Source organism: Ahaetulla prasina, chromosome 2 (assembly GCF_028640845.1).
Source record: "Ahaetulla prasina isolate Xishuangbanna chromosome 2, ASM2864084v1, whole genome shotgun sequence".
Taxonomy (NCBI): domain Eukaryota; kingdom Metazoa; phylum Chordata; class Lepidosauria; order Squamata; family Colubridae; genus Ahaetulla; species Ahaetulla prasina.
In genome coordinates, this window is record NC_080540.1 from 141,999,355 (window position 1) to 142,071,443 (window position 72,089).

General features: G+C 41.5%; 1 protein-coding gene across 1 annotated transcript; it reads left to right on the forward strand.

The window, feature by feature from the left end:
• Positions 1 to 21,442: 21,442 nt before the first annotated feature.
• On the forward strand, positions 21,443 to 40,685 carry LOC131191322 (uncharacterized). Its single transcript, XM_058169353.1, has 4 exons — positions 21,443 to 21,751; positions 33,061 to 33,112; positions 36,097 to 36,306; positions 38,953 to 40,685. Exons 1-4 carry the CDS (start codon positions 21,695 to 21,697, stop codon positions 39,312 to 39,314), a joined length of 681 nt encoding a protein of 226 aa, XP_058025336.1. The 5' UTR covers positions 21,443 to 21,694; the 3' UTR covers positions 39,315 to 40,685.
• Positions 40,686 to 72,089: the final 31,404 nt, after the last annotated feature.

Consider the following 72,089-nt stretch of genomic DNA (forward strand, 5'->3'; position numbering starts at 1 on the left):
GTCAAACACAACAATATATATAAGTATAAGCATGAAATAACCATACAAATTGAATACAACCAAAGGGAACATTAGGACAGGAATGGTAGGCATGCTGGTGCTCTAGTCCACATCAATCGTGGTCTAGGATAGATATGGTATGGATGATGACAGAACTTAGAAAGGAAGTAAAGGAAGTGGAAATAATGACAAACACATGGGCGGATCATAATCCATTAAAAGTAATATGGAAAGGCCAGAGGAAAAGAAAAAGGTGGATGCTGAATAAAGAAATATTAAAAGATAAAGAATGTATCCAAATGATTGAAAAAGAAATGAATATATTTTTTAGGATAAACACAAAAGAAGAAACATCCCTCTAAAATCTATGGGACACCGCAAAAGCATATATAAGAGGTCTAACAATTGCTTACACAGTGAAGAAAAACAAAAATAAAAAGCAAGAACAAGATAATTTGTTAAAAGAACTTTAAAAATGGGAGTTAGATTAACAGAAGGAACCTAAAAACAAAAAGATTAAAGAAAAAATAGATTTGATAAAACACAAGATTAATCTGGCCACACAAACAGAGATGGCAAGGAAAATTAAATTAGCAAACCCGTTTTGTTTGAACATGCAAACAAAACGGGATGATGGCTGGCATACAAATTGAAAAAAGAAAAAGAAAAAAATGATATACCAGTGACAGGATGAGAAAGGAGAGATACACTACAGAAAAGAAGAAAAAAGCCTAACTGATAGGCTCAGGATTAATTTAGCCTTCCATCCTTCTTGGGTTGGTAACATAAGGAGCCAGCTAGTTGGGGTCATGGCCCCTTTGGAGCCCGGTCCGAAGAGGAGGAGGAGATGGAGCCAGGGCTGACAGAGTGGGTGGGCAGAGCCCCTATGGCCCATGAGGAACAAACTGGGGATGAGGACAGGTAGCCCTCAGACTCCCTCAGACCTCAGAAGAGTAGGCAGGGAAGAAGAGAGGGTGCAGATGGACTAAGGAAGGAGGGAGGAGATGGAAAGGGCAGGCAGCAGAGCAGAGGAGCAGCAAAGCTCCAGAGATGAGCAAATGCTTCCCCTGCCTGAATCCTGAGTGCAGAGAATGGAGAGAAGGTAGAGTCAGTGCCCATTTGGGAAGAGGGTGCCCCACCCCTCCTCATAAGGATCACCTGGAAAGTAAGGAGATGCCATGGGTGAGGGGCTTTTGTCAGGAACAATGTTGTATCTTGCGATAACACTCACCACGGTTCTGAGAAGAACTTTGCTCCAGAGTCTTTGCTGTTGATGATAGTTGTTTGATTCTTTGCCTTGATGTTGGCGACGTGACTCTGTTCTGGGTTTTGCTGCATTCCCGGTGGACTTTCTGTGCTGCAAAGTATCAAGGCATTCATCGTGAACTTTGCTGAGTTTGAGATCCTGTCTTGCTCCCAGAGCAGTGCAGCTTCCTTGGACTTCCATTGCCAGGAGGTTGCAATAAGTGGGTGCAGGCACGTGCGTTCAAGCCTTGCTCTTGGACTTTAAGTATAAACTGTGTACGGAGACTTTGGGAATGGACCAGGAATTGCTGGATTGTGGGGATTTTGGGGGCTAGTGGTTGAATAAAGGCTGACAAGTCTTCACCTAGCACGTGTTGCTTGCACACCAACCCTGGGTCACAACAATTGGGGCAATATGCTGATGTTGTAAACCACCCAGAGAGTGCTGTAAAGCGCTATGGAGCAATATACAAGTCTAAATGCTATTGCTATAATGTTGAAGCATCATCCATAAATCTTACTCTGAGTTCTTTAGCTAAAACATAGGAATCAGATATAATAAAATAATAAGTATCAAAGACCATGAGGAGAAAGTGGAAACCAGCCATTCCAATTGACTTTTCAGACAAAGGGGCTTTTAAAAATGATATAAGTAACTACTAACACTGGTTCACTATCCACCTTTGCAGGCCAAAATTTCCCTCCGCTAGCTGTCATTAGGACAATGTCATACTATAAGAAAATCTAATGATGGGCATGATGTGCTATCTTCTCCAAATCTGCCAAGGATTTTAGCCTCTCTTTCATCCCTGCTGCCAGGGAAGTTAGTGTTTCAAAACTTTTGACTGAATACTAATGGACAAAACTGGAAGATATCCAGATGGAGATAAATAAAAACTGGCCCGAAGCCCCGTTCCCAGTTTCATGGAATCATGAATTCTTTCCAAAGAAATAAATATTAAGAACCTTATTTGAGTTGAGTAGTAATCTGATATGAATAATGTAGGAGAAAGAAGTATTTTATCACTGAAGCAGACTCTAGTCTGCCTGTGGACCCCTGACAATATTTCTTCCCTTTACCCTGTCCATGTAACAATATTTGGGCTGAATATTTAAGCCTAATATTTACTCAAACACTAACCTCCAATTAGATATCTTCCAGACTGGGTGTTGACCACAACCCCCAGAATATCTGTAATATATACAGAGGATAATGGGTTGGTAAAAGCTGAATGTAGGCAGGAACAGAGTACAAATCATAGCATGAAAAGTCACAAGTACTTTACATGTTTCCACGTTGAAATTCTAGATTCAGAACCTGACCCTGATCATCTTACAGGGAACTCTGGAGAAAAAAAATGTCCAAAAGCCCAAAGAACCACTGAAAGACTACTAAGCTAATTGTGTAAATCAACAGAAGGCAGCTTTGTCTACAAGGTAGGATTAGTTTGAGTTTCATACTAGTAAAACTGCCTTTCAATAATGAGGAATAGGAAAATATCTTTGGATTTGGCCTAGCATACCTTGGTTGCTTATTTAAAACCCTTCGGTATGAATTGGCTTAGAATCAGCTGCAATATGGATGGATTCTTGGAAAGCATCCAGTTTAATGTGCCTGTAATATCTATATGAAAGTAAACTCAGAGGTCCTTTAAAATTACGTTTAGTCAACTGAAGACTGCAAAGCCCATTGCAATAAAATTTCTAACAGTCTATTCTTATAGTCACCAGAGTTCTCATTTGTTATAAAAATAAAGGACATGTGGATATTTCAATCACACTGATTAACAACCATCTTGTCTTTATTGGGTTGCGGTCAAACATTCAATTACCAAGAATCATAAGTTTTGAATCTTGACACTTCCTTTTTGAAGTATCAGGGGGAAAAGTGAAACCCGAATTATATAAAATCTCTCAATGTTCTGTTTCCATTAATATATTCAGCCTGGAAATAGAGTGTCAGATGTTTGGGATTATCATTTGTCTTTTGACAGGGCATTTTCCCCTAACAGGCTAGTTTCACTAGTGGTATAACAGCTGTGATAAATTATATTTAACCCAACTTCAGGTATTAGATTTTATACAACCTTGCAAACTGAAATTTGTGGTTAGTATTAAACATGGAGAAGAACAAAGAGTGGCATAATCTGGAAGGCATAAAACCTTTGGTTCACACCAAAGTCATGAATGCTATGCATGTTAACACACAAAGTCTACATATTCATATAGATCATATTTCATCAACTTGGTGCCCTCCAGATGTGTGGCAATAAATTTTGATATCACCATGGTGAGATATAACACCACATGCCTAATAGTAACAAAGATCTTTGGTTTGACTGAGATTACCATGGCTCTGATTTCAAATATAATAAGCCATACTTTGGAATATAAGTCTAACTTATGGTTCTTTTTCTCAGTAGTGCTCATCTGCAAATAAGTAGTCTAACTGCTGTGTCCAGGCTACATTCCGGTCCGCAAAAGCCGCTGAGCCCTGATTGGCTGGAATGAATTAGGCACAAATATATAAGGAGCTGTCAAACGTGCTGACAGCCGCTGCTCTTGTTACCCAAGCAGCCTCGCTAGCTGCGAAACTAGCGAACCTGTTAACACATTAATGTTAACTGGTTGGGTTCTGCAACCTAACAAGAAAGACACAGACTTCAGAGGATAATTAGAACTGCAGAAAAAATAATTGCTACCAACCTGCCTTCCATTGAGGACCTGTATACTGCACGAATCAAGAAGAGGGCCGTGAAAATGTTTACAGATCCCTCGCATCCTGGACATAAACTGTTTCAACTCCTACCCTCAAAATGACGCTATAGAGCACTGCACACCAGAACAACTAGACACAAGAACAGTTTTTTCCCGAAGGCCATCACTCTGCTAAACAAATAATTCCCTCAACACTGTCAAAATATTTACTAAATCTGCACTACTATTAATCTTCTCATCGTTCCCATCACCAATCTCTTTCCACTTATGACTGTATGACTATAACTTGTTGCTGGCAATCCTTATGATTTATATTGATATATTGACCATCATTTGTGTTGTAAATGTTGTACCTTGATGAACGTATCTTTTCTTTTATGTACACTGAGAGCATATGCACCAAGACAAATTCCTTGTGTGTCCAATCACACTTGGCCAATAAAAAATTCTATTCTATTCTATTCTATTCTATTCTATTCTATTCTATTCTATTCTATTCTATTCTATTCTATTCTATTCTAAATTGTCTTGCCTCAAGTCTGTTCGTCCCTATCAGGGATATAACTCTAACATGCCATGATTGGACTTCTCAAAAATCTCTTAGTATGGTTATTATTGTTATGGGTTATTATCTACTTATTTAAAGTTCTCTCTAGTCATCCCTTCTCTCAGGAGTAAGCTCCTGGGGGTTTGACAGGGTTCGGATGATCATCTAGCCAAGGATCGCCAGGGTTCGGTGAACCCCCAAATGCCACCCTTGACTGGCCACACCCACCCTGCCACTCCCCTCCTAGGAATGTCCACATGGCCTGTGGATCATTCCAGGTAAGTGCAGGGCTCACACAGAGGGTCTGGGAAGGTGAAAAACGGGCCTCCAGAAGTTCTAGAAGCCTGGAAACAGGCTTGTTTCTGTCCTCTGGAAGGCCTTCAGATCCCGTGGGAAGCAGTTTTCGCCCTCCCGGAGGCTTGAGGAAAGCCTCAGGAGCCTGAAGAGGGTGAAAAATGTCCCCCCCCACAAGGTGCAGGTGGCCGACCAGGCAAAAAATGGTAGAAAATCGGATGTGCCTAATCCATTAAAGCCCAGGTTTAATACTGTGATTTTACAAGAACCATCTACTAGTATCTTATTGAACAGTGGTCTTTGACTGTTACACAGGGTCAGAGCATTTTCATCTCGATAGACAGAATAAAAAAAACTAAGAAAGCTGCTTAGAAAAGTACATTGGGAAAATCCTTTGCTTGGAAGTAAAGTCTAGTTGTAAATTCCAAATAGCCCCAGAATTCCTGTAGATTCATTTAGATGAGGCCGGGAGTTTCTAAGGTTTAGGCCTATGCCTGAAAGAACTCAATTCCTGAAGAACATTCTTTTACTTTATTCTTATGCAGTTTTTCAGGAAAGCTTCATCTTTGAGTGGACTATCAATTCCTTGCTATTGATACTGGATCTTATTTACCTGAATCATGGACTAAACCTTGAATATGCTATTGTCAGTTTTTAAAGTATTTTTTGCTGGTTTTTAGATCCTGCGCTGCACCTCTTTCCCTTTAATATGCATCCTGGGACACAGATTGGGAGCAGTGGTAGGATTCAATTTTTTTCACTACCGGTTCTGTGGGCATGGCTTGGGTGGCGTGGCATGGCATGGCTTGGTGAGCATGGTGGAGGATACTGTAAAATTTCCATTCCCTCTCCACTCCAGGGGAGGGATACTGCAAAATCCACATTTCCTCCTGATCAGCTGGGACTCGGGAGGCTGAGAATAGATGGGGGCAGGGCCAGTCAGAGGTGGTATTTACCAGTTCTCTGAACTACTCAAAATTTCCACTATCAGTTCTCCAGAACTGGTCAGAACCTGCTGAATACCACCTCTGATTGGGAACCTTTTTCAATCTGTCACAGGTTTATCACTAATTGACTGACAACTATCAGATATTAGATATCAGTAATGTTCAAGCTTATCTTGAGAACTGTATATAAAGCCCAGCAATCTCCCTTTTTTTTTTTTGAGGGATGGGGGAGGGGGGGAAATGGATGTATTAACTAACATCATGTTCTAGGCAGAATAATCTCTCATTTATGGCATAAAACTCAGGATGCACAAATCAGGGGAAACACATGATCTTGAACAGCTCAGACAAAGATTTGAATCCAAGTTACAGCTGACTGGAATCTTGAGGTCTAGCTGGCATCAATCCAGTTCAAAAACAGTTCCAGCCATTCTATATTTTATAACATTGTAAAGCCCATATTGTTTGAAACATGTCATAGTACCTTTTTTTAAAAAAAAACACAAAAGCTGGCATGTTCCCAAAACTATCTCAAATGGTCCAAAACTATCAGCAGCCACCCACCTTCCTGTCCATTACCATCTGATTAATGACATTCCACCATCGGGGTCCATCATTAAGAATATCCATGCTGTGGAGTTCCTACCTAAGTAAGAATATTGAGAGCTGTAAATTGTCTATATGGTTTGCAGCTGTTATTTTATAGAGAAGTGTCTTTTTTAAGCTGCAGAGATTCAAGGAAAAAAACAGTATGGTGTTAATGTGTCCTTTGCTCCCCACATGTCCTTTACTACAATTTCTCATTCAATAGATCAGGGCTAAGAAGTAAAAGAAGTAAATGGTAGCTAAGACTCCTTAATATGCTAATAAATTTTGTGTAAGATGGCTAAACCATCTGTAGACATACAGTACGTATACAGCAAGATATAGGTTTCACCACACTGCTAGTTCTGAAATCACCAAATTTATATACTGCTTTTCCTTCCCTTGAAATCATGTTCCTGTGGTTGGTTGGGCATGAGAGGAATGTTTCTGCTTCCCTGAAACTTGAAATACACTGAGAAAGAGAAAAAACTAAATTTTCACAGCTTATTCATGACTGACAGTTTTTATAGCAGTTGTCAAAGGAACAGGTAGAATCAGGGCCATCCAGATGAACCCCGAAGTGGCCTTTAGGCAACTAGTCATTTTTTTCCTAACGAACCCATCTCATAAAAAATCTTTTGACTTTTGTGGGATGTTACAGAGAAAGTTTTATATAGTAGTGACTCAATTTTTTTGGTAGATGTTTAGTTTTTTGTTTTCTTTAAAGTGCACAATCCAAGAAAGTCTGACTAACTCTGACTTGCCACGTACCATGGGTGGCAGGGATGCTCCCTCAGAAACTGCTAATTCACCTCAGAAACAGCCAAAAAAAGAAAACAACAACAACAACATGTGGGTCAATACTGTGTGCAATGGTGACTTTGGCTGAGGCTAACTAAACAAAATGGCCCCCCAGCTCTTGGAGTTGATTGTGGTAAACAAATTGTGGGCCAACAGAGCAAAGTTCCAGGATGTCCTGGCACAAATAAATGAGCTAGGCCTGGCAACTTGAGACAACTTTTGGTATGACAACCAATTCCATATGTCAGCTTGATTTTCTACCAATGCTATTTGTTTCCCCTTTGTGGCACACATAGTCTTTTAAAAGTGACATACAGCCAATTACAGCATAATTGATAACAGGGTTTGTTTGTTAGACATTTGTACATAGATCATTATAATCAGGCTGTCGGCTGCCTGATTATCCTGATCTGAAATGCTGGTGAATGCTATATCAGTCACCATTTTAATAAAGCCACCTTAATCCCTGACTTAATTATCAAGGAAAAGGCTGAACTAGCATGAGATTTGGCTGGACAAGAAGGCAGGGTCTCACTCACTGAGATTTGCCCTGCTAGTTTCTGGGTTTGGCCCCAGCCAAAACTCTAGAGTAGGGGAAGTGGGTGACTGAGATATTCGAGAGGGATCCAGGGACCTTGCCTGTCAGATTACTAAATGTGAGACACTGTTTCTTCAGCTGGGCACCAGCAAAGATTGGTTAGAGCTGTTGCAATTGTACCAGCCTTCCTGCTACGTAGCAACAGTGGTGAAATCCTCCGCAGTTGGCCACTGGTTTGCTGCCTGTGCATACACGGTGCACGCCAAATGTGCACTGTGTCCATGCATGCATGGTGCGTGCAAAACACATGCTGTGTGTGTGCACATGCACAGTGCATGCCAATTGCACGCTGCATGCACATGCACAGTGTGCACCAAATGCACATTGCACATGCACGCATGTGTAATGGGTGCCAAACACACTTTTTGCACTGAAAAAGGATACTTAACAAGGTAAGTAGAGCAGCGAGGGAGGGAACAGCTGTGCCACACAATTTAGATTTTCTAGAAAGCAGCATTTTCTGCTTTCTAGCGAATATAAATTGTGCGGCACAGCTGATCTTCAGAAATACCAGTTCAGACCAAACGATAGGTTTTTTTTTACTACCAATTTGCCGAACCAGTAGCTTTTATCACTATGGTTTGCACAAACTGGTGCGAACCAGTTGGATTTCACCACTGCATAGCAACCTCCCTGACTGAGCTCCTTGATTCCAAGGCTTGGCTGGCAGTAGAATTCCCTGGATTTATGATGCTGGGGGGATTTCAACCTTTTCATCCCAAGGTGCAGGGTCAGATGTAGCTTGGGAGTTTATGGCATCCATGGGCCGGGCCCAAATTATCCAACTCACAGCAGTGGTAATACATCTGATCTGGGTTTTTTTGGCAGAGCAGTGTCAGAATGTTCTGGATTTGGGGTAATTTTGATTTCTCCCCTGCCATGAACTGATCACTCACTGGTGAGCCTCAAATTATTAAGTGGCATTTCTCTCTGCAGGGTGGCCAGGCCTATGGGATTGGCCCATCCCAGGTGACTAATAAACTAATGGTTGCAGAGGGAGTCTTGGGTTACTCTGGAAAACCTGTACTTGGTCCAATTGAAGACTTGGTGGCTGTGTAGAATAGCAAAGTGGCAGCAGTTTTACATCAAACCATGGCTGAGTGGACTTTCCATGCTCAAGGTTCCCAATGCTCCCTGTGGTATACATGGAATTAAGGGAATTTAAGAGGGCTAAGAGACATCTAAAATGTCCCTGGAAAAAACAAGGAACAAAGAGGACCAGATATGAGCTAGAGCCACTATTAAGGCTTACCTCATGGCAATAAGAGCAGCTTAATGTAATTACTTCTCCACCTGTATTGCACCTACCGATAGTCACCTAGAGGTCCTCTTTTGAGTGACTCAGTCCCTCCTTGGCTGGAGCAGTGCTGAAATTCACCTAAATGCTCACTGTGAAAATACGTTATACATCTGTCAGACAAAATTAGTCACATTCACTCTATGTTCCCTTATAGCAGAGTCAATGGAGGTGGTGGGGTTTACATTTTACAAGGTGATCTTGGAAGAGTTCGAGCCTGTGGAACCTGAGGGCTCTCTCAGCTACTTGTTTGACCACTTATATGTTAGATCCATGCCCTTTGTGATGATTGAGGTCTTGTAGGAGGGGATACATCAATGGGTCTGAGCAATAGTTAATTCATCCATGAGCGAGGGAGTTAACATAACATAACATAACAACAGAGTTGGAAGGGACCTTGGAGGCCTTCTAGTCCAACCCCCTGCCCAGGCAGGAAACCCTACACCATCTCAGTCAGATAGTTATCCAACATTTTCTTAAAAATTTCCAGTGTTGGAGCATTCACAACTTCTGAAGGCAAGTCGTTCCACTTATTAATTATTCTAACTGTCAGGAAATTTCTCCTTAGTTCTAAGTTGCTTCTTTCTTTGATCAGTTTCCACCCATTGCTTCTTGTTCTATCCTCAGGTGCTTTGGAGAACAGCCCGACTCCCTCTTCTTTGTGGCAACCCCTGAGATATTGGCACACAGCTATCATGTCTCCCCTAGTCCTTCTTTTTATTAAACTAGACATACCCAGTTCCTGCAACTGTTCTTCATATGTTTTAGCCTCCAGTCCCCTAATCATCTTTGTTGCTCTTCTCTGCACTCTTTCTAGAGTCTCAACATCTTTTTTTACATCGTGGCGACCAAAACTGGATGCAATATTCCAAGTGTGGCCTTACCAAGGCATTATAAAGTGGTACTAACACTTCACGTGATCTTGATTCTATCCCTCTGTTTATGCAGCCCAGAACAGTGTTGGCTTTTTTAGCAGCTGCTGCACACTGCTGGCTCATATCTAAATGGTTATCCACTAGGACTCCAAGATCCCTCTCACAGGTACTACTATTGAGCAAGGTACCACACATACGGTACTGGTGCATTTTGTTTTTTTGTCCTGTCAACTCTTAAAGAGGCAGTGGTGTTCCCCTTCCTCAGAGGACCATTGTTTAACCAAGGCAGTCTGGACCAGGGGTCTCCAACCTTGGTCCCTTTAAGACTTGTGGACTTCAACTCCCAGAGTCCCTAAGTCAGCAAAGTTGAAGTCCACAAGTCTTAAAGGGACCAAAGTTGGAGACCCCTGGTCTGGACAGCTTTTGTCCAGTCCCCGGTCATCCCATTCCAGTAAAGGTGTGTCATGGCCTTCTCAGAGCATGGTTTGGAGGAGGAGGAGGAGGAGTTGGACCTGGGATCATCCAACAAGGAAGGCACACCAGGGGCTGAGGATGATGCTGTCCCAGGCCTCTCAGGTGGTCAATCAGATGGACAGACACAGGGAGGATTGGCTGCTAATTGGCAGCGGTGCTGATAGGCAGTGTGATGAGGAACAGTTATCTACTCCGTTTGATCCAAGGGAAAGGAGAGTGTAGGGCAGCGGTTCTCAACCTGTGGGTCGCAACCTCGTTGGGGGTCGAATGATGATTTGCCAGGGGTCGCCTAAGACCATCGGAAATATGGGAAGTATACTTGTGAGTCGAAGAATCGCGCTCCAATGGTTGACTCCACAAGCCAGCTGCAGGCTCTTCAAATCGCTAGCCGAATTCGGCTTCAGGCGCGATGAATTAAAAAATTTGCTCTGATGTCTCCCTCTCAAGCCAGCTGCAGTCACTCCCAATCGCTAGCCTAATCTGGCTTCAGGCGCCATAAACTTAATAGGGGAGGAGTCTCTGCTTTAATGCCTCCGTCCTCAAGGCAATCGCAAGCAGTTCACATCATTAGCCAATACGGCTTCAGATGCGATAAATTCAAAACGAAAATAATTTTACGGTTGGGGTCGCCACATCGTGGGGAATTGTATTAAAGGGGTCGCAGCACTATAAAGGTTGAGAACCACTGGTGTAGGGCAAGCCCAGAGAAGGGCTGCAAGACTACTCAGGAAGAGGTCACCCTACCCCTCCTTACAAGGAACACCTGGAGGGGAGTAACTTAAGGAGAAGCTGTGGGGAGTTAGTCTTTGCCAGAAACAATTATTTGATTTGCCTTACACTCTCCTGGCTTTGATTCGTGCCTATTGCTGTTTGCCCTGCCTTGCTTGGAAGATTGCTCTCCCCCTTTTGTTTGGACCTAGCCCTTCTCTTGTGGACTGCAATTAGCCTTTTCTTCACTGTGCCTTTGGAACTGTTTCTTGCCTGGGATCCATATTCATATCTACAATCAATCCATTTATAATTAAACTTTGGATGCTGGTGCCATTATCTCCAGTTAAGGATTGTTACAAAGAAGGTAGTATTGGTGCAGTGGTGGGTTCTCGAGAACCGGTAGTAAAAATCTGCTGGCGTTTGGAGAACCGATATTAACGGCTGGCTGGCCACGCCCCCAAACCGGTTCCCCGATCATCAGAGGTTTTGTTTTTTTTTACTTTTTACTTTTTTACTTTTTCTTCAGCCAAAAAAAGGCTTTTAAAAGTAAAAAAAAACCCTCTGATGATCGCGCAGCTGAGCAGGGATCATCAGAACCCTTTAAAAGTTTTTATTTTTTATTTTTAACAACCTCTTCAGCCAAAGAAGTTGTTAAAACAAAAAGTTTTAAAAGGCTCCTCTGACGATCCCAGCTGAGTTAAGAGCTTCTGAGCAGCTATTAGGCAACTTCAGCTGGGATCGTCAGAGGAGCCTTTTAAAATCTTTTTTTCCCCTGGCCCACCCAATCCCCCCTCCTCACTTACATAAATACAGCTTCTTTCGGGCTGGCAACACCACGCTTTACATCAGTTGCATCAGCTAGCAACTGAATCTACCTGCCTGGAATCCATCTGCTCAGTCAGCAACTGCTTTGCTGGCTGAGGAACTCTGGGAATTGAAGTCCACAACCTGAAAGTTACTAAGGTTGGAGACCCCTGATCTAAAAAATATAAATAAGATAAAATAATAAAATAAAATATTTGTGCAGCTTTCTGAGATTTGGTGTGTTTCTATCATGTTTCATTCTAACGACACAAACACACAGAATCTCACAAAGCTGTATGTGGCATTTTGTGTGTGTATGAGAGTCAGTTGTGTTGTGTTGTGTGTGTGTAAAGTGTGAAAGTTGGTTTTTGAGGTTTTTGTGGCTGTGTGAGGTTCCTGCTTGTTGCAGGGGCCATTTTGGGTGAAGTGCAGCTGGTTTTACATTGTGTGTGAGTCTGTTGGGTTGTGTTGTGTTGTGTTGTGTTGTGTGTCCCTTCACAAGGACTTGGAGGCAGCTCCTCTAAGGAAAAGAGGAGGCGGCAAAGCTCTGGCTGTTCCCCGGGAGAAATCGCCCTGTCTCTGCAGCATTGGTCATGTGACTGAGTGGGCGTGGCCAACTTGATATCACTCACAGCAAGGTGCTGCCCCACCTTGCCCTGAGTGACTTCAAGTTGGCCACGCCCACCAAGTCACATAACCACCGAGCCGTGCCCACCAAATAAGCCACACTCACAGAACCGGTAGTAAAAAAATTTGGAACCCACCTCTGTATTGGTAGCTGCAATTGTCTCATGAGAACCTGCTATTTTGGTGCAAAGCCTAGCTGTGTCAGATGTGCCTCACAGTGGAAAACCTGCTGAGCTCTTAGATCTCTTTGGGATCAGTGCAAAATGTGAAACAGCTGTGAAGAACACAATTGCCAGATGATTTGACAGGAACGAAGGAAAGAAGGGTTATGAAATTATGAAAATGGATTCTGAAAACCAAGGTGACAACTGATTGGTTCTCTAGACAGTCAACCCAAAGTATACATTTATAAATTCAAAACATGCATTGTCTATTTTATTTTAAAATGACAATTGCACTTAGTTGTATGGATTTGGACATGATTCTGAGTGCAAATAAGCTTAAAACTGTGTAATAACACAATTCCTATACCCATCAGTAAGTCATTCCTTCTAATTTTTAATTGTAATTGCACATTAATTGGGTCTGATTCCACATGAATCAAATAATGCTCATTTTACCAGAATTTGTGGCTACCTTTTCTTGTGCTCGATTCCTATTCTACTTGACTTTAGCCTGATATTTCAAAATTGAGTTAGGTAGACTTTCCATGGGCTGTTTCTTGCTTGAAGGAGTTAGTGCATAATTAGTTTTTATTTAGCAAAAATGAAAGTAATTCTCATGGGAACATGATCATCTATAAAACTTTATTAGATATCTTGTTCTGTTGTCCTGATTATTGTTCTGTTGTCCTGATTATTAGATATCTTGTTCTGTTGTCCTGATTTGTGATCTTATTCAGGGGGAGTCCGCGGACCTTATGGGCATTACGGAGACCTGGTTGGGTCCGGAGGGGGGGGTTCCCCTCGTTGAGCTGTGCCCTCCAGGTTTTCAAGCATTTCATCAGCCGAGGGCCCAAGGTAGGGGTGGGGGAGTGGCGGTTGTCATTAAGGAAGATCTAGAGCCGAGGGAGGCCACTGTTCCTCAGATTGCCGGTTGTGAATCCCTCTATGTGAGGTGGGGCTATAGGAATCAGTTGGGCTTGTTGATTGCGTACCTGGCTCCTTGCTGCGTGACCACAGCCCTGCCCGAGCTGTTGGAGGTGCTTGCCTCCGTGGCGGTTGAGACCCCCAGACTTATAGTCATGGGGGATTTCAACTTGCCATCGGCTGGCTTGCTATCGACTGCAGCTCGGGAGTTCCAGGCTTCCATGACGGCCTTGGACCTGATTCGGGTAAATGATGGCCCCAAGCACATGGGGGGAGGCACACTGGACCTGATTTATATCTCTGGACAGTGGTTAAATGATTTGGAATTGGATGATTTAGTAACCGAACCGATGTCATGGTCCGATCATTTCCTCCTTCGACTAGACTTCCGAACCGCCATCCACCATCGCAGGGAGACGGAACCTATACAGTGGTTCCGTCCCAGGCGCCTGATGGACCCTGAGAGGTTCCTGACGGAGCTTGGGCCATTCCCTGAGGATCTGGCCCACAGCACGACTGAGGAACTAGTTGCGGCCTGGGAGCGGGCCGCGGCTGGGGCCTTGGACCGTGTCGTGCCTTTGCGACCTCTGACCCGGCGCAGATCTCGTTTGGCCCCTTGGTTCTCCGAGGGGCTGAGGAGATGAAACGCCGGAGAAGGCGTCTAGAAAGCACCTGGAGGTCCAGCCGTTCGAAGCTGATCGGACACTAGTTAGGTCCTATTCTAGGACCTACCTGGTAACAATGAGGAGGCGAGGCGCTCATATGCCTCCACCCTCATTGCGTCAGCAGATAACCGCCCGGCCGCCCTGTTTCGGGTGACCCACTCCCTCCTTCATCAGGAGGTGCGGGATGACCCGTTGCAGGGACGTGCTGAGGAGTTTAGTGGTTATCTATACGATAAAATCGCTCAGCTCTGGGATGGTCTGGACCGAAATTGGGATGATCCAAGCAAGGGAGAGGAGACACGTCTTGTTGAGTCCATTTGGGATGAGTTTGACCCTGTGGCTCCCGAGGACGTGGACAGGTTGTTGGGGAGGCTTCACGCCACGACATGTTTACTGGACCGTGTCCTTCCTGGCTGGTACTGGCCACTCAGGAGGTGACACGAGGCTGGCTCAGGAGATTATCAACGCTTCTTTGTTGGAAGGGTTTTCCTGCCGCGTTGAAAGAGGCGGTGGTGAGACCCCTCCTCAAGAAGCCCTCCCTGGACCCAGCTATTTTGGGAAATTATCGTCCAGTCTCCAACCTTCGCTTTGTTGCGAAGGTTGTAGAGAGTGCTGTGGCGCGACAGCTACCCCAATACCTGGATGAAGCCGTCTATCTAGACCCGTTCCAGTCCGGCTTCTGACCCGGGTACAGCACGGAGACAGCTTTGGTCGCATTGGTGGATGATCTCTGGAGGGCCAGGGACAGGGGTTATTCCTCTGCCCTGGTCCTATTAGACCTCTCAGCGGCTTTTGATACCATCGACCATGGTATCCTGCTGCACCGGTTGGGGGGATTGGGAGTGGGAGGCACCGTATATCGGTGGTTCTCCTCCTATCTCTCTGACCGGTCGCAGACGGTGTTGACAGGGGGGCAGAGGTCGACGCGAGGACCTCACTTGTGGGGTGCCGCGGGGTCGATTCTCTCGCCCCTTCTGTTCAACATCTATATGAAGCCGTTGGGTGAGATCATCAGTGGCTTTGGGGTGAGATACCAGCTGTACGCTGATGACACCCAGCTGTACTTCTCCACCCCAGGCCACCCCAATGAAGCTGTTGAAGTGCTGTCCCGGTGCGTGGAAGCCGTACGGGTCTGGATGGGGAGAAACAGGCTCAAGCTTAATCCCTCCAAGACGGAGTGGCTGTGGATGCCGGCACCCTGATTCAGTCAGCTGCAGGTGAGTTATTGGCCCCAAAGGATAGGGTGCGCAACTTAGGTGTCCTCCTGGATGAACGGCTGTCGTTTGAAGATCATTTGACGGCCGTCTCCAGGGGGGCCTTCCACCAGGTTCGCCTGGTTCGGCAGTTGCGCCCCTTCCTTGATCGGGATGCCTTGTGCACGGTCACTCATGCGCTCGTTACCTCTCGCCTGGATTATTGTAATGCTCTCTACATGGGGCTCCCCTTGAAGTGCACTCGGAGGCTTCAGTTAGTCCAGAATGCAGCTGCGCGGGTGATAGAGGGAGCTCCGCGTAGCTCCCATATAACACCGCTCCTGCGCAGACTGCACTGGCTGCCTGTGGCCTTTCGAGTGCGCTTTAAGGTGCTGGTTACGACCTTTAAAGCGCTCCATGGCTTAGGGCCTGGGTACTTACGGGACCGCCTGCTGTTACCACATGCCTCCCACCGACCCGTACGCTCTCACAGAGAGGGACTTCTCAGGGTGCCGTCCGCCAAGCAATGTCGGCTGGCGGCCCCCAGGGGAAGGTCCTTCTCTGTGGGGGCTCCCACACTCTGGAACGAACTTCCCCCGGGTTTACGCCAAATACCTGACCTTCGGACATTCCGTCGCGAACTGAAGATGCATCTTTTTATTTGCGCGGGGCTGTCTTAAATTGAATTTTATCTTTTATCAATTTTTAAATGGGGTTTTTAGTATGGAAATTTTTTAATTTTAGGCTAATTTAAATAAGTTTTTTAAATGGTATTTTAATCTGTATATTGTATTGTTTTATCTTGCCTGTACACCGCCCTGAGTCCTTCGGGAGAAGGGCGGTATAAAAATCAAATAAATAAATAAATAAATAAATAAATATTTTTTCTATCTTTCCCAATAACAAATTGTTGCATCAAACTATTTCTCTTTTCTATAGTTAAATTTGGCCAAAGACTGTAATAAAGATATTGTCAAACCCCAGTTTCCCCCCTCAGGGTTTGCCTTACTGGGGGAGGAAAACTCCTAGTGTTTGGGTGGGAGGGTGGAGCCAGAGGCTGCAGCGGCATGATGGAGACCCACCGTCAGAGCCACAAGTCAACTGTGCAGTTGGGAGGCAGTGCAGCTTCCTAGCTTGAAGGTTCATTCACCCTGCTTGCTCGAGGATTGTGGCCCCCGTCCTGTTTAAAGAGAAGGACAGTGCACTTATGTATGGACTTCAGGGGCGTCAATGGGGTGTGTGTAGAGAACATGTACCCTCTGCCCCTTATGAAAGATATGTTGGCCCTCTTGGCCAAGGGGAAGATCTTCACTAAATTGGACCGGATGGAGTCATACTACAGGGAAAGGATCAATGAGGGGGACAAATGGAAGACTGCCTTCAAATGCCCCTTGGGAAGTTATCAATTCTGGGTGATGCCTTTCAGCCTGCAGGGGGGTCCTGCAGTATTCATGCAGTTGATAAATGAGGTGTTACATGAGCATCTATATCAAGGAGTGCTATATACCTCGACAATATCCTCATCTAAACCAAAACCATGGCTGAGCACACCCAGCTGGTCCAGCATATCTTGAAAAAACTACTGGCCGCCAACCTCTATGTGAAATTATCAAAGTGTGAGTTCCACCAAACCCAAACTGGATTATTTGGGATATCACATTTCCAGCACCGGAGTGGAAATGGATTCAGCCAAGGTCCAGGCCATCCTGATGTAGCAAGTGCTGAAAACATGCAGGCAGCTGCAGAGTTTCCTGGGCTTTGGAAATTTATATCGGACTTTCATCCCCTTGCTTCCAAGGTGGCCTTGCCATTAACAGACATCCTGAGGACAAAGCACACGACATTGAAGCCCCAACCGGGCCTGCATTGGTCCCTCCTGCATGTAGTTACCCCGTCTGAAGTCACTCCAGCTTTGAAGAGTATGACGGCTAGTACTCCGGGCCTAGACCACATCCCTGCAGCTGATCTCCTGATCTGGCACCAACCATCACTAGCAGCCTATTTCAACCTGCTGCTAGCCACCAGGTGGTCACCAGAACAACTTGCCTGCTCAAGGGTGGTCTTTCTACCAAAGACGGATCTCCATCAACTCCAGGAGACTACCACCCTATTTTGATTGCCTCCGTGCCTTTCACAAGATCCTGGCATGGCGTCTCCACGATACGCTTTAGCTTTCACCCTTCCGGCATGGGTTTCTTCAGCCTAGAAGTGATGACCCTTCTGCATTCCATTCTTCAAAGGGTCAATAGAAGTGTGAACCTTGTGCAATGCTATTCCTGGACATTGCCAAGGCTTTTGACACTGTTTTGCACAACATGCCTTTTTGTGTCGCCATTGCTGCGGGTCTACCACCTTCCCTGGTGTCGTATCTTTGCATCCTCTATGAGCGGTCCATGGTGCAACTTGCAGAAACTACCACCACATGTAGTTGGGGAGTCCAGCAGGGTGACCCTCTTCCTCTGCTACTCTTCATCATAGTCTTCAACGACATCGTTACAGCATCTCTACCCAGCAGTGGGTATGACTTCGACGGCCATTGGATCAACAATATTGCTTATGCGGATGACCTAGTTTTACTTGCAGAAATCCCTCAGCTCCAGGAAATAATACACCTCCTGTCTGAAGCCCTTTCCAGAGCTGGCATGATGCTTAATGCCAGGAAATCCATTGACCTCACCATCACCAAGGACAGAAAGCGGAAGTGCATGGCCCTTCTATCAACTGCCTATGAGTGCAAGGGAGGAAACATCAATCCTCTTGGGTCAGGGGATTCAGTCTGCTATCTCGGCCTCCAGTTCAACTGGAAAGGCCACATCATCCCCAAGCACACTGGCAAGTTAGGCTCTCTCTTCAGGAGCTCTTGCAGGCACCACTAAAGCTGCAATAGCAGATGCAGTTGCTGAAAACATTCCTGGTGCCCAAATTCACACATGAGCTTGTCCTAGGTCACGTACACAGAAACACACTCCGCAAGCTAGACTGCTTGATCCGCGCGGTGGTGAGACGCTGGCTGCAGCTGCCTAAAGACTGTGGGCTACTTCCATGCTAGCATCAAGGATGGAGGCCTGGGAGTGCCCTGTTTTTCCACATCTATCCCGTTGCTCCAGGAATCCTGACTTGAGAAGATTGCATCCCACCCCACCACGCTGTTCCAGATGGTGCAGTGACAAGATGCCTTTGATCTTCTGCAGTGCCAGATGAACCAGCTGTGCAAAGTCAACACTGCAGTAGTGACAGTGAAGGCTGAGATGCGGGAGGAGTGGAAGAATGTGCTCTTGACCTCGATTGATGGTCGAGAGCTGGGTGTCCCTAAGATTGATGCAGCCAGCCACAATTGGCTATTGCGCTCCTCCTGAGTGCACGAGGTGCCAATCGCCAGATCACCAACAAGACCTGCAGAGGAGCCTTCCGGGCCCCAGAGACAATCAACCACATCCTGCAAGTGTGTGAGGTGACGCATGACGCATGATGTGCCTGACACAATCGTGTTGTTCAGCGCTTGGATCAACTCCTGCACCAACAAGGCGTCCGCCCGAGTGTCGAGCCCATCATACCATCCAACACTTCATTCATCAAACTGGACTTAACTGTGGAGGCACTAAACCAACTCTAGGTCATGGATGTCTCTGTGGTTGCCGGTTATCGAATGCAGGAGACCTGGGACATCAAGGTCTCCAAATACAGATTGCATCACCAACATCCAATGTTGGACCGCTGTTTCCCTGTCCGTTTTGGTGTACCACCTCCCCATTGTCATCTCAAACTGGGGTCTGTTTTTTGAACCATCAGGTGCTTTGGGCTTGAGCCAAAGGGGCATTATGGACTTATTCCATCCTTACCATTACCAGCTCATTCAAAGGCAGTGGTGGGATTCAGCCAGTTTGCACCACTTCGGGAGAACCGGTTGTTAATTTTCTGAGCAGTTTGGCAAACTGGTTGTTGGAAGAAATCATTAGGGCAGAGAACCGGTTGTTAAATTACTTGAATCCCACCACTGCTCAAAGGGTATGACATTTACATGCATGGAACATGCATGGAAATGTTGATACTGGACCTTGGTGGACATGTAATTATTGACTGACCACTCAGTGGCAACTCCACTAGTGTGGCCATCTATTAGTGATTTATCGCTTTTGGGCGGCTCGCCTTTCTAATAATTCAGTTTAGAGCTTTAGTTGGCAGGAATCATCAAGCAAACCCTTTCTGCCAGGGTACTCTGCCTTGGAATATCATTCTCCCCAAGATGAGGTCGGCTGTGACATGATTCTTTTAGCAGGCTTGGATTTCCCAGGGAAATGGGGAGCCCCTGAGATGGTTATGCTGTGTGTCAAATGTTGGTGCATTTTCCTGGTGTTTTATATAAATTTGGGTTAATTGTATCTAAATGTTTTTATTTTGTTTTGATTTTAACTGGCTCCTTTATTGTACTCTGCCCAGAGTCATGTTTTTGAGATGCATGGTTATATACCTGCTAAATAAATAAACCTCTCCACCACTCCCTGCTGAAGGCAATAAAGCCCCATCTTTATTGCATTGCAGTTTTTCCGCTGACTGACCTTCTTTGTTGAATCAATGGACAATTAGAGGGGGGGAACCTGATATTTATTTATTAAACAGATTGCTATACTACTGGAATCAAAATTAACTCTCAGTAACTCATAGTATAAAGCATATCCAATATGCAAACATAGCACTACAACAAAGAGAATTTCAAGAGCTTTCAAAAGTCCAAAAACTCCTCCAGAGTTAGGAATGATGAGAATAAATCTACAAGGAAAAATATACGTTTATATATATTTCTTTTAATATTCATATTTTATATTTTCCCTGTTATGTACAACTCTGCAAAGAATGGTCCTTATTTATTTTACATTATTTGGTATCCCAATTAGTGCAGGGTGTGTGTGTGTGTATTTATATGTTATTTATGTCATCTCATGAACAGCATTGCCTCTATCAAGCTAGGGACAAAGCAAAAAAGAAAGAAAGATATTTTATATAAATGAAAGCTGTTGATTTTTAAATCAAAATTAACTGCCTTAATTGATTTAAGTATTTGAGCCAGGCACCCTACAAGTCTGATAAATTCAGCCAACATGTTGGATTCTGGAAGATATTTATGACACATGTATGCATACGTATGGCATGCATGTTCTGCACATTTATGGAGAAGAGCAAACTTTTGTAGGGTGTGCATTCACTTTATTACAAAAATCTCAGTCCTGACCCATTTTGGCAAACACTCGCTATTATAGGGAACAGTTTACAGGTTTCTTCTCCCTCAAGATACAGTTGCAACTATTCTCCTAAGCAATTTCCCCCCTTAAAATGTGTCCAGATTGATTTTCTGCAATACACTATGTATCTATCACATGCTTTCTTTTTTTAACTGGTGTTGGTGACATGAAGTAGGAAAGAAGTCAATATTATACAGGACTTATATCTTTGCTTGTATCTATTCTAGCTTCTTAAAATTCAAGGTTGTCTTCCTTCCAAGTAAATACCATGTATTTTTAAACAATACTTTCCCAGGTATTTTTCTCCTGTGACTAATTCTTTTGTAGCTTCAGTGATGAAAGGCAAACACAAGAATCCTTGTAAATTACTTCTCTTTTTTGATGCGAGAGAAGAAAAAACTAGAGAACTGTTGATGAAAAGCAAGTATGATTCTACACTAAGAGCTCATCTATTTAAAATGACGGAAATATATATTTAAAAAGTTTAAAAAATGAATGAGATACAGCAGATCTCTGACTGTTTTTTACAGACAAATATTTGAGGGACTACATTTCATTCAGTTATTATTGTAATACGTGGGTATGCACTGTCTGCTTCACTCCTTTTCCTTTCGCACACAGATACCCACACACCCCTTTTTGGAATAATGGTACACTCCAGGAATGCCAATCTAGAGGAAGTCACTTTTCCAGTACAAAGGGCTTCTTAAACTATGCAGAGAGTAATTGCTGAGAAACCAGCTAGACTTGTTCCAGATAAGTGGGCCCATGAACAGAAATACACCTTTCAAGTCTAGGGAAAAGACAGTTTTTGACTGTCTTTCCCTTAAATGTAAGGATAACTTTCTAGGTTTGCATTGCGCTAGAGCAATGTTGTTTGAAATGCTTTGACATTTAATAGCAAAACTGACATACCAGAAGATTCTGGGGGTCCTATCCAAGCAGCTGCCTGAATTGAATATATTCCATCTCATTTTGATTTTAAAAAATGGCCTTTTCTTGCTGCTTCACCTGTTGCCCCTTAATCGCGCAGCCGTCAAGAGAGGTAAGAGAAAAAGCTCAATAAGCTGAATGGAAAAAGCAAAGCAAAAATACCAAAGCTTCTGTTGGAAGAAATGTCCATCTGGGTTCAGTTCCAAGTGGGAAAAAAGACACTGGATTCATGGAAGTTGCTTGGAAAGAAGGTTTATTGATGAACAGGATCATATGGCTTGAGATCCTGGGCAAAAAAGGGCAGAGATGCTGAGAGTCCCTGGGTTTTATATCCTCTCTGGCTTTGAACTTCCTAGGGCACAGGAAGAGTATCCTGATTGGTTGCTGTCAGGGGTCATGGTTAGCTTTGTAGGTTGTCTGTCTGCTAAATTTGTTTGAATCTTGTTGGGTGATGCAATGAAGGGCAATTAAAGAGGTAGATCTTCATTAGGTAGAATGAACTGGCTAAGGCCTTACTGGCCATTAACAAGGTATGTGTGGGGATGAGCTTCTGCCTTCCTTTTAGGGGAAATATTCTATTCTTTTAATATTTCCTAAAATATTTCATTTTTCTAGGAGAGGGGTGGGTTTTAACTTCCTACACTTCATCACCCTTATTAGCAAATCTAAATGGTAACCAAGTTAGGCCAACCTATTTGGGAGGGGAAAACAAAGCAGGGAGGTAGATTCTTGATGACTGTGATGAGTAAGGGAATTTGAACTCTAGTACACAGGTTGGAGGATGGAAAGGACTTAGTAGTGGGGCTTACAGGTAGTCTTCTATTTACATCCATTACTGAGTTCAATTTACAGTCATAAATTGTGGCAGTCGTTAAATAGGTCACCTTGCCAGATTTTATGACCTTTTTTTGCAGCTTTCATTAAGTGAATTCAACACTCATTAAGCAAACCCGTTTTTTTTAATGACTGTTTTTACCAGCAACTGGACATAAACACCTCTCATGAATCTGCCCCTGGAACCCTCTCTGGACATGAGTTCAGAAGAGGAGGAGGAATTTGAGTCAGCAGGGGAAAGCGCGGTACCACACGATGGTCCAGATCGGGGCTTGGACAGTGCTAGGTGACAGAGCAGCCTCAACCAGATTGATTGGATGAGCAAAAGGTTGAGGCTGAATGAGGCGAGCTGCAACTGCAGAGAGTTGGCCAGGAAGCACCCAGGAACAGCTGCCAACAGTTAGTGATGAGGAGGAGGTGGAATCAGGGGTGGGATTCAGCCAGTTCTGACCCGTTTGGGCATACCGGTAGCTCCGACGATCAGCTGAGAGTGAACCGGTTCACTCTAATGATCATATGGGCCGCCCATCCGCCCCTGCACTATAATCTACCTATATTACTTTTGTTTTAAGTCCAGCTGATAGGCGTGGCAGAGCAAATTGTCACGTCTCAGCTGTTTTACTCACTCTTGATTCTGTAGAAGGTAACTTTCAATTGTAATGATTATGTGCAGAAGTGCGAGTTTGACGTGCAAAGCACAGTGAAGCAGTTGTTACAACTGGTGAATCCTACCACTGGGTGGAATCCACACCTCCTCCTGATCTAAGGATACGTAGGGCAGAAAGGAGGCAGGCACCATGCCAGTTGGCTAGACTACTCATGAGGAGACAACTTCACCCTTTGTCAAGGGTGCGGTCAAAGGCCGCACAAGTGTCGCCTACTTAATCCTGTTCCAGAGGACTTGAATTTTGCTGGAGCAACGTGCCCAATTACTTGCCCTGTGTGTTTATGCCATGCATCCTGACTGTTTGACTTGTGGATTGCTTCCCTGGACTTTGTGTGTGCCCATTAGACTTGGTTTATCCAGTGATTCTTGTCATGCTCAGCTCAGAATCCAAACCTGTGCAGCGTAGGTGCTTTCTGAGGACCTATTCAGAGGATTTGAGTAAACAGTTTTAGGGCCTCTGGTGGCTCAGCAGACTAAGTCTGTCTGTTATTAACACAGCTGCTTGCAATTACTGCAAGTTCAAGTCCCACCAGGCCCAAGGTTGACTCAGCCTTCCATCCTTTATAAGGTAGGTAAAATGAGAACCCAGATTGTTGGGGGCAATAAAAGTTTACTTTGTATATAATATACAAATGGATGAAGATTATTGCTTAACACAGTGTAAGCCGCCCTGAGTCTTCGGAGAAGGGCGGGATATAAATTCAAATAAAAAAAAAATTCTTGCTGTGGATGCATATGTGTGTGGGCAGAGGGGCAGCACAATACCACATTTTTTGCCACAAACTGTGGCAAAAAATGCCAAAAATCATGGTCACATAACCACAGGCTGTTGCAAACAGCCATAAAATTGAACCCAAGATATGATCATGTGACCACAGTGTGTGTTTCTGCAGCCATTGGAACTCTGGCTTTGAGTAGCAACATGCCATCCTGTAGATGTTTGGGCTGCAACCCCTACAATGTTTTGATATCAATAATCACAATCAATAATCAATATCCAGAAACACCCTCTGGGAGAACTTTAAACTCATTACTATTGATAAATGCCTCCTTTTCCTCATACAAAAACCTGGAAAGTGAGGTGTAATCCTCAAGGGACTTTAACCGCCCCAGTAAGGGTACAAAAATGGGTACATCAGGGTTGTATTCTGTCCCCCTCCCTTTTTAATTTCTATACCAACCCCCTGATCGATCTTTTACAGAACCCTAATGTACATCCTCCTAATTTAGCACAACATAAAATCCCAATACTCCTATATGCCGACTCTGGTATTATCTCACAAACTCCCATAGGACTAAAGAGAGCAATTACTGCAACACTAGGATTCTGTAGACAGAATAAGTTGGTCCTTAATTTTGGCAAATCAAAAAATTTAGTTTTTGCTAAAAAACCTATTCAATACTCCTGGAGAATAGAAGGACATAATTTAGAACAGGTTAGGACATTTAAATACCTTGGGGTGGTTTTCACTCGCAAGGTACATGGAAGGCACATCTGGATTATACATTGCAATTAACCCATAGGTCCTCAAATGCCATTAAACACCTCTTTTACACAGGCAGAAGTCAGTTAGTACCTCTGCCTTAAAATTTTTCGAGGCCAAAACATTGGGGCAAATTCTATATGGGGCACAAACAGGAATCTTTGCAAAGGAAGACCCACTAGAAATCATGCAAACAAAATTCCTGTGAGCCATTTTAGCTGCATTAGGAACTTCAAACATCCAGTTAAGGATTGAGACAGGTATGCCTCAAATTCAGGTAAGAGCCTGAAAGCTGATGATTATCTATTAGCTAAAAATGCATTTCTTTCCAGAGGGACTAACCCCGCTAGTGTTGACTGATAACTTCTCCTCCCCCTGGAAACAGGTGATAGACCACAACCTGGACTCTTATGGGCTCTCCTTGGTATTCTTAATATCCCTAGGCTTTGACCAAGCTAAGCAAGTAGTTATTAATAGAATAAAAGACATGGAGTTCCACTTAGAACTAAATAGGATGCCTCTCCACAGTAGGAATAGAATTAAACAGTGTGTGTGGGAACCAGCATGATATTTTAAAGGACCTGATCTTCCAGAAACATAGAATAGCATTCTTCAGAGCCGGATTTAATATCCTTCCCTCAGCATTCCTTCAGGGCAGGTATAAGAAGAACCCAATAGAGTATGTATATGTGGTAAAGGAGAAGTTGAAGATATTACACATATTTTATTGTACTGTGAGTTATACAGAGTTTATTGGTCAAGACTTCCAGTGGTGACGTCCTTATGGAGCAGAGTGAGGGAACTGGGCTCCATTCCTGAAGCCTTAATTTTCCTGGCAGGAAGCCTCTAAAAGGCACAGTCAATCCTGGAGGGATTGATAGGAGAAAGGGGAAACTTTGAGGACCTTGGGGTGAAAGGCGATCCACCCCCCCCCCAAAGGGACAGAAGAAACCCCTTGATATCAACAGGAAAGAAATTGACCATTTTGGCTGGTTCTAAATGGTGACAGCCATGGAGCAGGAAGAGATGTAATTGTAAAAGGTGAAACAATTGTTTAACATGTAAGTGTTTAGGATAGAACTTTTGGACTTTCAAATCAATATATCTATATAGTCTATATATATATTTATACTTATTCCCCTTATTTATAAACTAACATAAATTGGTCTTAAAGTGCCAAATCTTGGGTTATTACAATTAGAATAATCACATCAACTTATGTATCTTATATATTATATTTAAACAATAATCGTATATAACATTTATATATTCTCATACTTATATATACTTATATAAATATGTAGGTCTTTGGTTATATAAATATACTTATACAAATAGATCTTAAAGTATAAGGACATTACAATTATAGCAAAATATATATGCATATATATCCATATATTAAAATCCATATTTATATTTATACTTACATATTTAAGAGTATATTGAAGGCATTATTATTATTGTTGTTGTTGTTGTTGTTGTTGTAGGAATTCCTCTTAATAAATACAGGATTTTGAAGGCTTAAATAGGAAACTTGAATAATTAAAATATTGTATGTTATTTTGGAAAAAAAAATTCGTGGAAAATGATGAGCATGACAATTATTACCAAGATAAGTAAAAAAACTGCCCCAAACCCTGCATCTACAACCTCATCGCCTGCACACCAAAGTTCAATAGAGAGCATGATGGGAACAGAGAAAGCAAGTTCAACACTGAACATTCAGAGCATGCAAGCTACATTATTAATGATACAAGATGCAATGACGAAAACACAGGAAGCAATAGCAAATATCCATGAAGAGACAAAAACAAACCATGAAGAGATCAAACACAAGGTGGGAGAAATGAAAGGAGATATCAGAAGAATAGGTAATAAAATAGGAAATATTCAGCAAACTATTATCAAAAATGAACAGAGAATAAAAACAGTAGAGACAAAAATGGAAGAAGTAGATAAAAAAATGGAAACGATGGAACAGAAATGTGTGCTTGCCAATAGAGACTTAGAGTAATTGTTTTCCTAGAGATGGAAAAAGTGTCCTCCTTAAGATTCCAGAATATTGTAAAAGATAAAGAGGAAGATCTCAGCGAGACCATGGCAGAATTATTAGCAGAGGCATTTCAGATGGACAAACAGGATATACGAGATATATAGATGAGGTGTATAGAGTCCATACAAACTACGCATGTAGACACAGGTTACCGAAAAAGAAGGCCATGTAAGGTTTACGAAAAAGGCCATAAGAGATGAAATATATAAGAAAATGAGGGAGGAATCAATAATATATAAAGGAAAGGAAATACAAACTCTGAAACAAATACTGGGGAGTGTAAGAAACAAAAGAAGTCATTACCAGTTTCTAACCTCACAATTAATTAGATACAATGTGATGTTCTGATGGCTGGTGCCAGAAGGCATTCTGATTTCCTGTCAGGAGAAAATTTTTTAAATAGATACCCTTGACAAAGCACAAGAGTTCTTTGAACATCACTTTGCAACTGAAGAAGAACAAGAGAATAGAGAAGAAACTGAGAATAGGAATCAAGAGGAATACCAAACAGAGGAGAATGAAGTGGAACAAGAAGAAAAGAGGAAAGAAGGAAAAAGAACAAATAGAAAGAGAAGGTACAAGAGGAAAAATACAGAGAGAGACAAGTAATACAAGAAAATTAAGAATAATGTATAAATAAACAAAGAAATGGTGGAGGAAATTAAAATGGCCTCAATAAACATAAATGGATCAAATTCACCAATACTCAAATACTCACAAAACTACAAAGATTGGATATGGATATTGCATGTTTTCAGGAAGTACACATCAAGAAACAGTATAGTAAATTACTAGAAAACCCAAAGACAGGAAAACTCTGCATATCATTAGCTCCAAAAAAAACAAAAACGGAATTGCAATATATATTAAGGAAAGATTAAAACTGAAAGAAATATACACAGACGAGGAGGGAAGAATCCTAATGACTGAAATAGAAACAGACCAAAACCAAATATTACTTACCACAATATACGCACCAAATAACAATCAAAGTGTTATTTATTATTTACTACAGAAAAGTACATTATAAAATAATGGAATTAGAATATGAAAATATATGTTTAAGTGGAGATTTTAATGCAATTATGAATATCAAAAAAGATTATAAAAGTAATAAGAAGAACAAGACAAAGAAAAGAACATTGCCAGACTCATTTTATGACATGATGAAAGAATTAAGTCTGCAAGAAGCATGAAGAGAAATAAATATGAAAAAGAATCAATACACATTCTATTCAAACCCACATCAATTACGGTCAAGGACTGACATGGCATGGATGACCCAAGGATTAAGAAAAGAGATTCAAGAGATTGAAATAATGATGAACACAGGGGCACACCACAATCCAATAAAAGTGATATGGAAAGGGCAGAAGAAAAAACGGAGATGGACTATGAATCAAGAAATACCGAAAGAGAAAGAATATACACAGATGACTGAAAAAAAATTGAAACTATTCTTTAAGATAAATACAAAGGAAGATACGTAGCTCCAAAATTTGTGGGATACCACAAAAGCATATATATGAGGACTTACAATAGCATACATGACAAAAAGAAATAAGAAAACAAAACAAAAACAAGTTATTTTGCAGGAAGAACTCAAAAGATAATTATTATAATAATTATTATATAATAATAATAATAATAATAATAATAATAATAATAATAATAATAATAATAATAATAATAATAATAATAATAATAATAATTTAATTTTTATACCCCCCTTCTCCCGAAGGACTCAGGGCGGTGAACAGCCAAGTAAAACAATACAATATATTACAATAAAAACTATTTAAAAAACTTATTCCATGTGGCCTAAATTTAAATATAAAATACATAATATAAAAATAAACCCCATTTAAAACGAATTAAAAACCCCTATTAAGCCAGTCCTGCTCAGAAGAAAAGGTACGTCTTCAGCTCGCGGCGAAAAGTCCAGAGGTCAGGAAGTTGTCGAAGTCCTGGGGGAAGCTCGTTCCAGAGGGTAGGTGCCCCCACCGAGAAGGCTCTCCCCCTGGGGGTCGCCAGCCGACACTGTTTGGCTGACGGCACCCTGAGGAGACCCTCTCTATGGGAGCGTACTGGTCGGTGGGAGGCATGTGGTAGCAGAAGGCGGTCCCGAAGATATCCTGGTCCTATGCCATGGAGCGCTTTAAAGGTGATAACCAACACCTTGAAGTGCACCCGGAAGACCACAGGTAGCCAGTGCAGTCTGCGCAGGATTGGTGTTATATGGGAGCCACGAGTGGCTCCCTCTATCACCCGCGCAGCTGCATTCTGGACCAACTGAAGCCTCCGGGTGCTCCCCAAGGGGAGCCCCATGTAGAGAGCATTGCAGTAGTCCAGGCGAGGGCGTGAGTGACCGTGCATAAGGCATCCCGGTCTAGAAAGGGGTGCAACTGGCGGACCAGGCGAACCTGGTAAAAAGCTCTCCTGGAGACGGTCGCCAAATGATCTTCAAAAGACAACCGTCCATCCAGGAGAACACCCAGATTGTGCACCCTCTCCATTGGGGCCAATGATTCGCCCCCAACAGTCAGCCGCGGTTGCAGCTGGCTGTACCGGGATGCCAGCATCCACAGCCACTCAGTCTTGGAGGGGTTGAGCTTGAGCCTGTTTCTCCCCATCCAGACCCGCACGGCCTCCAAACACCGAGACAACACTTCGACAGCTTCATTGGGGTGGTAAGGGGTGGAAATGTACAGCTGGGTGTCATCCGCGTACAATTGATAACTCACCCCAAAACCACTGATGACCTCACCCAGCGGCTTCATATAGATGTTGAACAGGAGAGGCGAGAGAACCGACCCCTGTGGCACCCCACAAAGGAGGCGCCTCGAGGTCGATCTCTGCCCCCCTGCCAACACCGTCTGTGATCAGTCGGAGAGATAGGATGAGAACCACCGAAACACGGTGCCTCCCACTCCTAAACTCCCCAACCGTCGCAGCAGGATACCATGGTCGATGGTATCAAAAGCCGCTGAGAGATCTAGGAGAACCAGGGCAGAGGAATAACCCCTATCCCGGGCCCTCCAGAGGTCATCCACCAATGCGACCAAAGCTGTCTCCGTGCTGTACCCGGGTCGGAAACCGGACTGGAACGGGTCTAGATAGACAGATTCATCCAGGTACTGGGGTAACTGATGTGCCACCACACTCTCAACAACCTTCGCCACAAAGCGAAGGTTGGAGACTGGACGATAGTTACCCAAAACAGCTGGCTCCAGGGAGGGCTTCTTGAGGAGGGGCCTCACCACCGCCTCTTTCAAAGCAGTGGGAACAACACCCTCCCCCAAGGAAGCATTGACAATTCCCTGGAGCCAGCCTCGTGTAACCTCCCAGGTGGCCAGCACCAATCAGGAGGGACACGGGTCCAATAAACATGTGGTGGCATTCAGCCGTCCCAACAACCTGTCCATGTCCTCGGGAGCCACAGGATCAAACTCCTCCCAGATGGTCTCAACAAGACTAGCGTCCGTCACCTCGCCCGAAACTACCCAATTTTGGTCCAGACCGTCCCGAAGCTGAGCGATTTTGTCAAACAGATACCTGATGAAATCCTCAGCACAACCCTGTAAGGGATCATCGCATCCCCCCTGGTGAAGGAGGGAGCGAGTCACCCTAAACAGGGAGGCTGGGCGGTTCTCTGCTGACACAACGAGGGTAGAAACATAGGCCCGCTTGGCCCCCCTCAATGCCACTAGATAGGTCTGGGTGAAAGACCTAACTAGTGTATGGTCAGCTTCAGAATGGCTGGACCTCCAAGCGCTCTCTAGGCGTCTTCTCCGGCGCTTCATCTCCCTCAGCTCCTCGGAGAACCAAGGAGCTGGTTGAGACCTATGCCGGGTCAGAGGCCGCAAAGGCACGACACGGTCCAAGGCTCCCGCCGCGGCCTGTTCCCAGGCCACAACAAGCTCCTCGGCCGAGCCGTGGGCCAAATCGCCAGGGAACGGCCCAAGCTCCATCAGGAACCTCTCCGGGTCCATCAGTCGCCCTTGGACAGAACCAACGCATTGGTCCCGTTTCCCTGCGGTGTTGAGCGGCGGTCCGAAAGTCCAGACGAAGGAGAGAGTGATCAGACCATGACAAAGGTTCAGTGACTAATTCTCGTACTTCCAGATCACTCAACCACTGTCCAGAGACAAAAATCAGATCCAGTGTGTTTCCCCCAACGTGGGTGGGGCCGTCAACTAATTGGGTCAGGTCCATGGCCATGAACTCCCGAACCGCCGTTGATGACATACCGGCTGATGGCAGGTTGAAGTCCCCCACGACCATAAGCCTAGGGGTATCAACCGCCATCCCAGCTATCATCTCCAGCAACTCGGGCAGGGCTGTTGTCACGCAGCAAGGAGCCAGGTAGGCGATCAACAAGCCCACCTGCACCTTACGACCCCACTTCATGTAAAGGGATTCACAACCGGCTATCTGAGGTACAGTGGCCTCCATCGGCTCTAGACTCTCTTTAATAACCACCGCCACCCCTCCACCCCTACCTTGGGCCCTCGGCTGATGAAATGCCTGGAAACCCGGTGGGCACATCTCCACCAGGGGCATCCCTTCTTCAATGCCCAACCAAGTCTCTGAAATGCCCATAAGGTCCGCAGCCCCCCCCCGTATAAGATCATAAATCAGGGGGGCTTTATTTACTACGGACCTGGCATTGCATAACATCAGCTGAAGGTCCAAGCCCTGAGGAGACTGGCCACTCGGGGAACGGGAAAAGTCTGAGGGGCCGGAGTGTGCAATCGCTTTTAAACAGCGAGTGCGCACCCCCTGAACATGATATGGCCCCCCACTTCCACCATATCTGCCTCTCCCACTTACCGTACTGATGGAACAGCCCTCTGGAATTGGAATGAGAAGCTTCCCCTTTACCTCCGGACCTGATGAAATATCACCGCGAGCAATCGCAAGAACTGGCTCCCTCCCCAACGGGTTTCCCCCGATACCCGTTTTTACCCTCCCACCCCTTAAAAATTGTTTATCTAAAAAATCCCATAGATTCTTTTTCAATGCATGCCATCTCTCTGGGTCCCAAAACCCGTCATTGAGATAGGCCCTCGATAACGTGGAGGGCCATTTCTGTGAAGCGGAGAACTAGATTTACAGAATGAGCCCCAAAACAACAAGATAAAAGAAAAAAAGAGATCTAACAAAAACAAGTTGAATCTGATTGTACAAGATAAAATAGCACAAAATGGCAAAATGGCAAAGCAAAATTTTTTCAAGCACGCAAACAAGCCGGGGTGATGATTAGCATATAAATTTAAAAAATAAAAAAAATAAAGCAGGGCTAGAAATCAGCAAAAATCATTAGTAAGGAAACAGTCCTCTTGTTTGAATTCACTCCCATCATTCCTGAAAATTATTCTTGTTGGCGGAGACTGATGGGAATTGCAATCCAAAACTTCCTGAAAATTTATAAGAGTGCCATGTATTTTGCATAAATTCACACTTAGTAGAAGAGAGAGAAAAATGGAGGTACAGGTTACATATGCCCTTCTGGAGATCTATGAAGATCTGGCTCCTCCTCCAAGCATTGGGCTTAGATGGGGGTTAAGCTGTCAGGATGTTTGGTCTGGTGCCTGGAGAAAGGATACATTTGTTTTTCAACTATGTTTTATGGATTATAGTGAGCCACCTAGAATCATTCTATGATATAAGCAGCCATATAACTCCTGCAAATCAATAAATACTTGAGGTTAAATACTCAAGTATTTATTGAGGTTATGTGCAGAAGGTTGCAACCCAACATTCCTAAATCAGCATTAGAAATTGGATCCTTAAGTCAAAGCTGTATAAAACAAGCAGACCCTATTGCTTGAACTCCATTCCATCATGCAGGAGAGGCAAAGTTGCTGGCTGAGAAGGACAGCTATAGAAATCAAATAAATAAATAAAGTCCTGTTTGAACAAAATTCCATGAGCCCAGGATCCCAATAGTTATTAAGTAAATGACCAAATATACAATAGTACTAGCAATAACATTTAGACTTATATACCGCTTTATAGCACTCTGAGAGGTTTAAGAGTCACCCTATTGTCCCCCAACAATCTGGATCCTCATTTTATCCACCTCAGAAGGATGGAAGGTTGAATCAACCTTGAACTGGTCAAAATCAAACTCTACAGTGAGCAGAGTCAGCCTGCAATGCTGCATTCTAACCGCTGTGCCCTTGTGATTCAAAATATTAAGAGAATGGAATGGAGCTCAACTTAGCAAAAGTTTAATAATAATAGATATAACATTCCACAAAATAAGATATCTAGCTCTAGAAGCACAAAGCATCTGACTCCAAGGATTGGCAATCTCTGAAAAAATTGGGGGCAGAGTACATGCATTAACTTTTAACAGCCTTTTTTCCTTCCTCTAGAGGGAACCTCTGAATCCTCAGCACTCAAGAAACTGTCAAAGGATCAGAAATGGTAAAGCTCCGAGTTATTTAAATGTTTTTGATTTCTTTGTATTACAGTTCAATATTATAAATTGAATTATGATTAATTGTAATTGATGTTGTAGGAAATCATTTTGAAAGTGTGCATCTTTTTCTCCACAATCACAACTTTATGTGAATACATATTTAATGTAATTGACTACCTCTCACCCAAATCTACTTATCCATCTGCCTACCTACCTACCTACCTTTTTTTAAAAAAAAAGATGGCAACAGATGGTGCTCTAAAGTGTTGTGCAGAGGTGGTTTTGGAATGTAGAGATTGTTATGTGGAAGTGGAGGAGTGTGTAGAGAGAAAGACAAGAGGGAGACGAGCTTGATAAGCTAACTTAGAGGCTGGAATTTGTTGAAGAAATGGAGAGGTGAAGAAATAGAAAGTCGGAGAGCTTGAAGAGTGGAGAGGTCAGAAAGGGGCAGTTGGAAGGTGAAACAGAGATGGAGCAGAGGAGATGGATGATTTACAATTTTGTGGCTTCCCTGGTTTCCCCCTGGACTCCCCCTGGATTCCCCTGAAGTTAAACCCTTGGTCCCCTTGTCATGGTCGAATAACAATCTGCTGATTGTTGAGCAGGATGACTCCTGCTCAAAGAGCAGGTGGCAGTCATGGCCAGGAGGGCCTTTAAGCAACTGCTGGTTGTGCACCAGTTAGGTTCTTTCCTGGACCAATAATCCTTACTCATAGTCACTCATGCCCTAGTCACTTCCCGTCTTGACTATTGCAATGTACTCTACATGGGGCTGCCCTTGAAGAGCATCCGGAAGTTCCAGTTGGTGCAAAATGCAATGGCCCGCATGGTTTTGTGCAGACCCTAGTGTGTATCATTTCTCCTGTGGGAGCAGCCTTGGCTGCTGATTTGCTTCTGGGTGCAATTCAAGGTGCTGGCATGCTCACAGAGAGAGCTGTGTGTGCCACCTGTGGCACACATGACATAGTTTTGCCATCATGGCCCTAGGCCTTAGGAAGATACATCAGAAGAAGGGCCTTCTCCATGGTGGCTCCCTCTCTCTGGAATATCATTCCCCAGAGATTAGAACGGCCGTCACTCTAATACTCTTCCGGAAAGCACTGAAGACCTGGTTCTGCCAGCGGGCCTGGGAAACCCAGAGTGGGATGGAGCCCATTAAATGGCTCGTGTGAGATGCTGTCACCAGGGCGGGGGTGATTTTATTTTATTATTTTAATTTCTTTGATTTTTAAAATTAGTTTTGTTTTAAATAAGATTTTATATTCTGTAAGCCACCTTGAGTCACCATGGGCAAATAGGCAGCAATATAAATTCAATTAAAATAAATAAACAAACAAACAAACAAATAAATACCTATCTATCTATCTATCTATCTATCTATCTATCTATCTATCTATCTATCTATCTATCTATCTATCTATCTATCTATCATCTCGCTTGAATCAGCAGAGCAGTTGAAAATGCAGTTTCAGCCTGAATGCTAGTTTCAATCTGATTTATATTATCCTTTCTGGAAAGAGGAACAGATTGTTTTATCCTCTCCAAAATATCCTAGAAGTAAATGTTTTTTCATCTTTCTTGATGAAAAAACTTGTTTTTTCCCTCAAAAATGAGATTTTAAAAATATTTTTAGAATTAATTCATCTGTAGAGATGTACAAAGTAGGGAAACCGGAGTTTACACGTAAAAAGCTAAGTTTCCCCTTCTTTCCTTCTGGCATGTGCTGAAAATACTTCCAGCAAATGGATGAAGTATTCCATTGTTTGGAAAAATTGCAATTCTGCAAGTTTGAAAAATAAACTGTAATCTAAACTGTGTTGCCATAGAATCACTGGTCTGATTTTAATTGAATAATTCAAGGTTTAATTATGGCTCCATTTCTTATTCTGATAAAGTTACTTTGTGAATATGATGCCTGTGATTTTTCAAAACTGAGTTGAGGGATTTGGAATGCCAGTTTCCCAATTAAAATTAATGACTGCTGGCTACTGACAGTACTTGGGATATATTTTAAAATATCAACCAGTCATTGTTATAAAAATAATTCAACCTTTTAGCCCAATATCTATGATATATTCTAGACCACTGATAGTGAACCTTTTCGGCACCAAGTGCCAAAAAGGGAGCATGCACACTCATCTGGGCCGCAACCCGGAAGAGGAGCTACCAATGGTGCATCCGCGCACCTGAAAATGAACTTCCAGTTTCTGGCTGGAAGTTCTGGCTCATTTGCCTTGGCCAGCTAGTCTTTTGGGTTTCTGGCACACATGCGCTCATGACGATCAGCTGGCTGGTGCACATGCTCATACGGGAAAATGGAAGACCAGCTCTTCCAGTTTCCAGCACTGGTGCACACAAAAAGGCCAGCTGATCGTCGTGCACGCATACACACCAGAAACCCAGAAGAGGAACGGGAGATGCCGCGCGTGCCAGGCAACATGGCTCCACTTCGGGCACGCGTGCCATAGGTTCACCATCATGGTTCTAGACCAATGTTCCCAATCTGCTGGAAGGAGAGAGGTGGGCTCCGCTGGTGCAAGTTGAGCTCTGCGCACTTGTGTGACCCAGTTCTGGAGAGTCCACATCCCAGTAGTGGACTGTGACCCAGAGGTTGGGGACTCCTGATCTAGACTAGACAGTCCCTGAATTAAATTGCCCTGATAAAATGCTTTGTTTTTCAATGGTCATATTTTACATGTGACCATAATAAGCTTTATCCTTAAAAGACAATTGCATCAATGCCAAGCCCCACAAAATTCATTGGCAATAGGGCCAATATCTTCCTGTAACAGCTAGGTAAGTGCACACAGAAAAAGTATGTAGGTAGGATTTTCTAAGCTAAATAGAAATATTCTTGCAGAGGAATGACTGAAGATTCTATCTCACAGCAGAGAACCAAGGAAATGATATGTTCCTATTAATGACTCAGAGACTCTTATTTATTTGTGATATTGTATTCAAAATAGCACTGTGGCTTCTATTTTTCTAGTTAATTTCACCAAGGAGACATCCCTTATAATGAAACGAGTCAATGTGCCTGAACTTGATGCCCTGTTCAATAGCATTGCCGAGACCTTCAATAAGCAGCAAGATCATTGCTTGTCTCTCCGAGAAGCTACACAGACCTTAAGGAACTCCTATGACTGTTCACCCGTAAGCAGCCTTTCTGTTTGCATGGAGAAGATCTTGCAGGAACATAGTAAGTTGGTGGGCAATTAATGCTGGAGAACAGTTTGAATCAAAGGAGAAAATGTTGGTGAACAGTGTTGGAAGAAATATCCTTCTGGGTACAGTTCCAAGTGGGGGAAACAACACTGGATTCATGGAAGTTGCTTGGAAAGAAGGTTTATTGACGAACAGGATCACATGCCTTGGAGAGCTTGAGCGAAAAAAGGGAAGAGATGCTGAGTGCCTGGGTTTTATACCCTCTGTTGGGCTTTGAATTTGAGCTCGTGTTCTGATTGGTTGTCAGACTCCCATGGGGCCATGCAGAGGTAACTTTGTAGGTTGTCTTTTGAGTCCCAGGCTTGGTTGACTCTTACTGGGTGATGATGTAATGAAAGGGCTTTGGGCAATTTCTACTATGGTACTGCCTGAAGAAGGTAAATCTTTGTTATGTAGAATAGACAGGCCCAGGCCTTAATGGCCCATTAACAAAGGCGGGGGGGGGGGGGAGAGACTGAGTTTCTGCCTCCCTTTTAGGAGAAATATTCTGCCCTTTTAATATTTCCTAACATATGTCATTTTCTAGGAGAGGGGTGGGTGCTAACTTCCTACAACAGGGTGGCCAGCAAGAATATACTTTCACCTCTTGTTCTTGTGTTGCTTAGTGACACTAATTATAATTCATAGGATTGGAACAGGGACTGACCCAATCTAGGTTCACATTATCTCATAATACTCCATCATAATCTTCAATATTTCATATTTTTCATATATTCAAAACAGAATCAGGCCACACAAACGGAAGACCAAAACTACAGAGAAAAATCTTTTTTTTTTTGTTTAAATTTATATCCCGCCCTTCTCCGAAGACTCAGGGCGGCTTACAGTGTATAAGGCAATAGTCTCATTCTATTTGTATATTTTTTACAAAGTCAACTTATTTTTGTCCTCTATGACTGGAGTGAATCCACAGCCTAGTAGTATTTGTACTGCTTCCTGTATAAATGAATCCTTCATATTTACGGGGCAGAAAACATACGCATTATCTTGGAAATTGCTCCTATGAGAACAAATCAAATCAAATATATTTATGACACTATTTGAGAATAAAAGCATTTCTGATAATACATGATCTGACATACCGCTGGGCACTGTGATAGTGGTGATAGTTGATAAGGATATGTGGATTTGGAAAAATCCACTTCATTCTTATACTGTCCGCTTAAATAGAGCAGTGTTTTGCACCATGGAACAGTTTTTAGCTTTTTAAAAGAAATCATTTCTTATTAAAGAAACATCTACCACACAAATGTAAGGAATTGCACTTGTGAGGTGATACTTATGAGGTGGCCAAAAATCTTCCTTCTTGTTCAAGTGTTAATAATATGGTCCTCCTTCCAAGACATTTTCCCTTCACCAAGGCTTACTGGAATGCTCAGATTGTAAATCAATGACTCAACTGTTACCATCAGACATATTCAGAATGCAGCACAAAAATAGCACTGAAACTGATAATCTAATGGATAGCCATGATTTCCTACGGAATTGCACAACTAAAATCCGATGTTGTGCATGAGACAACCACAGAAATTCCAACTGTGGTTACCAAGCTGTAATATTTGAAAGTCATAGCAGAAAAATTATAAAATACCTGACTGGGAAAAAAATCCTATTGATTTACACACTGTCCAGAATTAGTTTAATTGTAGTGGTATAAAAATATTGTAAGATAAGTAGATAAGTAAATCACTGTAGTTAATTTGAATGAAATTTAAATGACTTGGCCCCTCTTGGTATTTTTGGAGGCATGCCCCTTTTATTCAACTTGACCCTCAGGTAAGAAAACAATGCTTTGTGTTATTGACAGCTCAATCCTAAAACTTTCATTCATCCAATGAGGTTTTTGGAAAGAAAAATAGCAAAATATCATGCTCTTGTTATTGCTCCTAGACAGATTGTTCGGCGCTATTATTCTAGACTGATTAATTACATGGTTCAAAATCCAAGATTCAGATTCTTTTTGCAGGAGAAAATTGTTTACATTGATCAATTCAGCTTGATTTTCTGCCTCAATAAATTACCAAGATGCTAAGGATTTTAGATTTCCGTTTCCTGGATGAATATTCTACTGCTTGGATTGCATGTCAAGTGAAATTATTCTTTAGATTTACCTTCCTGTATATTATCCCTTCATGTGCCTTTAAAGCTAATCTTTCCTTTGTAATGCCTGCCTTCCGAAAAGAATGCCAAGAAGAAGAATTGTTCAGTGTTTGTGAAATCTATGATAAGAAAGACAAGAAATGAATTCAGAATTTACTTATAGGGAGACTTATCAAGTATTTTATGCTGGATGAGTAGCAAGAAAAAAAAACCCCGAGGGATTACCTGTAAAATCTGTAAGAATGGTTTCACAGAAGAGCACAACCTCTAGTTCTATGCCAAGGATTACAAGCAAATGGCCTGGCTAATCTTGGCTTAATATTACCAAATTACCATTACATCTCTCACACACACCTATAAATGTATGTATTCACCTATGTCCCTGACAAATAAAGTAGAAATAATTAGATTTCATGGCATTGTAATATCTTTGACAGTTGGCTGCTATTTGAAGCTTTCTTAAGATTCCAACAATTGATCCTAATCACTAATTTGAGATTAACATCTCTTTGTTTTTCAGGTGCTTACAATGTCCAGGTGTGTATGGAAGGATACAGGTTTTGGCTAGATGTGGGAGTGGAGGAAGTCCCTCAGAAACTGAAGCAGACTCAGCAGCAGGTGGAGAAATTGAATTTTGCCACCAAAGGAATAGTTAGTAAAACAATAGAGGAGATGATTTACTCAGTTCATCAGTGCCAGGACAGTTTGATGGAGAAAGTGAAAGACTCATCACCTGAGTACCTAGACTGGATACGTCTAGAAAGCAACCTAAAAGAAAATATTGAGAAGATAAATCAAGCACAGAAGTATTCAATGGAGTATAGAGAAGAAGCCGATTATGTGCTGTTGAATATGGCAAAATCAGCAAACGTGACACTGTAAAGCAGTGGTTCCCAATCTTTTTTTTGGCCATGCCCCATAGAATTCCGGGACACAGAATTCTTACTATTCAAAAGAGAACTTCTAGTCATGCAGAAGAAGCCTAAAAGACCATTAAATTGGTTTAAACAAGGTTCCAAAGAACATGGCATCCATGAAAGAAAAAAAATAAAAGAACAAAAGACAATAGAAATACTGAGGAACTTAAAAAATAATAGTATGAAGGAATACGAAAAAACAGCAAATAAAGTTTCAGAACTTATCATAGAGAACTGAAATGCATAAATATAATTTTAATGAAAGCTTTTTCTGTAATATTTCAATCATATTAATTACTATACATATTAAAATAAAGGTACCTAACAAATTCAAAATACAATTTGAGCTCACCTCAAGATCATATTTACAATGCAATCCTATGCATGTCTACTCTGAAGTAAGTACCATTGTCTTCAATGGAGCTTACTCCCAGGAAAATGTTGTAGGAGTGCAGCTTTAGTCTACTTAAGTTAGTGAGATACTTGTGCCTGCTGCAGAGAGATTTTATGTTAGGCTCCAATTTCGTCAGCTTCATTTTCAAGTCTCATCCAGTGATATCCAGTCGATTTTTTTTCTTCAGTAGCAAATCATTCACAGCACTAAAGCCACATTCAGCTAAATATGAAGATGGGAATGGTAACAGCAGTTTTCTTGCAAAGCAGGTTGAATTTGGGTATTTAGGTTCTGTCTCATCACAAAGCCATGCCTTTTATGCATACGGTTTCTGACTAAAAGAAATAAATGTGAGAAAAACTTATGTAATGATGCAAATTATTAAAAGAAATAGCTATTAAAAGAAGATGGAGCAGAAAGAGGGAAATTTAAAAAAAAATTCTTAGCTTAATCTATGAATAGATTAAGCCCACTGCAACTACATCGCCAAAAAGGCTTTAAGAGTTGTAAACTTAATCTTGCGTAGCTTCTTCTCCAGAAAGATTACACTACTAACCAGAGCATACAAAACATTTGCTAGACCAATTCTCGAATACAGCTCGCCTGCCTGGAACCCACACTTCATTTCGGACATTAATAAAATTGAGCGCGTCCAAAAATATTTTACAAGAAGAGTTCTCCACTCCTCTGATCACAACAAAATACCTTATGCCACCAGACTTGAAATCCTGGGTTTAGAAAATTTAGAATTCCGCCGCCTTTGGCATGACCTGATTATAACTCATAAAATCATCTGCTACAATGTCCTTCCTGTCGAAGACTACTTCAGCTTCAATCACAACAATACATGAGCACACAATAGATTTAAGCTTAATGTGAACCGCTCCAATCTTGATTGTAGAAAATATGACTTCAGTAACAGAGTTGTTAATGCCTGGAATGCACTACCTGACTCTGTGATCTCTTCCCAAAATCCCCAAAGCTTTAACCAAAGACTATCTACCATTGACCTCACCCCATTCCTAAGAGGTCTGTAAGGGGTGTGCATAAGAGCACCAGCGTGCCCACCGTTCCTGTCCTAATGTTCCCTTTGATTTTATCCAATTCGTATGGTTATTTCATGCTTATATCTACCGTTGTATTTGACAAATAAATAAATTAAAAAATAAAATAAAATAAATAAATAAATAAAAATAATAAGATAGTCATGAACGAAAGGGGGGATGTAACCTATGACCCCCCTACTCGCCCACTTGGTTTGAACCTGCAGCTTAGTGGGGAAATGCTTTGGTAGTTCAGTAGGTAGAAGTGAATCACGCAAACCTGGCAAAGCCTATGCATGTGTGGCCCAGCCCCAGATTGCTCTAAGAAAAGTCTTGTAAAACAAGGCCTGGGAAAACACAGACTAAAAATAACTATAAATCTAACAATTTCTTACTTAAACTTGGGTCCTGGTTCTGTATTCTCACTGCTGGGCTTCCCCCAGCAGCCACCGACTCTGTCTCCCCACAGAGCAGCTCTCCCTGCAACCACCCAGCAGCAAAGGCCACAGGAAAGGGAGAGAGAAATGCTGCCAGTCCCATGATCTTTGGTGGGAACATATCTGATTGACTGGCAGTTGCTCCCTCCTCCCCACCCCAGCTGGGATATCCTTTTCAGACCAGGCCATAGGAAATGCACTTTAACAAAGACAACAATAGGTAAATGAAACACAGCTATTTCATCACAAACATATAAGAACAATTAGCGGGCTTTCAAAAATTCAGTTAATAGCTCATATTCGAATTGCCCCCATTAAAAATCAAATTGCCCCCTGTGGGGCATGGGCCCCACGTTGGAAACCACTGCTGTAAAGAGAACGAGTAAGTTGCATTCTGTTTTTCTTATCTGAAAGCTTCATCAAGTTGCAACGGAAAACCACATGGCTACATGAGCTATTTTAAATTTAGGTGTTAGAATATGCCCAGAAATGTCTTATAGAAATGCCATATGCCCATGGTCTCCAGAAAAATCTTAATGTTTTCTGAACATAAATCTTAAATATTCAGTAAGTGGCAAAAATTAACTAGCAAATTGGTTTTGGGTAGAGGTTGGCCCCAATGGAGAGGGTCCGCAACTTAGGCGTTCTCCTGGATGGACGGTTGTCCTTTGAAGAACATCTGGCAACCATCTCCAGGAGAGCTTTTTATCAGGTACGCCTGATCCGCCAGTTGCGCCCCTTTCTAGACCAGGATTCCTTATGCACGGTCACTCATGCCCTCATCATTTCCCGCCTGGACTACTGCAATGCTCTCTACATGGGGCTCCCGGAGGCTCCAGCTGGTCCAGAATGCAGCTGCGTGGGTGATAGAGGGAGCTACCCGTGGCTCCCATATAATACCTCTCCTGCGCAAGCTGCACTGGCTGCCTGTGGTCTTCCGGGTGCAATTCAAGGTGTTGGTTACCACCTTTAAAGCGCTCCATGGCTCAGGACCGGGTTATTTACGGGACTGCCTGCTGCCACCGTGTGCCTCCCATCGACCTGTGCGTTCCCATAGGGAGGGCCTCCTCAGGGTACCATTGGCCAAACAATGTTGGCTGGCGACCCCCAGGGAGAGAGCCTTCTCTGTGGGGGCACCTACCCTCTGGAATGAGCTTCCACCAGGAGTTCGACAGTTTCCTGACCTCCGGACCTTTCGCCGTGAGCTGAAGACGTACTCATTCTTCTGTGCAGGGCTGGCATAAAACTATTAGTAATTTTAATTGGGTTTTTTTATGGTTTTAGTGTGTATTTTAACTAATGGGCCAAATTGAATAGGTTTTTTAATGGGTTTTTTAACTGTATATTGTATGTCTTATTGTGTTTTTACTTGGCTGGAAACTGCCCTGAGTCCTGTGGGAGAAGGGCGGTATAGAAATTAAATTCTTCTTCTTCTTCTTCTTCTTCTTCTTCTTCTTCTTCTTCTTCTTCTTCTTCTTCTTCTTCTTCTTCTTCTTCTTCTTCTTCTTCTTCTTCTTCTTCTTCTTCTTCTTCTTCTTCTTCTTCTTCCATCTGTCTTTAGCAAAAGATAAGGCACCTTAAATATTGTCATTCCAAAGATAGTTCTACTTGGAAAAAGGGAGAATAAATAAAAATGGATCTGGTTCATAAAGGCTTCTGGAATTAGGGAATTTCTAGAATATACAGAGGCTTTCACATCACAAAGTTTCTAATTTATTCAAGGCATAAAGCACTTCACACCTGTTTTTAGCTTAAGGGGAACATCTTCTCTGGAATTATAGACCAATTTCTTTATTGAACAATGATTATAAAGTGATTTCATCAGTTCTGGCAGAAAATGCAAAATGTTCTTAGAGGAGTTCATTCATAAAGATCAATGTTAATTTTCTATTTCAAAGATAATTTTTTTAAAATGTCAGAACTGTGCTGGATGTAACAAAGTGACTTCCAACAATGTAACGGAAAACAAGCTGCACTGATATTCTTAGGCTAAGAAAGCCTTTGATAATTTGTACTGGCCCTTTTTGTTTAAAGTTTTGGAAGATGTATAATTTGGTAAGAACTTTATTCAAGGAACCAAGTTGACATATACATCTCAAAAGACTTGAATTATAGTTAATGGTGATTTGATTTTTAAAAATGGCCATTTTTGGTGTAAATTTTATATACAGTTGAATCAATAGGAATGTATGGTACATGGAAGAAAGGATTGAAATTTGCATTGAATTATAAACTTAAAAGAGAATTTTTGTAAAATGATATATTGCCGGTAGTTGATAAACTGTCAAAAACATACATTTTCAAATATTTGTTGGAAATGTAATCAAACTGAGAGCATTTTTTTTCTTCTTTGGTGGACATGCACAAAAGTTAGAAACTATTGGGATCAAGTATGCATTCTGATTCAGAAGATTTTAAAAGTGAATGTACAACTGAAACCAGAGATCTTTCTTTTGGATTTAATGAACAAATAAGTGGAAACATCTTATGGAACTTTGCTTTTATATATGAAAAGAGCAACAAAACATTTATATGCACAAAGATGGAAGGATTTAGAATTACCTATAATGGAAGAATGGATGGTGAAGCAAATGGATTTTTTTTTTTGTACCTTAATGCAGAAAACTTGGAAGACCAATGTGATTCATATTTTTTTTTACATATTTGCACTTGGTGTTGCATAGGATTTTATTAATTCAGGATCAGTATTGGAAATTAAATCTTATTCAGATGTAATATAATCCAACTACAATGAGTGTTGATATTTTATCTTGTTCTAAAATAATAGCCCGTTTGTTGATGCCTTTTTATTTTACCAATAAAAAAGTATTTTATTCTGCTTTATTCTGAAAATTCTGAAAATATCTTAATGCTGTATCAGTCATTTGTTTAAGACGAGCTGTTTTAAGAATTTTGAAAGGCACCACAATATTTTTCTAGAACTCTAGAGAAATTGTATGTATTTTTTAAAATTATGCAATCTAAATTGAAAATAAATTTTGGAAAAATCTTAAAAGAAAAAGATAATTAGATGAAGTTAGTGCTGAAAAAAATGGCTAAAGTTTGAATGAAAGAAAATATCAAATATATACCACAAAAGAATCTTTATATAATGAGCCGGAAAATATGTTATACCGAGCACTTAGATGATATATATCAAGTGCTACTGAATTCATGTAATTTGCTTAGTAGAATACTTTATACTTTATAAACTAATATTATCAGATAACCCGTTATATAATAAGATAACTTATTATTGCCTATATTATATGCAACAGTCATGTAAGAGCATGGATAAACCTGGTATATATCTGCAGACATTAAATGTGAATAGTTATTTTTTTCTCTTAAACCACACAGCAAGCAACGTAGCAGTACTTGTACATGAAAATAATACCTTTAATGGAATACTTATGAGGTATTAGTTTTCTATGTCTGAGAATTTTCACATCGTCAAAGAAGTCTATAATTACCCACAGGCATGCCACAAACCTCATAATCATTATGTATTTGACTCAGTCCAATGCATCCAGACATTTCTTAATGTACAGAACATACGTTATGGAATCACTAAGACACCATTCTGGTTTTCTTTCAGGAATAAATACTTTCATACTACAGGAAGTGCATAGGTCTTTGCTTCTTCAGTCCGTCTGTCTCTTTGTGCTTAAAGTACCAGCATGTCTGTTGAATGCAATTTTTCAAAGTGCATCTCGCTACGTATTCTTTACCTTCTCCATGTTTCTCTATACCAGATCTTTTGCCTAGCTATTATTAAAAAATAACTCAAGATGGCAAACATATCTAATACTCCTTCCTCCTATTTTCTCCACCACCACCACCACAACCCTGCAAGGTTGGTTAGGCTGAGTGACTGGCCCAAAGTCACCCAGCTGGCTTTCACGGTTAAGGCAAGGAGGGAAATAAACATGACACATTTCCTGCAGCTCATTAAAGCACTTACTTATTGCACGAATCAAGAAGAGAGCCGTGAAAATATTTGCAGATCCCTCGCATCCTGGACATAAACTGTTTCAACTCCTACCCTCAAAACGATGCTATAGAGCACTGCACACCAGAACAACTAGACACAAGAACAGTTTTTTCCCGAAGGCCATCACTCTGCTAAACAAATAATTCCCTCAACACTGTCAAACTATTTACTAAATCTGCACTACTATTAATCTTCTCATAGTTCCCATCACCAATCTCTTTCCACTTATGACTGTATGACTATAACTTGTTGCTGGCAATCCTTATGATTTATATTGATATATTGACCATCAATTGTGTTGTAAATGTTGTACCTTGATGAACGTATCTTTTCTTTTATGTACACTGAGAGCATATGCACCAAGACAAATTCCTTGTGTGTCCAATCACACTTGGCCAATAAAAAATTCTATTCTATTCTATTCTATTCTAAACTAATTTATATAGTCACCCATCTCACAAACAAGTGACTCTGGGAAGCATACAGCAGAGCGCTCCTCTCTGTCCCTGGATTTGTTAGGCAAAAACAAAGGGGAAAAAATAAGCAAACCAAAACAACTCTTTTCTCCTTGACCTCTTCCGTTGAACTTCCCCATTGCATCTCTGCTTGCTCAGTCCTTTTGCTTGCTCAGTTAGTTGGGTGATTAGCCTCTTTCAGACAATTTGGTTATTTCAAAGCCAGAAGGCCTTCAACTTGCTCCCTTCTGCTTTCATACCATAGAGAAGAGAAGTATTTTTATATAATGTCTCTCTATCCAAAAGCTTACAAGCCAGCAGATTATTACTTGGCAAGTCACTGAGCCAAAGCCTGTAAACCAAACAGTCTGGACGGATTCCCCCTGCATACCGCCAAAAAGCAAGAAGCAAATGATGCAAGCCCGCCCCTTTGTTGTGACTGATGTTAAACATTTCCTTTTCTGGAAGATGTACGAGACTGGGGAAACAATGAAAGAGGAAACCTGTGAGAATACGTTCCATATATTCCAGCTTGATTTAGAAAAGCTTTTCTTAGTGTTGTACCCCTGCCAATGCCATTTTACAGACTTCCATTTAACAGTTGTATAGCAGATATTAATCAACTAATTTCAACTTCAACTTGTTTCAATTTGAAGAAAATATTTAGCAAGGGATGTGGGTTAAGTATCTAGCTGTCTTGGGTTGATCTCAAGGAATTAAACTGGATTGGACCTAGTTAAGAGAATACCAGCAAATCCTACTGCTGAAGGTAGGGCTAAGGAATAAAAGCAGAACAAAACAAAAATCCCAAAAGAAATTAAAATTATTTCAATGTGTTTACAAAGAGAATTTACGTGGATGTGTCAATGAGGTTGTCTGAAATTGAACTCACTCAAAGCTTTATGATTAATTTAAGCCATATTTCCCATTCACTCTCCACCACTTTATTGTATTTACTTGGTACCCTCTGTTCAGAAAGAGTCTTTCTGCTCTGTCAGATCTGAAGGCCTTTTAATTTAGTCAGGAACAACTGGGTATGGTTGGATGCAGGAACTATGTATAGCAAAGGTGGGTTTCAGCAGGTTCTGATCAGTTCTGGAGAATCGGTAGCGGAAGTTTTGAGTAGTTTGGGAAACCCATAGTAAAAATTCTGACTGGCCCCGCTCCCTTCTATTCTCTACCTCCCTAGTCCCAGCTGATTGGGAGGAAATGGGGATTTTGCAGTAATCTTCCCTTGGATTGGGGAGGGAATGGAGATTTTACAGTATCCTTCCCCACCACACCAAACCACACCCACCAAGCCATGCCATGGCCACCAAGCCACACCCAGTAGTAAAAAATTTTGAAACCCACCACTGATGTATAGCTATTACTTGCCTTTAAAAAGGAAGAAAAATCTAATTACAAATTACTAGGAAATACAAGGCCATTTAGCTGACACTTCAGGTTGCATGGCCCTTCTTTAAACTTCATATGTGGAGTGATAATTCTGCAATAGAGATGTTACCGCATAGTTTAAGTAATTGAAAGATTGATCCCCCTTGCCCATCTGAGAGCATTTTGAGTACACATAGGCTTGGTCACCTCTTTCAAGATTCTGTCCCTCAAAATTACTGGATTACCCAGTTTTGTTCCAATAATTAGTTAGCCCTATTGCTGCACAGGAAACAAAGTACTGTCTTCAATGATATAAAGTGAGACGCCAGAGATGAGTGAATAATTGTTTTATTACAAGCCATACAAGCAAAGTTATGATGGGAGCTGCACGGGTTGTTTTTCAAGGACTGGACACAGCACAGCATAGCAAAAGTATACACAATTCTTTATTGCAACACAAACCTTTCCCAGCAACAGGCTATTGCTTTGGATCAACTCTGCCTTTCTAGGACTCTCAGGGTGATAGTGCCAGATAAATATGTCTTTCATATTCAGTCCTTTATATGCCGTTCAAGTAAAAGTCTGCAAGTAGCATTACAACCTTTGCCTTTTCCCAAAGGTTCTTTCACTAGTTGGGTTGAGGTGCAGTTTGAGTGTGGTTGCTTCTTTTCTACTTGTTGCAAAGCTCCAAGGCAGGACTCTCATCAAGATATGCAGCGTTTTCTACCTGCAGAACGATGCTATAGAGCACTGCACATCAGAACAACTAGACACAAGAACAGTTTTTCCCCCAACACCATCACTCTGCTAAACAAATAATTCCCTCAACACTGTCAAACTATTTACTAAATCTGCACTACTATTAATCTTCTCATTGTTCCCATCACCCATCTCATTCCACTTATAACTGTAACTTTGTTGCTTGTATCCTTACAATTTATACTGATATTAATTGTTTCCTGATTGCTTATTTGTAGCCTATGACTATCATTAAGTGTTGTATCATTGAGTATTAAATTTGCACCCTACGACTATCATTAAGTGTTATAAATGTTGTACCTTGATGAAGGTATCTTTTCTTTTATGTACACTGAGAGCATATGCACCAAGACAAATTCCTTGTGTGTCCAGTCACACTTGGCCAATAAAATTCTATTCTTTCCATAGTTTGTGGTCCTGATAACTGAATAAAAGTCTTCTTGCCTGCTTGTAATAATTGCCAATCTCCAGATGTCACTGCTTCCCTGTCTTTAGACCATTTGCTCATCACCTTGCCTGCAACACACACACCTCCTCACTCTGTCTTAGCATTTGCTTTTGTAAGTTAAGGGTCCCGGGATGGGGCGGGACCATTTTTGGACCATTCATTTGTCCTTAAAATCACCAGATGTGATTCAATCATCACAGACATACCGGCTTGGATGCTTGTGAGTGAAATGAATGTATGAAGGCATGAGGGAAGTTGGGTGGGAAACGCTTCTGCCTTATTGCAGCTGCTTTTTTAAACCACAGACAGTAACCCCCATTTTACTCCCTTACAGAAGGATGAAATAATGGCTTTGACCATAAAAAAAAATGCTGCTACCAGAAGACACCTCATAGGTCATAGAACACACGTTTTTAATATTAAAACTATATGAGTAACAAAACAATACTATACATATGGTGAGGCATCACCATAACAACTTGAATGCTATACCTAGAACCTGTTAAGAATTACCACTACATATTATTATCAGCATTTTTATAAGTACCTATAAAAATAAATCATGGATGCTTTATGAAAAATGGTGATAATCCTAACCTGGCCCAGGCCATTTCTTTCTCAACAATAAAATCTCATATCCCAAGATGCAAAAACACCCAAAATAACTCTTCTTAATTTCATACGAATAGCAATAAAGACAGGAGTCTAGTAAGATAAGATTCTGGTCGCTTTTTTTTTTTTTTACTACTCCTGCTTCTCCCAAATGACCGAGAAGCAATAATAACAAGGTTTTTCAAGAAATGCAAAAGCAGAAAAGGATCCCTAGTTAAGTAATATATTTCAGGCCTGCGAATGGTGCACGGTGTAAGTTACTTTTGCCACTGCTGATTGTTTATTATGTTTGTCTGGTTGCCTGGGGAACTAGCTCACACCGTTTCATTCATTTTATAATGTTCCTGTAAATGTTAGGTAGGGCTGGGATTTATTATGCACTGTCAACACCTCAAATGGAACGCGCCACTGAGCTCCACTTACTTGGCAAGCTGCCGTTGCTTGGTCCTCTTTTTATTCTCAACAATTTTAAAGTTAAAAAAATTAGCTTTAGGCATCCAGACTTCTACTACGCATGCAATTCAGGGTACGCTTCTGCTTGCATGCATACAGATTTCCAACAATAAGTATTGGTGGTGAGATTCTCAGGGGAGCCATTTGTCAGGCGAGAACTGAGGCTGAAGTGGTCAAGTGAGCAAGCCCAGGGAATGGAATCTGTGACTGACTTGAGACTTGTTAGAAGTAACGTTTTAGGGGAAAGAAGTAGGAACATGTTTACTGAGGGTGTTCCTCATCCTAACACAGTATGACCCCATCGCCATCCACTCAACAACTTCTGTTGATTCAGAAGAAGATGATAAATTAGTATGACCAGTATACTTTGTTTTTATTTTCCTTCTTCATTCCCGTACAAGATTGGCTTTATGTGGTTGGTATCAGATACAACAGGCTTCTTTGGGAAGATGTATTATCGTCCACCAGCAGCCTGCGGAGCTGGCAGTGGAGTCGGACAGGGAGGAGGCTGGGGAGGACAATGGGTCAGTCCTGGAGTCAGGGGAAGGCCTGGATGAGGGCTCTGCATCAGAGGCAGAGATGGGGCCAGGGCCATCTGGGAGTGATGTGCAGACTCCAGAGCCTCCAGAGGCGGACAGCAGAAAGGCAGAGGAACAGGAGGAGCCTGTTCCTAGCGCACGCATGCGAAGAGCTGCCAGAAGGTAACACCAGCTAAAGAAAAAAGGACGACTCGGGAGTTAGGCCAGGAGATGATTGCCCCCTCCCCTAACGCTTAAAAGAGCCACAATGGCTCTTGGGTTCTTTGTAGGAAAGCAACGTTGCTACAATTGTTTCTTGTTGGCGTCTCTTGTTTCTGAACTTCGTGGGGTTTTTGCCAAGAAAAGCCTTTGGCAGGGTGCCAAAGAAGACAAAGATTTGTGATAAGGCTGAAGGACTTTTTTTGAAGGACTTCGTTTTGGAATTAATTTGGACTAAGATGAGAATGAAGTAATTCTCAGCTGTTCTAATAAAATATGTTTGTTTAGGACTGATTATGTCTGGTAATAACTACTTGGGCCTAGGTCACAACAAGATGGGACAACTGACCTGGGATAAATATAGAAATGGCATTAAAAAGACTTCAGAGAACCTTTCCCCACTGCTTAGTTGAACTGATATCCATCCATTCTTGAGTGGGTTAAAAAACATCTAGCATGAAGTCCACTGTCCTCATTGCCAATCTCCATCCTATATTATCTATTCCAAGACACTTCAGTCACTTGATTTCTTCCAAAGTAATAGGTGACGCAGTGGCTCAGGGGCTAGGACGTTGAGCTTGTCGATCGAATCGTCGGCAGCTCAGCGGTTTGAATCCCTAGTGCTGCCGTGTAATGGAATGAGTTCCCGTTACTTGTCCCAGCTTCTGCCAATCTAGCAGTTTCGAAAGCACGTAAAAATGCAAGTAGAAAAAATAGGGACCATCTTTGGTGTGAAGGTAACAGTGTTCCGTGCGCCTTTGGCATTGAGTCATGCTGGCCACATGACCATGGAGACGTCTTCGGACAGCGCTGGCTCTTTGGCTTTGAAACGGAGGTGAGCACCGCCCCCTAGAGTCGGCAACAACTAGCACATATGTGCGAGGGGAATCTTTACCTTTACTTTAATGGGTGATAGTGTGCTTAAGTCAGCCATTGAACAATGTGGGAATAAAAGAAAAGAGACCGCTTACTGGATTGTGGTCCATAACACTCTATGGATTGGCTGGTGCTGCTAAAGATAATTTATGGTTGTTATGTAAAAAATGAGATTATGGCAATGTCATGGAGTAGAGAAGAAACTACCAGGGCATGTTTGTAGCATAGTTACAACTTATATTGTATAAGAAAAAAACCTGGATCTTTGTCATAATCAATTCACAAAGAATTTTGGTAAGGAGCAGACACCTTCACCATATTAAGCACCATTCAACTCTTGGCAGTTAAGAATTCCTAGGAACATCAAAAACATCGTTTATCTCTTTATAGTAATAACTACTTTATTTATTTATTTATTTAGGGACACGGTGGCTCAGGGGCTAGGACGTTGAGCTTGTTGATCGAAAGTTTGGCAGCTCAGCGGTTCGAATCCCTAGTGCTGCCGTGTAACGGGGTGAGCTCCTGTTACTTGTCCCAGCTTCTGCCAACCTAGCAGTTTTGAAAGCATGTAAAAATGCAAGTAGAAAAAATAGGGACCACCTTTGGTGGGAAGGTAACAGCGTTCCATGCGCTTTTGGCATTGAGTCATGCTGGCCACATGACCACGGAGATGTCTTCGGACAACGCTGGCTCTTCGGCTTTGAAACTGAGATGAGCACCGCCCCCTAGAATCGGCAACGATTAGCACGTATGTGTGAGGGGAACCTTTACCTTTTACTTTAAATTATCAAGAAATATTATTCGGTGTTTTATTTGATGTTTCTTTGCTTGTTTCATGTTATTTCTGATGTGGAACATACCAGTTCCATCTCTTATCTGGAAAGGTTTTTTTGTTTTTTTTAAAAAATATTCTCATTAAAAGCTAGTTTTGTTTGTAGATCTCTTCTTACCCCGATTCATAGGAATCAGTGCAATGTAGTAGTAACTCCTTATATAGTTGAAGAAACAGACGAGAACCTTTAATTGCTGTTATAATCCTATACAATACCTGTTTTAGACATTAGTCTGGGTAATTGTAAACATATAGATATATAACTCTCAAAGATCTACGGATAGAATGAAATAACTCTCAAAGATCTACGGAGAGAATGAAATAATACTAGTCTTTATTAGTCTAGATTTCAGAATTGTACAGCAACCATAAGGATTAAACTGAGTCAGCAAAATCACAGCCATTTCCTTTTAATTACTTCTACACTTGCCTCCATGTCTAATTTGAACACTGCCTCTAGCAGCTTGTCAGGCCTCCCAGCACTAATTTATTTTGTCTTGCTTAATCAGATCCACCAGAAGCTGAGCCCAGGTTATGCTGACTGCTTTCTAAAGCAAAGTCCTGGCGCTGGGTGAGGGAATGGAAAGAAAACACACATTGGCTTGCAGTAGAGGAGAGAAGGAAGACTCACCAAAGCACTTGTTGGCCAAGATCTGATTAAAACTGCAAGAAGCAAGGTTCTGTGCTGAAAGGTGAGATTCCACAATATATTATATAAATGCATAGCTTTATGGTCCTCCAAATGCATTTCAGGAGAGACCTCAAATGACTTTGTAAAGTCTTGGTATACGATATGCACAAAGCATTAAAAAAAAAAGCAAACTTCTTGGCTTGCATTCGGGTTTTTTTTTTAAACGTTAAGTTTCATTTTTCTTTCTTTTCGTGCGAGTTGTCAAGATAAGATTTAATGTAAAAATAATGAATCATTCTTCATGTCTGAAGGACAAAAAATAAGGAGGTAAGATAAATCAAGGAATGGGACTCAAAAAAACAAATTTGTTACTGCACATTTAATCTAAGCGGCGTTCTGTTATTTTTGGTCCATAACTTGTATTTATTAATATAATTGGAAAGTGAAGGAAAGGAAACAAAAGGAGGTGTATCCATCTTGCTTATTACTAAAAAAAAAGAAGTACATTTTAGCTAAAGCAGCACAAATTCTGACACGGATACTTAATCTCACTCTTTTGTACCTAAGTCCTTCTAGTGGCCTATCCCCAAGTCTCACACCGGCTGTTGAATTGTGCCAAGTTAGCCTCATCATTACTGCTATTCAGGGAATTATATGACTGCCCATCTAAACTCTGGGGACAGCTCAAGAATTAAAACACAAATCTCAGAGTACAAACCACAACACCCAAGAATAAAAAGACAACTCCGTTCATAGATAACAAGAGCAGCAGCAGGAGAGATCACCTAATCTCCTGAACCCAAGACTGGGTTGGGAAACAGCCAGATTTCCAGAGTCTTGCATAACAGAGTTGGAGCCATCTGGATCTCCAGGAAGATGCCGTACCAGAGGACAGGGACTAAAATCTCTAGAACTAGGCCCTTAACACCCACAGCCACTCAATTCTTGCAAGGGTTGAGGCAAAGTCTGTTTTCCCCTAGCCATCCTGCACAGCCTCCAAACATTGGGAAAGGAGCTCATCAGCTCAGGGTAAAGATGTACAGCTAGGTATCGTCAGCATATAACATGTAGATGTTAAAATAGGAAGGTGGAGCCCTGGGGCACCCCTCAAAGCAGAGACCTGAGACTCCCCTGCATCAGTATAAAGTGGAACGGGTTCTAGAGAAAGGAGGAGAACTACAGCAATAGAGTGCCTCTTACTCCCAACTCTTGTGCTAGCCTAGAAGAATGCCACGCTCAATGGTGGGCATTGAGGACTGGGAATCAAGGAGGTTCAAGATGGTTATCCTACACCCAATCCCAAGCCCACCAGACATCACTGACAAGTGCAATAAATAAATCAGTATTATAACAAGAGCTGAATCCTAATTTAATACTCCAAATATTCTCTTCCAAATAATCTCCTCCTTCCGGGTCCCTCACAAGCTGTAAACAAGTCAGAATTTTCAGTGATGTTATCACAAAAAAGGGGTTGGATACTGGATGAAAATTATTCAGATTTGTGGAGACCAGCAATAGTCTTTTTAAGGAGAGGACACCACAATCAGAGGTGGATGTGACCACCCCCTCCAACAGAAAAGCATTCACCACTACAGAGATCCGTCTTAATCAACCAGAAGGATCAGGGATCCAAAACACAGGTGACTGAGCTCATAGGAACTACTCGCTAACTTTTTTTCACTTCTCAATTTTCAAGCAATCCAGCACTGACAGCATATAGAATGATTAAAAAAGCCAGATGTTTCACTTATTCATCTTCAATATGCACATCAATCAATCAATCAATCAAGTCTTTATTATGGGTATAGATCAGCATAAATGTATATATCAGTCTATGAAGATTTGGAGTCCATTGGCATCATTTGGATTCCACCTGATCACTTAGGCCATGATATCAACCAACAGTTGGATCCATTCCAGAAAAATACAAAATTGCCCAGACATTGCATATGTGTATGCATGTGTACAGTATCTGCAAGTTAAATAAATAGAAATAGTATGCTTGTTCTTAAAGTTAAATAACTAAATTTAAATGTCAATATTTGCAAGAACAAGGCCAGGCTAATATTACTGGTTCTCCGAGAAACTGCAAAATTCTACTACCCATGATCAATTTTTGAAGGAAAAAAAAAAGAAATAGGCTATAGGTCTAAAAAGATTTATAGGTCTATTTAAAAATATTTATCATTTTAAATGCAGCTGTGTTGTCATTGAGCACAGATAGACTGGTAAACTACTTAGAAAGAGAAAGACACATTACACAAAACAATATATCCAGAATGTTTAAAGAGCTTTTGTCATGCATGGTCTAACTTAGAAACATATTTTACTGAATCCCCATTTATTTTCTTTCTAACTTTTCTCTCTGCTTCCTTTCCCATCATTTTTATTCACCAAGGTGCTTATGTAAATAGAGGTATTCCCTGTACTAAATGATGACTTCTTAGAACTGTAATGATGTTGAAATAAGCTAGTGCCCTCCAGATATTTTGGACTTCAGTTCCTTTAATCTCCATGACACCATGGTCAAAGCCTTTGTATATTAGGGTTGAAGTCAAACACATCTAGAAAATGCCTAGTTGGAAAGGCCTAAAGTGCTCAGAAATATTCAGTAGCTCTCCATTGCTCCTTTAAGTTGTTACCTGGATGTTTAAGAAACCATTTTAATGCCTTCCCACTGTTTTCACCCACTAGTCTCTTAGATGTAGTTTGAAACAATCTGAAATCATATTTAAATTTGATCCATAAAAATAAGGAACAAAGAATATCATTTCATCACTGCTTTACCTCAAGATGCCATTACAGTAACACAAATCTCCTCAGTCTCACTCTATACGAAAGGAGAATAAATTGTTGGTATCTTTGCCCCATCTGTGTCTTTTAATTCATACACTGAATGTTTGTCTGATGATATGTAAGCAAATAAATTAACCTAACTCTTTAGAAGAACAATTGAAAAGATATTAAACCGGGTAGCAAAGAGCCACGTCAGGTTGAGATAGGAATTTCTGCCAAACAGGAAACTTAGAAAATCCCACATGGCTCCAGTGCTTTAAAAATGGCAGCAATCAGAGCCACTAATCTTGCTGCAGTTTCAAATACATCAGATCAAAACAAATACATCAGCTCACCTGTCAAACACATACAATTTTACAAGATCATAGATGTCCACAACCTGGTGCAGAATGTGGAGTATGGAAAGGTTCTTATAGCAGAGCTATCATACCTAGATAACTGCTAATTATTAATTATTATTTCCCATTTCTCTATTTCCATCTAATGTTTGTTTAGATTTTTGCAGAGCAGATTACAGATGAGATTTTCAAATACTCTATAAGTATGTCCGTATGCACGAATATTGAAACAGCAAAAACACTGCAACCATATGAAATGCATTATGTAGGCATAACCTTTCAACCAGGGTAAACCAAATGAGATCAGGATCTACTGGCAGGCTCTAATGTGCATTAGGAAAAAAGGCTGCTGAAATGGAAACAGCAACAGCAGCTTCTGGGAAACTTAGCCACCAGGTTTCTGGACTGAGCATTCACATAGATTGAGTTTCATATTTTTTATATTTTTTTATGTAATTAAGTGCACATATTTTGTCCACTGTTGAATTTTTAACAGCTTTATATATATATATATTTATTTATAAAATTTATTGCCTGTCCATCTTATCACAAGATAATTCTCTGGGCGGATTACAATCATAAAAAATAAAATATGTATATATATTAAAGATAAATACCCACAAACATGATAATTCAATTATAGATGGGGAGGGCAGGGACACATGGTGATGGTGGGGGAAATGGGATCTGCACTATGACGGAGAAATACCTTGTTCAGTAAAATAGAGGATGCTATTCTCCACTCCTGAAAATATATGGGAATAACCCTACCTCAGCAGACTAAACATTTCACTCCTCTTAAATCAGGGAAAGTGATAATCATTTCTCACTCCTGGTTGATCAGCCAATGAATCTGATGATGGGGTTGATCAGATAAGGATCATAATTGGGTATAAACAAAATGCGGACTTGGGTTGTAACGTATCAGCCTCTTTACACCTCCTCCTCCCTTTCTTCTAAAATTAAATAAAATAAGTATGTTAAACTTCAAATCAACTTAATTTATTCTTTTACTAATAATTCATTTTCTAAAATTAAAAAACCCCCAGATCTCCATTACCAACCAACCCTCCAAAAAGTAAGCCCTTCTAACCAACTGCTTAAACAGCCTCTACCCACAAAAAGATGGTCTGCAAAACGGAATCCCTATGAAGCACTTCAAACTATCAAGAGATTTTGCCTGCAATGAGGCATCTCTAAAACAACAGCCTGATTTATGCATTATAATAAGTAAAGGTTTTCTATAAACATGGTTTGCTGAACATGGATGAAATATATCATGACATCATAATAGATGGAGTCACATGTCACTCTTTGCCAAAAACAATGAAGATAAATAATGACCTAAAGTGATGCATTAACCAGTCCAGAGCTTCTGAGAAAAATCACTACAATCACATCACGTTTCTCGTTTTGTGAACTGGTGTAGGGGACATGATGGTTTTTGAGGACTGACAAATATGGGAGGGATGAGTGTAAACTAGCTTTAATGATACTTCCTTTTGTTATCTTGTGCTTACTCTTTCTTACTACTTCTCTGAGCTCTGGGTATTTGCTTATCTCAAAAGGAAATAGTGTGATAAGTAGATACATATATATGTCTTTTCTCTGTAAAACACTAGCAAATGTCCCAACCACATGGAGGGAGGGCAAGCAGAACATAACCCAATAACTTTGGGTTATTTTAAAGTAGACCTTTTTAAACCTACTGCCCACTTTTGTATCTCTGTTAGTAGTAAAATTTTCTAACCACCCACCGGTTCCACAGTAATGCGCTGTATATCGTCGTCTGCGCATGCCTCTCGCACATCGTGGATTGGATTTGGGGTGGGGGGGCGCCGGCTATCAGTTCTGCTTGTCCGTTACAGCTGGGTGGTATGGGGGGAGATGCGAAAGCTATTCTGGGATGAGGCTCTTTTGTTTGCGGTCGCATTATAGCGCCATTTAGTTTCACTTACGTAACATGAACTAAACTTATTCGCGGGTGATACAACTAGTATATTTTCAGAAATTTAAATTGTCACAGGGAATTTTATGAAAACCTAATGAAAACGTTTTTAAATAATGCTATGATTTTTTTAAAAAAAGTCAATTAAATTAAAAAAAAGGAAAGTGCTTCAGTATCACAAAACTCCTACTGCCCACCATGAAAGCTGGAACGCCCACTAGTGGGTGGTAGGGACCAGGTTGACTACCACTGTTTTAAAGGATATCTGCCTATCAAATTTAAAAGACTGGCAAAAAAGCATAATATAAGGGCAGATTCCCCCCAGCTTGTGAAGAAAAATTACAAAGAAATAAAAAGGTAAAAAACCTGGTCTTTAAAACGACAGGACAGCTTTTGTATTATACTGCATCATAGGGGCATCATTAATTGACATGTAAGCTTCTTATAGCCCTGCCCCAAAAGTTAGATCCAGTTTTTGCTTTTGCAAGGGGGGCACTTGCTCTTAAGTATAGCTGTTGAGGCAATTTCTGGAGTGATGGGGATCTGGGTAGCTGGACAACCTCTGCACACCACTTCCATGGATCAGGTGCTACATGTGATCCACAAAATAGATAGAGGTTTCCTGATAAAGCAGGATTAGGAGACTTTATCCTCAACCCTCAAATCAAGTTCTTACAGATGACTAAACCCACCGCTCTAACCATCTCTCAAAATAGTAAGGAGAAAAATGTCTACAGCCTAGGAAACAGAAATAAAGTAAGAAAATTATTATGCTTCTGCCAATCCAATGATTTTTTTTCTTTGTTAAAGCAGTCCTTCAAACACCTATAATGATGGTTATATACATGGACATCACCAAATGGAGAAATCAAATGTATTAAATTATTTCTACAAAGAGGTAAATGAGCTCCATAGTAACAGCAAAGACATAGCCAGAAGCTCACTACAGTATGGAACAGATTGTCAAGCCCCAGCTGGGACTCAACATACAGTGGGGGCAAAGGAGGAGAGATACAGCCACCGGATGCTACCTATAATGACCTCTGGGATGGTGACAGGAGGCAATTTGGGTGGCGGGTGATGTCTGTGATGAGCGAGAGGAGGCTGCAATGAAGGGAAAGTTGGCTGGCTCCCTAAACAGCTTGTTGGCTTCTGCCGACATCATGAAACACGCCGGAGAAAGGGAGACAAGCCGGTGGAGGCAGGAAATATAAACCCCAATGGACAGCTGCTGATGGGGGGGGGTGGCGGGGTGGCCTTAGCTACCGGATGGTGGCTTATTCGCCATGGAAATAAGGTATAAATAGCGCTGAGAAACGGCTATTCTCAGGGCAAATTTTGAACCAGATACTTGTCTGGTCTCCATTCTGGCTATGTTTGCCAATTAAAGCTTTTGCATCCTTCCTGTGGCTGCTGGTCTTTTGTGGCTCCACGGACCTAGAGATGACAAGCTGAGAGTAAATTAGCACTTTCTGTTATATTCTTATTTTGTGTGGAACTTGGAAGGGCCAGAGGATGGTGGAGGAATGTCTACAGAGGGGACAGAGATGGAACCTGTGGCAGAGGAGGTGGCAGAAGAGAGCCCAGTGGAAGAGGAGGTGCAGGAGGACACTGACATGCCTGTGGTTCAGCCCAAGGTCAAGCAACCACCAGGTGCAGGGGCCCTGGATGAGGGTCAACAGGGCCAGAGAGCTAGACCTGGACAGACAGCACAGGAGAATGGTGGCATAGCTCAGCTCTTACTGACATAGTTGGCCCCAGGTTGCCAACACCCCTTCATGCAGGAATATCATTCCAGGGGTGGAGAGAGAGACATTGGACAGAGGACAAGGAGAGGGAATGGAGCTATTCCATGGGGCCTGGTCCCAATACAATGGACATCCTGCAGGAATAGTTTGGAGAGGCCAGCTTCATGATGCTCCATCTTGGCAGCCCTGGGCTACAGGATTGGAACCTCCTGCGTCATGGCAGGAAGTTCTGGGTCCTGGTTCAGAGACTCAATTCCATCTTGCAAGTGCTAAATTCCGGAGGTATAAGGTGCCCAGCAGAGTAGTAGAACGCTCAGTGCCATGGGATCAAGGCTTATCTTTTGGGAAGGCTGTTAGGGGTGCTGAACAAGCTTTGCGTAAGAGTAGGCTGAAGCAGGAGGCTAACCAGGCACCCCAGGGTGGCCACCTGGCCCATGAGAGGGGGAGAGACGGGATGCTGGAGGGGTTGGAACACTGGACCAAACTCTGTTGTGGGCCCTGGGGATGTGGCCTCCGCAGGCACTGTGAGGTCCTTCAGCAATACAAACCTCATTTGTTGGGAGTCCTGACCGAGTGGCCCTCTTCCTCAGTCAGGTGATAAGCCACATGGATTTGTATGGACGTTTGTATCCATTCCAAATGGTGATGGTGGTGGCTATTACAACAGTATTGATGGGGGAGACAGGCAGTGGATTGAGTGGCTGACTTACACAGCAACCACCCCCAAGAATTAATAGACATGGGCCGTTTCCTGGAGGCTCTTCGCTCCCAAGCTGAAGATGAGTCAAGTACACAAGTAGCAGAGGGGGAGCTCATTGCACTGCGACAGAAGGGCTGGTCCGCCAAAGACTTACATGAGTTTTGGAAGATTGCCGGGCATTTGCAGATATGGCCAGAGCGCCTCCAGATTCATCAATTTTGCATGGGACTGGACCAGGATATTCATCAGGCATGTGTGTATCGAGGGTTACCCCTCGACTGGCCGATTGGTTTAGAGCAGTGATAGACCTAGATGTAGGACGGAGTTTAGAGCATGGGGGGAGGGGAACCTGGGACAGAGTAAGTGCATAATGGATTGACCTCTGGGGTCCCGGGAGAAAAGAACGGCTGACATTGTTCCTGATTCCACTGACTGGGCCCGGAGGCCATGCCTGAGTGGTCCCAGGTAACACAGACCCTGCTGATGGATGCGGAAACAACAACCAGGGAGAGTGGAACCACACCAACCTCAGGGCGATTCCCAGTGGTATCAGGAGACAGCAACGATGATGACCCAGAAGTGTTCTGTTTCCCTCCCCCAATACTCCCAACAAAGAGTCAGTCAAAGGCCTTCTCTTCTAATTTATTTACAAAAATAAATGTCCTGGCCACGTCTACCCATGGGCCTGCCAAGTCTCTGGAGATAACGAGGAAATTATAGATGGCCAGAATTACTCACGAATATATTCTTCCCTCCATTGAAACAGTTTGCCCGTGCAAATTCATTGCTTTGTCCAAGACAAAAAACCAGGAAGTTCCGCCTCCTATTTATAGTCTCTGCAGATGTCACTGCATGACCATCATTCTTTGGCTTTGTCCCAATGCTTCCTCTGCTGCTGCGGGCGCCAGTCACGTCTGCGCAGTGTTGCATCACTCCAAAACTGTTCTTGGGGCGTTGCCAAATCAGAAGAAGGCTCGGGAGAATCAGGCCTTGTCGGCCCCTCCTCCTCCCTTTGGGTGGTGCCAGGGAGGGAGAGGGCCCAAGAGAAGCAGGCCTTGCCATGTCTTCTCCCTCACTTTCTGAATCATCCGAGTCCAGGAGTCCGGGTCCAGGAACCTGGGTCACAACACGAAAATCCCATGGTGAGCGACCTCATCTGTCCCTTCATAATCCCAATTATAATCCGGAACCCCCAAACTTCTAAGGGAATAGAATATGGGGCTCTTGTAGATTCAGGGTGCACACGTTGCTTGATCCATCAAGCTGTGGTGACTGACCTAGGGCTTCACACAGTCCGGTTGAAAACCCCTGTTAAATTTGAACAGATGGATAGGTCTTTGCTAGGGAGAGTACCAGCTACCCATTTAATGGAACTGGTTCAGTTAGAAATAGGGGAACATAAGGAAAATATCCGATTCATCGTAGTTGAGAAGATGATCGAGCCTATCATCCTGGGTTTAGCATGGCTCGACAAATGGTAGCCCACAATCTGGTGGGAAGTGGGATTTCATAAACTGCAGTTGCCAATTGGCCCAGAGCTGCCTGTGACTGACCGGATCAGAGGGGGAGCTGGAAAAGAAGAAAAGCTAGGGTCGGATCAATGTTTAGGGTTCCCTATTATATATGTTAGGGACGCAGTGGCTCAGGGGCTAGGATGTTGAGCTTGTCGATCGAAAGGTCAGCAGCTCAGTGGTTCAAATCCCTAGTGCTGCCGTGTAATGGGGTGAGCTCCAGTTACTTGTCCCAGCTTCTGCCAACCTAGCAGTTTCGAAAGCACATAAAAAAAAATGCAAGTAGAAAAAATAGGGACCACCTTTGGTGGGAAGGTAACAGCGTTCTGTGCGCCTTTGGTGTTGAGTCATGCTGGCCACATGATCATGGAGATGTCTTTGGACAGCACTGGCTCTTCGGCTTTGAAATGGAGATGAGCACCGCCCCCTAGAGTCAGGAATGACTAGCATGTATGTGCGAGGGGAACCTTTACCTAGTTTATATGAAGATCTAGCTGCAGTTTTCAGTGAGGAGGAGTGTGAGGTGTAACCTCCTCATCGGTCAACTGATTGTACCATAGAGTTGCTTCCAGGGGCCAAACTGCCAAAATCCTGCATGTACTCAATGATGCCTAAAGAACTTGAGGAATTGAAACAATACATTGATAAAAACCTGGCCAGGGTTTCATTGAGCCCAGTAGGTCCCGGATGGTAGCACCCATCCTGTTCAGAGAGAAAAAAGACCAGGGGGGGGGTGGCATTGTGTCTGTGTGTTGACCTCTGTGGCCTTAATGGAGTGTGTGTGGAACATTTGTACCTGCTACCATTAATGAAAGATCTACTCGCTATGTTAGCAACTGGCTGCATCTTCACAAAGCTTGATTTATGTGAAGCATATTATCGGGTGCGCATCCGACCAGGGGACAAGTGGAAAACCACATTCAATTGTCACCTGGGGAGTTACCAGTTCCAGGTCATGCTGTTTGGGTTACAGGGGCCCCCACAGTATTCATGCAGTTGATTAATGAAGTCCTGCATGAAAATATGTACCATGGGGTTCTAGTGTACCTGAATGACATTTTAACCTATACGAAAATGATGGAAGAGCACACCAGCTTGGTTCATCAAGTATTGGAGAAGTTGTTGGCAGCCAAATTGTTCGTGAAGCTATGTGAAATGTGAGTTTCACTGAACAAGATTGGATTATCTAGGATATCAAATATCTGGGGAAAAGGTAGAAATGGATCCCCATAAGGTGCAAACAGTGTTAGAATGGCAAGCCCCGAAGACCCAAAAACAGTTACAGAGCTTCCTCAGGTTTGCTAATTTCTACTGTCAGTTCGTTCCTTCTTTTGCTCGGATAGCATTACCCTTGACAGACCTATTGCGAACTAAACCCGTCATAACAAAACCAAAACCAGGGCAACCTTTGAAGTGGACAAATGAATGTCAACAGGTGTTTGATGAACTCAAATGGATTTTTGTATGTGAACCGGTGCTCAAACACCCCGATCCAACACAAGCTTTTATAGTACAGGTAGATGCCAGCGATGTGGCCATGGGGGCTATATTGTTACAGAACAATGGCCAGGGCCATTTGCAGCCCTGTGCCTACACTTCTTGAAAATTGACACCCACAAAACGGGGTTGGGCGATTTGGGAGAAGGAAGCATTCGCAGTGCGATGGATACTGCTGACTTGGCAACATCTTTTTTTTTAATTGAAAAAGTTTTACAACAAATAAGTTTTTTTAAAAATTTCCCCTCCCCCTCCCCCTTCACCCCTCCCCCACAGAGACTTCCCAGAGCAGGTTATGAGGGCCACCCCTCTCTTGCCCACACAGGGCCTTTAGCTAGTCAGGGCCCTGCAGTACTAGATGTTGGGCCCTTTTTCTGGGGCAGGTCTTAAACTATATGGACCGATATGGCCACCTGTATATGTCACAGTGGGGCATGATAATGGTGGTGGCGTCAGCAATGAATGGGGAAGCCACTGATTGGGTGGCAAACTTATACGGCAACCATGCTGCAGAGTTAGGGGATGTTGGCCTGTTCTTGGCAGCCCTTCAAGAGAGGTTTGAAGACAGCACTAGGTCACAGCAAGCAGAGGGGGGAGTTGTTGGCTGCTAGGCAGAGAGGGAGGCCAGTGACTGAATATATTAGGGAATTCCGGTGGCTAGCAGGTGAAGTGTGGGCCTAGCTGGAGCAATTAGTGTTGCACCATTTTAAGGCCGGACTTGATCAGACTTTGCAGCAAGGCTGTGTGTGTCAAGGACTGTCTCCCAGACTGACGGCTTGGTTCCAGACTGCAACAGAATTGGACATAGAGTTCTGAGATGACCAGCTGAGGAGAGACTGGGCAGTGCAGGGTCAAAAGCCACCAGCTCGTTCCACCAGCTTCGCCCCAAGAGCCCAGCCTCCTCCTGTGAAGGGCCAACCTGCAACTCTGCAACCCAAGACAGCCTCACTTGCCCGACCATAACTGATACATTTCCTCTGTGGGAAACTGGGCCATAGGGCAGCAGAATGTTCTGAGGCAGGTCCCAGGGCATCCTCGGGTACATCCGGCCTGAGGCGAGGGCTGCCAGGAAGAGCATTAAGAACACCCCAGAGAAGTTGCATAGGGTGCACCAGACAACCCCAACAACCCCAGGTGGAGAGGTGGCTGGTCCAAGTGAAAGGCTCAACACCAGCGGAAGTGAGGAAGATGGAGAATCTGACTCAATGGTATGTAAGCCTACCAAACCCTTTGTGATTCCTGTAGTGGTGGAGGCGAGCAGGTGCTGAAAGTGCACAGCCCTGATAGATTTGGGATGCACTCATTGCCTCGTGAGTGCAGCTGTCACCACCAGTTTAGGATTAGGGCTCAAGAAGTTATCATGGCCTATACATTTTGAACAAATGGATGGTTCATTGCTAACGGGACAACCAGCAACACATGTTACAGAGATGATTGTCTTATAAGATAGGCAAACATCAGGAACATTTGTGTTTTGTGGTGGTCTAGCATGGCTGGATAAAAGGGGCCCAATATGGTGGTGGTGGGGTTGTTGCTGAAACCTGCGAATAGGCCTAGGCCCCAATCTGCCGCCCCATGAGGAGCATCCCTAAGCTCTGGAGCCTGGATGGGACGGGAGGAGTACTTTAACACAGATGAAGGCAATGGGTGAGCTGACCTATCCTTGGGTATATGCGGACCTGAAGGAGGTATTCAGAGAAAGGGAGTATGGTACCTTATCTCCCCCCCCCCGCACCATCCCACAGATTATGGCTAATAGAGAGCTGACAGAGATGAGGGCATATATAGAGAAGAACCTGAAACAGGGTTTCATCCAGCCAGCCAGATCCAGGGTGGCAGCACCCATCCTTTTCAGGGAAAAGAAAGATGGAGGTTTACACCTGTGTGTTGATTTTCGAGGGATCAACACAGTGTATGGTGTTTGTGTGTTCCCTTTAATGAAGGACATGCTAACCCGTTTGGCCTGTTTTAAGTGAAAGTCAATAGGTATTTTCCTGTTTTACCTTGTTTGCTATAATGGAGTTAGCTTTATGTCAGTCAATCAAGAACTTTGAGATTCTGTCATAAAGACTGATGATCTCCCATCCCAAATCTTGTCATAATAAAACACAAAATAAAAACGAACTATTTATAACTAGAAATAAATTATTTTTAAAAGAAATCTACTGATCTTTTCCTCCAAGCTTGACTGTCCCTCAATAACTGTTTTGTATGAACAGTTTAATGTAATTTTAACACAAGGAAATGTTGTAACTCTCATTTCACAAGAACAGATGTTGTGTGCTTTTTCATAGCAGAGAAACTATATCATGAAAACATAGTCAGGGAGGTGTTATCTTGTTTCTTTTCTCCTACAAAAAAGGGGACCAAAGAATTTATAGGTTTGAAAGCTTGATGTCAATGCTGAACAAAGAAAAGGTTATTAAATAAGTAGCATCTCTTTCAAGAATAATAAAAAAAAATCTGCTACTTTAACTCTTTGCTGCCTGCTGATAGAATCTAGGAGAGATTTTTAAATATTGCTTTAAAAGACTGTGTTTTTCAGAGGTTAAGAAAATTTAAAGTGAATATTAAGTTGGAAATAAATAAATAAATAAATAATTTTATAGAAGATGGCAGCCAAACAATTAAAGTCTACTGTAACAAAGGGCTCTGGAATTTCATCAGCTGGTGCCTCTCCAGCTCATACAGCAGAGACTAGAACATTGAATTTAGAGGCGTTACAAAAGAACTTAAAGGACTTTATACAAGAAAAATTTAAAGTAATAACTGATGAGATGTCTGAAATGAAAGAGCAGATATTAGAAATTCAAGTGGGAAATAAAGAAGTTAAAGAAGGATTTGTAATTGCAGTACAAAGTTTGGCAACAAATGTGATTTTATTAGAAGAGGAAGTTGAAGAAATCAAGCAACTTAACTCAAAATTAGAAAATAAAATGGATGAATTTCAAAGTAAAATGGAAAAGACATGATTAAATAGTTTTGATACAATATAGAAATATGGAATTTGCTTTAAGAATCCGTGGCTTGAAAGAGAATAAAGAAGAGAATTTAAGGGAAATTTTTTCTGAAGTATTTGCTATTAGCAGTCCGTCCAGCAGATGTGGCTTATCAAATTGATAAAATATATCGTGTGAATTCTTGGATAGCAAGGCAAAAAAAGTTGCCAAGGGATGTTGTTATTTATTTTACAAATAGAACAGTGAGAAATCAGATTCTGCAAGCCTCATATAAGGGGGAGAAGATACAGGTTGCTGGTCAAGATATTTTAATATTAAAGGAAATTCCACCAAAAATGTTAAGGGCTAGGAAGGAATTTGCCTTCCTGGTGAATGAATTTAAAAAACGTCAGATTGAATATAGATGGGATATTCCAACTGGTATAATAGTATATTATGCAGGGAAAGTACATCGTCTCAATACAGTTGGAAAAGCAAGAGAATTTTATGTTGAGGCATTAAAAGTTGGAAGTCTTCCCCCATTGGAAGCTAGAAGAAGAGAGGCTGAAGTGAAGGAAAGAGAAGTGAAGCAGGTACAAGAACAGATTGTGATGGAAGAAGATTTATTACAAGTGTTGGAAATACCTACGATGGGTTTAGATTCAAAGGAACAAAGGCTGACAAGAGCTGCTGCTAAACGCAAGGAACAAGAGATGAAGGCACAACAACTGGCAACTACTACAACGGAAACAGTGGGAGGAGCAAGGCCTAAAGCAAAATGTGATCTGCGGCTGGTGTTCCAAAAGTTTCCTTTGGCCGATAATGGCAATTAAACTATTATCTTGGAATGTTAATGGTTTGAATTCACCACAGAAGAGAAGGAAAGTATTTCATTATTTGAAACAATTTAAAAATGACATTACCTGTTTACAAGAAACACATATTAGATCTTTAGACCAGAAATATTTGATAAACTCAAAACTGGGAGTACATTTTGTTGCCTCCCCTTTGGAAAAAAAAAGGTTTAGTTATATATATAAAGAAGGATATATCAGCAAAATTAATTGAGGTGGATAAGCAAGGAAGATACATTGCTATTGAACTTTTGTTGGAGGGAAAGAAGACATTATTAATAGGAGTTTATGCTCCGAATCAACAACAAGAAAATTTTTTCAAGTTTTTACATAAAAGAATAGTATTTTGGGATTATAAATCATATATATTAATGGGTGATTGGAATGGTGTGTTGGATACTAAAAAAGACAAAAAAAGTTTAAGGAAGATTTCAAGCCGGGCGAAATTACCAAAGGCTTTTTCAAAGAAAGAAGCAATTTAGAACTAAGGAGAAATTTCCTGACAGTTAGAACAATTAATAAGTGGAACGACTTGCCTTCAGAAGTTGTGAATGCTCCAACACCGGAAATTTTTAAGAAAATGTTGGATAACCATCTGACTGAGATGGTGTAGGGTTTCCTGCCTGGGCAGGGGGTTGGACTAGAAGGCCTCCAAGGTCCCTTCCAACTCTGTTGTTATGTTACGTTAAATGATGGAGGACTTGGAATTAAGAGATATTTGGAGAGAACATAATACAGAAGAGAGGGATTTTACCTTCTTTTCTGATAGGCATCAATCATTTTCGAGGATTGATTTTATTTTGATTTCTAATGATTTGTATTCTAGAGTGAAGAAGACTAAGATTTGTTCAAGAACTCTATCTGATCATAGTCCGGTTTGGATTGAATTTGATCGGAAAAAGGAGGCTAGGAGATCATGGAGGTTGAATGAGAATTTGTTTAAATATGAACAAAATGTAAATGAATGTAAAAAGCAAATGAAAGATATTTTTATTATGAATATGAAAAAAGAAACATCTATAGAGATGATTTGGGACGCTAGCAAGGCTTATATGAGAGGAAATCTTATACAAATGAATATTAAATACAAAAATAAATTGCAGAAAAAGAAAAAGGAATTGGAAGAGGAAATTAAAAAGAAAGAACAGTTATTGATACATAGTCCAGGAAATAGTAAAATAAAAGAATCAATAAATATATTAAGAGGTCAGTTTAACATGTTGATGGCAGATCAAGTAGCAATTAATTTACAATATGTAAAACATAATACGTTTAATAATGCCAATAAGCCAGGAAGATGCCTTGCCTATTTAATAAGGAAAAAACAGAAATCACGAACGATTGATAAAATAGAATATAGGGGTAAGGAAGTTTATCAAAAGAACTTGATTAAAAAAGCATTTTTAGAGTATTATAGTAAGTTATATACTAGGGATATGATTGATGATACAGAGATAGAAAGATATTTACAACAACAAAATATTTGTGAGCTTACAGAAAATCAAAGAGAAGAACTGAATCAATTAATTAATTCAGAGGAAATTTTGTTAGCAATTAAGCAACTTAAAATTGGTAAAGCACCAGGTACAGATGGCTTAACAGCTGTTTATTATAAAAATTTACAAAATGAGATGGTTGAACCACTTAAAGAGTTATTTAATAAAATTCAAATGGGAGGGGATGTTCCCCCTTCATGGAGGACAGCCTTTATTTCGTTAATACCGAAGGAAGATCGAGATGGTATTAAAGCAGAGAATTATAGGCCTCTATCACTTTTAAATACTGATTACAAGATATTTGCCAAGATACTTGCTAATAGATTAATGCCAGTGATGAATCAAATAATTCATAATGATCAGTCAGGATTTATTAAGGGTAGGCAGATGAGATATAATATGAGGCAAATTGTAAATTTACTTGAATATTTGGAACGAAACAACCAAGTCTCAGCGGCATTCTTTTTTTGGATGCTGAAAAAGCCTTTGACAGATTGGATTGGCAGTTTTTGTTTAAAGTAATAGAAAAAATGCAATTTGGGGATTATTTTATCCATGCAATTAAAGCAATATATCAGAAGCAAACAGCACAAATAATAGTAAATGGTGAGTTAACAGAAACTTTTAAAATTGGGAAAGGGACGAGACAGGGATGCCCCCTGTCCCCATTACTTTTTATTTTAACTTTAGAAATTCTTCTGAATAAAATATGTGGTTCCGATCGAATAAAGGGAATTAGAGTTAAACATCAAGATTATAGATTAAGAGCTTTTGCAGATGACTTGGTTGTTACTGTATCCCAACCAATATACTCAGCTACTGGTTTAAAAGATATAATTGGTCAGTATGGTAAAGTATCTGGATTTAAGGTGAATCAGCAAAAGACAAAGATGATAACTAAAAATATGAATATACAACAAAAAGAAGAGTTAGAAAGAACTACAGGTTTTGAAATCGTTAAAAAGGTTAAATATTTAGGAATATATATTACAGCTTCAAATGTTAAATTATACAAAAATAATTATGAGGTATTGTGGCAGAAGGTATGGAAAGAAATGGAGAACTGGAAGAAGTGACAACTATCCTTGCTGGGAAGAATAGCGACTATAAAAATGAATGTTTTGCCCAGGTTTCTATTTTTGTTTCAAATGATACCGGTACTTAAGAATGATATCAAATTACAGGAATGGCAAAAGGGGGTTAATAACTTTGTATGGATGGGCAAAAAACCAAGAATAAAATTAAAAATAATGCAGGACACAAGGGAAAGGGGGTGTGTGTCTTAAAATGCCTAATTTAAAATTGTATTATGAAGCAGTTGTCTTACTGATTGGATTAATTTAACTGAGGAAAGAGTTTTGAATATAGAAGGTTATGGTTTGTTATATGGGTGGCATGCGTATTTATTATATGATAAGAAAGTAGATAAAATATTTAAAAATAATATAATTAGAAATGCATTATTGAGGGTCTGGAGGAAATATCAATATAAATTAGATGGAAAGATTCCAATATGGGCAATCCCGAGACACATGATAGAAAATATAAATATATATCAAAAGATGGAGGTAGTTACCTATAAAGAACTTCTTTGTATGGAAAAGGGGGAATTACAATTAAAATCCAGAGAAAAGATGGGGGAAGAAGGGAAAAATTATACATGGTTCCAATATGGACAATTACAAGCTAGATGGAAATTAGATCAAAAAATAGGTGTTAAGCAAACTGAGGATAATTTGTTAAAACAAATGAGAGATCAAGGCCAACAGCATATTAAGAGGTTGTATAATGTATTAGTAGAAATAGACTCAGAGACTGAATTGGTTAAGGATTGTATGATTAAGTGGGCACAAAATTTTCAGCAACCAATAATGTTGGAAACTTGGGAAAGAATTTGGGTGAGGAATGTTAAATTTACACAAGCGCAAAATATGAGAGAAAATTTTATAAGATGTTTTATAGATGGCATTTAGACCCCAAAAGTTGTCATGTATGTATCCTAATGTACAGGCTAAATGTTGGAGATGCGATTGTGAAGATGCCACTTATTACCATATATGGTGGACTTGTAAAAAAGTTAAAGCATTTTGGATTAAAGTATGGTGGATCATGCAGAATATTTTGAAAAAGATTAAGTTTACTCTGCAGTTCTTTCTACTAGGAATAATTATGGATTGTACAGCTATAGAGACTAAATTGATTTTGAACTTAATAACAGCCGCAAGACTTTTGATTGCTCAATATTGGAAGAAAGAAGAATTACCTACAATTGAAGAATGGACACTCAAAGTATCAAATCTGGCAGAAATGGCAAAATTTCTGCTTACTTGAAAGACTATACACAAGAAAAATATATTTTAGAATGGAAAATGTGGATTGATTATATTCAAAATAAGTATCAGATAAAAAAATATCGAATAGCATATGAGTAAATTTAGGAAATATTTTGTATTAGATATATTTCTGAAGGAGAGGGGAATTGAGAGTGTGATTATGTGTGGAGTGACTAGAGATTATAATTTAGGAATTATTTTGGATTATGATTGTTAGTTTTGATACCCTGCATTTTGTTCTGGGAAGTCGGGGTGGGGGGTGGGGGGTAAGGGGGAGGGGAATTGGGGGGTTGAGGGTAGAGGATGGAGTGATGGTTAATGTACAGGGATTATTGAAGATGTATAAATATAATTAATGTAGGGTCGGGTCTGCCCAGTTACCATTTTAGAATGGTGGGGAGGGAGAAAAGAGGAGAGAGTAGGAGGTAGGAAAGAGGAGAAGAGGAAGGAAGAGGGGTAGAAGAGGGAGAAGGAAGGTGTAGGGTGGAGGGAGGAGAGGATGTAGATAAGAAGGTCTGGAAAGTAGAAGAAGGTAGAAGAGGGAAGAGTGTTAAAAAGGGGGGTGGTGACTGGGCAAGCCTGACTAATTGTATATAACTGTACATTGGATGAGCTGTTTGATATGATTGTAAAAATAAAACTTTTTTATGAAAAAAAAAAGAATAAAAAAAATTCTAGGTGAAATTCGTAATGTCTGCTAAAATTCCTTTATTATGTTGTAGGTTTCACCTGAGGGGTGGATCTCTTCTACTTCCGTCACAGATAAGGCATTTTTGTTTAGATTATAATGAATCAGGACATATAACATATAGACTGGGCTAGACAATCTGTTGTCCATCAAATGTTGAACTACAATTCCTAATAATACCAGCTCACATAGCTAACAGCAAAGGTTGTGAGCAATGCTAGTTGGGAACCATATCTAGTATGGTCCCTTCCAGCCACCTATCTATCAACCATTCTAATTTTAAAATTTTGTAAGGCATTCACTTTAGCCAGGTTCTCTGTATAAGGACTCTAGACAGACCCTTATATATCCGGTCTTGAAAAAATTCCTAGCTAGAGTGTGCAACTTCTAATTAATGCTACTACTCTTAGGCAAGGACTTGAAAATATCCTCTCGAGTCATCCAGTTTTGTATTACCAATTATACGATACACCATATCATAACTCATAAAACATAAACTGTTTCAACTCCTACCCTCAAAACGACGCTATAGAGCACTGCACACCAGAACAACTAGACACAGGAACAGTTTTTTCCTGAAGGCCATCACTCTGCTAAACAAATAATCCCCTCAACACTGTCAAACTATTTACTAAATCTGCACTACTATTAATCTTCTCACCGTTCCCATCACCCATCTCCTTCCACTTATGACTATATGACTGTAACTTTGTTACTGGTAATCCTTATGATTTATATTGATATTGATTGTTCCTGTTTGCTTATTTGTACCCTATGATTATCATTAGGTGTTGTATCATTAAGTGTTAAATTGTACCTTATGACCATCATTTGTGTTGTAAAT

Coding starts and splice junctions, on each gene's coding strand:
- LOC131191322 (XM_058169353.1), top strand. CDS start 21,695: ATGGCCTTTTCTTGCTGCTTCACCTGTTGCCCCTTAATCGCGCAGCCG. Junction 21,752..33,060: donor TCGCGCAGCCGTCAAGAGAG/GTAAGAGAAAAA, acceptor TCCTTCCTCTAG/AGGGAACCTCTGAATCCTCA. Junction 33,113..36,096: donor CTGTCAAAGGATCAGAAATG/GTAAAGCTCCGA, acceptor CTATTTTTCTAG/TTAATTTCACCAAGGAGACA.